We start from the raw sequence: 72089 nt of genomic DNA on the forward strand, positions 1-72089 counted from the left end.
AGCCGATAAAGAGAGAAAAAAAAATCTACTTCTTATAGCGGCTGCGCCATGGAAAGGCTCCGTTTTTATCTAACTGTGACTGCCATTATTTTATGGTTCGACCATATGGTTGGCCCATCTCTACCGCAACACATACTTTTTTTTCCCAGGCTGTCAAAATCTTCGCGTTGATGTTAGGCGAAAGGAATGTACAGAAAGCGTAAAATTTCTCAACTTTTGTGTGTTGTGGGAAATTTGTGCGCTTAATTAGCTAACAATTGATCACCACGCGTTAAATAATTGCCAATGTGTTGTTTCCATTTTGCGCTTTCCATCTCGTTTTCACAATCTCTAAGTCAGTACAACGAAACGAATCAAATCAGCTGATGATATGAGCCACCTACACCATTGCGCCCAGTGTTATTGAAAATTCGTCAATGTCATGGGAATTTTTGGCGATGCCACCCGCACGAAACTAACAAAATTTTCTTTTAACCACCCAGGCAGACATGAGTGAGGGTGAATCCTATCTTTTCCCTAACACTAGCCAACTGGTACGGTCTAAGGTTGAATCTCCCAAGTGGACCATAACAAACCTGCTTCGCTTTGAAGACCTGACGATGAAGCGAACAGGAAACCGGTTCACCTGTGGGAAGCCACTTCCAGGACCCTCCGATGCCAAGCAACGTGGGGCACGACTCACCCCTAAGATAAGAGTCTCAAAGTTCTACCGCGAAGCTAGCCGGACAACAAGGTCCATCAAAAAAAAGTTTAGTCAAATCGGGAATTAATTCTGTTTCCTCGGTGAGTACGCGTGTGAACATCCTATGAGGTCAGTGCTCGGGGAGAATACTGGGCGAGATGTCCCCGACCGACAAAAAGCCCAGACAAAAAAAGTCCGATTGGTAGGTAAATAAAAAAAATCATTTGGTAATTTGGCAAAAAAATGTGTTCTTGTTGTTCGTTGTGGATGAATATCCGAAGCATGAAAGCGACCTATCAATTTCCCGTTTAGGTCTTCGAGATCATACAGTACATTGCCTATTTTTCGGAGCACGCGACACTTCAGGTATTTTGGCAGGAATTTGGCGTTAATGCATTGTTTGAAGTTACTTAAGGCAAAGTTTTTCCGGAAAACTTCCTGACCTTCCTTATAGTTGACTTGTCTAGAGCGCTTGTTATAGGTGGTTACTCCCCTATCCTTGGCCTGATCTAAATTTCTACGGATCTGCTCACGAATATTAGTCAACTTGTCAGCTCGGCTTACTACCGTAACCTGGTCTTCCCGAAAGCTGCCGAGTTTCCCTAAAATGTTGTTCGTTGAGGCATGCTGGACCATATTTTGGCCATATAATGCAAAGTATGGAGAGCACTGAATCGCCGTATGAAAATCGCTTCTCAAAACTGATAAAATCTCGGGTATATGCTTATCCCAATCGGTATGGTCAGGTTTATCTTTCAGGAAAATCCTAATCTTCGAAACAATTTCTCTATTAACGCGCTCGGATGCGTTTGCTTGGGGAGAATATAACCCCGTCCTCACGTGCGTCACCCCGTAATTTACTAAAAATTGGTTCATTTCCTTCGAGATAAACTGTTTGCCATTGTCACTGTGAATAAATTGAGGGAACCCTACAGCTGGAAAAATTTCGGAAGCGAAGTAATTTATAGCGTTAACAGTGGTGGCTCTCTGCATGGGCTTTAGCCAAACGTATTTTGAAAGATGGTCTAGTACTATAAAAAGGAATTGATTTCGTCGCTTAGATCTCGGATACGGCCCTAGGAAATCGCAATATAATCGCTGAAATGGCATCTCGGATGCAAAGGTATTTTCTATAGGCGGTTTCGACTGCTGATTAGTGGGTTTTACAGCTTTGCAGGTGTCACAACGCTGGACGTAGTCCCTGACGTCCTTAGCCTGCTGCGGCCAGAAGTACTTCTACCTAACACGTTCTAAGGTTTTCTGCCACCCGCCATGGTAACTCCGGTTAGCGTCGTGTGCTAATCTCACTGCTTCCTCAGTCAGCCCTTTCGGCAACCATAATCGCCACAGCGAGTCTTCTTCCCCTTCCACTCCCTTACGAAATTTAACTCGTTTGAAAATTACTCCATCCACCACTCGCAAATCCGGAAGCGATTCCTCATTTTCGGTGACGGTCCGAATTAAGTCTAAATATTCGTTGCTGCTAAATTCGGGAGAGACTAAGTCTATTTCCCCGTATGTATTCATATCGGTCTATATGCGTATAACGCAAGTGCTATAGACTTTAAGCTCATCAACGTTCCTTACGCCTTTTACGGCATTAAGCTACTCCTTTTATTACTAAGTTACGTTTAAAGTTCATGTATATTTACGTAATAATATAATTATCATGCTTCAGCGTTGGACATCCATTCTTTAATTATATTTACTTTGGCTTAAAATTTAATAATCCGAGATTTTCAAATTCGGTATACCGTACATAATTCCGCTTATATTTTCATAACTAGATAGCGGAAAAAGTTCAATACTTATTGGCCGTCAACGGCAATATGTTCGCCTTTCAAAAGCGCGCTTCCTTATAATTTAAGTATATTCAAATGAACGCGCCCTAGGCGTCATATACATACGTAGTGTATGAAGAATAAATTCTTATGCAAAAAGATTAAATGCAGTTCATATAATTTGATGTACTTCCCTTTCTACGATTTTGCATATACATACATTTATGTATATTTTAAATGGATGTATATTTTAACCGGTGTTATTTCCAAAAATTTGTCATAAATTCATTAAATTGAATAGAAAGAAAGTTGAATGTGCAAATAAATCCGAAAAAGAAAACAAAAACTAACAAACAAATTTATTTAAATGCTTAAGTCCACTCATATATCATAGTGGTCTATTCCTGACTTCCTTTTTCGGCTTATTTTAATTTGCAAGATATTTATATGCTACTAACTACTTGGCGGCGACTCACCCGGTGGCTGGTACTTACATAGCCGGCAAGAGTCCGTACCGTAGGCTTCTGCCGGCGTGGTTACTGGTGATGTTGTTTTTGCTGATGAAGTCGTCGCTGTTGGTGGTTATGGCGCGCGGCCTTGGCGCGCGGTGTTAACGCTGTTGGGGGTTGTGGTGCGCGGTATTGGCGCACTGGGTCGGTACTGTTGGTGGTTATGGCGCGCGGCCTTGGCGCGCGGTGTTGATAGCGGTGGCGTGCGGTATTGGCGCGCTTGGTTGGTACGGTTGGTGGTTATGGCGCGCGGCCTTGGCGCGCGGTGTTGATAGCGGTGGCGTGCGGTATTGGCGCGTTGGTTGATACGGTTGGTGGTTATGGCGCGCGGTGTTGATAGCGGTGGCGTGCGGTATTGGCGCGCTTGGTTGATACGGTTGGTGGTTATGGCGCGCGGCCTTGGCGCGCGGTGTTGATAGCGGTGGCGGGCGGTATTGGCGCGCGGTGTTGGTACGGTTGGTGGTTATGGCGCGCGGCCTTGGCGCGCGGTGTTGGCGCACTGGGTTGGTACTGTTGGTGGTTATGGCGCGCGGCCTTGCCGTGTTGACGTTATTGGTGGTGGTGGCAAACTCAGTGTCGAATATAAGGTGTCTTGGCCACGTTACGATTTAGTGTTTGGCGCTTCTCAGCTTCACCATTAATTTTCCTCAATTATGTTTAATATCCCCCCACGCCTTCGACAGTATCTCTTTGTTTTGTGATTAGTTATATCTTTATGTAATCAGTTCCTCGGAGCCATTTTGGTTACACTATGAATGGAGTTTTCCCATGCAGTTAATATGCTAAACACCCAGAATTTTGTGTTGAATACACATCTCGAAACATTCATTTAAAAAGCAATCATATAACTAGCGAGCACTGTTAAATTTCCAAAATAAAATTACACCTTAGTTATATAGCATACACCAAATGATTTGCACAATTTATTTTGGATTATTAGCAATTATTTCTTTGGTGGTGAAGTATGCGGTCTAGGAATACCGCTTTATAGTGTCAGCGTGTTGCTCGCAACCACTCGCGACCACAATGCTTCAATCGTTGAAGCTCATGAAAATCTTTAATAATAGCTCCTCCTCAGGTGTATCAATTAAAGGCAGTGGTATATTTTGCACAGGTTCCACTTCACCAGAAACTCGTCGCGTTCAAATGGTTCAGTCGTGGGTGTATAATGTACAGCAGGTCCTCTACTATTGAATCGGTTTACTTTCGCCAGCCACGTAGCATTTGGTGACGCCTTTTATGAAATAGAAACATAATTATTACCTCAGCTTTTGCGATGTGGCGTGTGCCCTGCCAAATTACAATTTTCGTTCTAAGCCAAAATTATTACCTGATTACAACGATTGAAATAACCTTTCTACGAGAAATTTAGTTTCCTCCCAATCACTTGACGATGACCAAAATTGGCACAAGTTTCGTTTTTGATACTTCACTTCTTCCTTGAAAAGTTTTCTTTTTTTTCAACCATCACCGACGCTTGCCATTAACTTTATAATAATTCAAAATGGCCTACCGAGCCGATAAAGAGAGAAAAAAAAATCCACTTCTTATAGCGGCTGCGCCATGGAAAGGCTCCGTTTTTATCTAACTGTGACTGCCATTATTTTATGGTTCGACCATATGGTTGGCCCATCTCTACCGCAACACATACTTTTTTTTTCCCAGGCTGTCAAAATCTTCGCGTTGATGTTAGGCGAAAGGAATGTACAGAAAGCGTAAAATTTCTCAACTTTTGTGTGTTGTGGGAAATTTGTGCGCTTAATTAGCTAACAATTGATCACCACGCGTTAAATAATTGCCAATGTGTTGTTTACATTTTGCGCTTTCCATCTCGTTTTCACAATCTCTAAGTCAGTACAACGAAACGAATCAAATCAGCTGATGATATGAGCCACCTACACCATTGCGCCCAGTGTTATTGAAAATTCGTCAATGTCATGGGAATTTTTGGCGATGCCACCCGCACGAAACTAACAAAATTTTCTTTTAACCACCCAGGCAGACATGAGTGAGGGTGAATCCTATCTTTTCCCTAACACTAGCCAACTGGTACGGTCTAAGGTTGAATCTCCCAAGTGGACCATAACAAACCTGCTTCGCTTTGAAGACCTGACGATGAAGCGAACAGGAAACCGGTTCACCTGTGGGAAGCCACTTCCAGGACCCTCCGATGCCAAGCAACGTGGGGCACGACTCACCCCTAAGATAAGAGTCTCAAAGTTCTACCGCGAAGCTAGCCGGACAACAAAGGTCCATCAAAAAAAAGTTTAGTCAAATCGGGAATTAATTCTGTTTCCTCGGTGAGTACGCGTGTGAACATCCTATGAGGTCAGTGCTCAGGGAGAATACTGGGCGAGATGTCCCCGACCGACAAAAAGCCCAGACAAAAAAAGTCCGATTGGTAGGTAAATAAAAAAAATCATTTGGTAATTTGGCAAAAAAAAGTGTTCTTGTTGTTCATTGTGGATGAATATCCGAAGCATGAAAGCGACCTATCAATTTCCCGTTTAGGTCTTCGAGATCATACAGTACATTGCCTATTTTTCGGAGCACGCGACACTTCAGGTATTTTGGCAGGAATTTGGCGTTAATGCATTGTTTGAAGTTACTTAAGGCAAAGTTTTTCCGGAAAACTTCCTGACCTTCCTTATAGTTGACTTGTCTAGAGCGCTTGTTATAGGTGGTTACTCCCCTATCCTTGGCCTGATCTAAATTTCTACGGATCTGCTCACGAATATTAGTCAACTTGTCAGCTCGGCTTACTACCGTAACCTGGTCTTCCCAAAAGCTGCCGAGTTTCCCTAAAATGTTGTTCGTTGAGGCATGCTGGACCATATTTTGGCCATATAATGCAAAGTATGGAGAGCACTGAATCGCCGTATGAAAATCGCTTCTCAAAACTGATAAAATCTCGGGTATATGCTTATCCCAATCGGTATGGTCAGGTTTATCTTTCAGGAAAATCCTAATCTTCGAAACAATTTCTCTATTAACGCGCTCGGATGCGTTTGCTTGGGGAGAATATAACCCCGTCCTCACGTGCGTCACCCCGTAATTTACTAAAAATTGGTTCATTTCCTTCGAGATAAACTGCTTGCCATTGTCACTGTGAATAAATTGAGGGAACCCTACAGCTGGAAAAATTTCGGAAGCGAAGTAATTTATAGCGTTAACAGTGGTGGCTCTCTGCATGGGCTTTAGCCAAACGTATTTTGAAAGATGGTCTAGTACTATAAAAAGGAATTGATTTCGTCGCTTAGATCTCGGATACGGCCCTAGGAAATCGCAATATAATCGCTGAAATGGCATCTCGGATGCAAAGGTATTTTCTATAGGCGGTTTCGACTGCTGATTAGTGGGTTTTACAGCTTTGCAGGTGTCACAACGCTGGACGTAGTCCCTGACGTCCTTAGCCTGCTGCGGCCAGAAGTACTTCTACCTAACACGTTCTAAGGTTTTCTGCCACCCGCCATGGTAACTCCGGTTAGCGTCGTGTGCTAATCTCACTGCTTCCTCAGTCAGCCCTTTCGGCAACCATAATCGCCACAGCGAGTCTTCTTCCCCTTCCACTCCCTTACGAAATTTAACTCGTTTGAAAATTACTCCGTCCACCACTCGCAAATCCGGAAGCGATTCCTCATTTTCGGTGACGGTCCGAATTAAGTCTAAATATTCGTTGCTGCTAAATTCGGGAGAGACTAAGTCTATTTCCCCGGGTGTGGTAGTGAAAGACAACTCATCGGCATCAAACCGCGACAGCGCATCTGGTACTACATTCAGGGTGCCCTTACGATGTTCCATTTTGAAGTCGTATCTTTGTAGTAAGAGCGACCACCTCGCCAACCTCCCGCTCAAGTCCTTTTGTGTCATTAACCACTTGAGACTGGAGTGGTCCGTGATAATACGAAACGGTAATCCCTCCACATAGGTTCGGAAACGCTTCACGCTGATTATGGCGGCGAGAGATTCCAGCTCGGTTACCGTGTAATTGCGTTGAGCATTATTCAGTTTTTTCGACACAAACGCGATCGGATGCTCAGCGCCCTCGTCATCGACCCGGAACAACACTCCGCCAACACCTATTTTGGAAGCGTCGCATTGTATCACGAATTCTCTTGAAAAGTCTGGTTGGGCCAAAACAGGGGCGGAACTCAAAGCTACTTTTAGCTTTTCGAATGCCTCTATAGCTTCAGAGGTAAGCTTGAACGGGCCTGCTGACTTACGGAGGCAGTCGGTCAAGGGACCTGCCAAGTCAGCAAAATTGGTAATAAAAGCCCTGTACCAATTTGCCATGCCCATAAACCTACGTACTTGCCGAGGGGATTTAGGGATCGGGAAGTTTTGCATTGCTTCTATCTTTCCCGAATACACTTTCAGACACCCGCTGCCTATCAAGTACCCTAAGTAGCGTATTTCCTTCTGACAAAATTTACTTTTTTCCACGTTTATTGTCAGCCCTGCGTCTCTCAAACATTGGGCCACTTCCGCTAGCAATCTTAGGTGATCCTCAAAATTAGTGCTACATACCATCAGATCGTCCAGGTAGACAAAGACGTTCTCTCGCAGATGCGAAGGGATTGCCTTGTCCATCAGCCTACTCATAGTCTGCGGTCCATTGCACAGACCAAATGGCATTACTTTGAAGTGGTACAGAGGCCTCCCCGGAACTGCAAATGCTGTTTTTTCCTTAGAGGACTCTGTCAATTTGATCTGGAAGAACGCGTCCTTCAGATCAATGCCACTAATAAAATGAGTATCTTTCAGTCTGCTCAATAAGCCGTTGATATGAGGCAGGGGGTACGAGTCTTTCTTAGTCACCGCGTTGACCTTCCTGGAATCTATGCACAGCCTAACTTTACCTGGTTTCCGGACCAGTACTACAGGACTACACCACGGGGAATTCGATTCTTCTATAACTCCTAATTCGAGTAACTTGTCTAGTTCGCTAAAAGCTTCGGCTTGCCTCGGTGGCGAAAGAGGGAAATGTTTGCTTTTTATGGGAACGGCATCACCGGTGTCGATGTGATGCTCCACTAATTTAGTTTGCCCTAGGCCTAACTTCTCGTACGAAGGAAACGTCTCGATGACCTTTTGCAATTCTAGTTTTCGTTCTGGTGACAACTCATGGAGGTTAAGTTCCTCTTCCTTTTCAAGTCTAATCTCTATGCACTCTACGCTTGGGAATATTTCGGGAGCTAACGCAAATGCTCTCCAAAAATCTACCCCGAAGTACGCTTCTTGGAGCAATGAGGGAACAAGGTAAAAACGAATAACCTTTGTGATATTTTTGAAGGTGACTGGTAGGGATACTGAGCCTAACATTTTTTGCTTGTTGCCGCCTGCGGTATATACGAACGCGTGTAAAGGCTGATATTCGAAGCCGTTATCCTCTAGGAATTCTAATCCATTTTTCCCTAAGATGGAGACGTTGGCTCCCGAGTCCAACAGCCCTACAAGAAAGCTATCTCTAATTTTAGCCTTTACTAGAGGCCTTTCATCCTCTGTAAGCGTTAACGTGGTGGCTTGCAGCAGTCTACGCTCCTGTACTCTCCTGTGGTATCTCTTCCTACACTTCAAAATATTGTCCGATACCGGGTATTGTTCGAAAATGGTATGTCTTATTTGTTCATACCTATGTTCCCTTTCTTCTAGGTTTGGTGGAAATTGCGTTTGGCACGCGACATCCCTATGCTGGCGTCGCAGAATCTTGATACGCTCGCCCATCGCGGATGAGGACGTTTGACTCTCGGATTCGGAACTATTCGAATTGTCCGTACTGTCAGGGTAAGTTATTATCACGTTTGAGGGCTCTTCTGCCAGGGTACTACTGCGCCTCGGAAGCGTATCACCTCCATGCAGAGATTCACCCTGTTTCAGTGCACGGGACGACGCCTCGAGCACTGGCTGGTGTAGGAGCTATGAAGCCGAACGAGGTTCCCCCGCCTTCTCGCTCGGGTACTGGTTTCCCTTCCTGCGATGGTCCCTAGGGCATTTTGGAGTTAATACTCCTCTATGGCCACACTTGAAGCAAAAGGGATTCATAATGGGTTCCTCGCAGTATATGTATGAGTGGCCCATTGCCTGGCAATTCCAGCATTGGATTCCCGAATAGTCCGGTCTTCTGTTGCGTCGATATTCCAGCGCCTCTATTTGTGGATCCATTTCGCCGTCCTCGCTTTCCCTCCTCATGTCTGGGGTTGTCGCGCGTGCTTCGTTTACATGCCGTCCTGGGTAAGCGGCTCCCAACAGCTTGCTTTCTTTCAGCACTTGTTCACCTCTGCGTGCTACATCGCGTAGATCATGAAGGGTCCTTACATCTGCGTTAAAAAGCATCAGCTTAAGGCTACTGTTGACGTTTCTTTTTATTATGTCAATCAGTAGAAGCTCGGACATGGGTTTTCTTAAGCGCGCGTTCAAGGAGATTATGTCTGTGTGGAACACGTCATAGCACTCGCTTGCTTTCTGCTTGCGCATGGAGATCTCCATCATGATCTCGTGGTCAGTTTTCAAAGTGCCAAACTCTCTCTTCAATGAGTAGAATAAAAGGCATATGTCGCATTAGGGTTTTGTTTTGTGAACAGCCAGTACAATTATTCGGCCCGCCCGGAAAGAAACAGGTGGAAACTAGCCATGATTTGTTCGTCCGTGCATTGTGTACGCTCATACAAGGTGTTCAGTTTAAAAAGGAAATCGGCTACGCTCCCAGTGCCGTCGAACGAGATTTTCCACTCCTGCGGTTTCACTACTATGCTGTTCGGAGTCGGGTACATTGGTGGTACTACTGTTGGAAGTGGGTTACGGTCCATCCTATTTGCGTTCCGGTTTTGATGAATTGATTGCTGCGCGGATTCGAGAGCGGTGTTGAGCTGGTCCATATTGGTTCTGATTGACCCCATCTCCCTCCGCATTTCCTCCTGCGAAGCCTGGAACAGCTGGTGTAGCACGTCCACCCACGAGCCTCCACGAGTAGCTTCGTCCTGCATTCCTAGGGTATTCGTCCGATCCCCGGCAGCTTCTCCAGGGTTCCCAACTCCTTGGTGTAGTGGTAAGGCACCAGCTCCATCCGGTGCATAGGTCGACACATTGGTTAATAGCCCCGAGATATCATGCGTGTTTAATAGGGGCTCATTAAGGTTACTGGCGCTTACAGGTCTGTCCATTTTATCGCGAGGGTCATTCAGGTCCGAGCCCATGTTCATTACCGCGGGATCTCCGTATTGTCCCCCTACTGGGGTGTGCACCACCAAGGGACGCCTAGCCTTGGGGAAAGCCCCCTATTATTACTGCCCCGGTTTTGTTTCCCCGGAAATTCCCCGCACTCCTGAACGGAGTATTCGACCCGGTTGCCCGAAAGACTGGTCGCGCGACATATTCAAAAAAGAAGGTCAAATCGTAGATTAAAAAAAACTTTTGCCACGTAAGGCAGTTAGGGATTGGAGGGAGAAAAAAAAGTTAAAGTCCACCCCCTTCACCTAGTATACCTAACGATGATTGATAGAAAAAAAATGTCTATATATATATCTACAGGTGCGCGAGGAAATACAAAAAAAAAATCGCAGATAAAAATTACCCAATAGATAGCCGTACAACAAAAATCAAGCGGCAAAAAAAATTATTAGTTATATATGTATATATTTTGCATGATAAATGGGAATGCTGGCATCCCCTTCCCGAAGACACTCGGGCTACAGGCAAAAACAAAAAAAAACAACACAAATCCATTCATACTTGTCCCTAGTGCTCCCAACCGCAATTCGAGGGGGTCTTAAGGCCCCCCTTCGATACTGGTTGGGGCCAGTAGGGTCGGTACCAGGCACACACGGGTTGGTCTCAACACGCCCAGCCGCAACGCAGGGGCAGTCTCCAGGGGCTCGCCCCTGGGACTGGTTGGGGGTGTTGAGGCCTCCCGTCCACTCTCGCTGGACACCCCTCATGCCTCCGCCGCAGTGGGTGGAGCGGTTTCTTAGCCGCTCCCCAGTCTGGTGGGACAGGAAGGGGTGTCACTCTGAATCCCAGCTCACCCCGCCACAGTCCACGTGGTATTCAACCTTACCACCTGGGACGTGGGATGAGCTGGGGTCCTTTCAGCACATACACACACGCACTCACACCAACGACACAAATTCGGCAAAACTAAATTTAAAAAAAACTATCAACTTTAAAAGAAAAAAAAATTCAAAACCCAGTTAGCGGACATATATATACCTAGGCCGACTAACGGACAACATTCCGGCAAAATAAAAACCCCATTACAAAAATAACTAAGTGCAGCTACTCACTGCCTCTTCGGGTGAAAAAAAAAATCCGGATAACTGACGTTAAGTCCGTGGCTCCGTCAGCCACTGCCCCCGATGACCAGCCCGGACAACCTGATCTGTCCAACCATCCCACCGCAACGTAGGTGGCAGCTCCTGTGGCTGCTCACTCGGACTGGTGGGATGGTCAACGTCACAGGTTGACCCGACTGACCCTCGCAACCAGCGCCTCAGGCGCCACGTTGGGCGCCATCTGTTATGGCGCCCTCAGCAACTGTCAACGATGATCATTCCGGACAACTTGATCCGTCCAACCATCCCACCGCAACGCAGGTGGCTGCTCCTGCGGCTGCACACCTCGGACTGATGGGATGGTCAACTTCACAAGTTGACCAAAATGACCAGCGCGACAGCGCCTCGGGCACCAAATCCCGTTGGGCGCCATCTGTTATGGTATCGCATTTACATTGGAAGCAGTAAGGAAGGCGGTCGGCATGATGTGGTGGTGCACAGTGGCTAGTCATTGTCGGCTGGGGCGGGTCCTTGCCAACCGTACTGTTCCTGCGCCATAAACAGAAAAAAGTTCCTATCATGCCTATTAAAACGAGCAGCTGTCAAATTCAAAAAAAAAAACCTGACAGAAGCGCAGAGACCGACTCAAACGCTTATCAATACAAAATAAACGACATCCGGTCGAACAGGATGCCACGGACAGACCGTTAAATTCAAAACTTAAAATTCAAAAAAACTAACGCAAAAAAAATGTTACCGAACCGGACATGGCCGGTTACTAACGCTGAAAATTAAAAGGAAACAAAAAAGGCCGAATATACATAGGGGCGCCGCGGGTGGTGTTGCGACGCCCGGTGCATTATCCCACCCTCAAAAAACCATGGCCACCGTCGCACCTAAAATTCCGGTGGCCCCTTACCTGTTCCCTAAGTGCCTTCTAAATAAATGGCGACGCCAGCATTCCCATTTTAAATACTTATTTATTTATAATTCATTTCAATGAAGACTTAGGCAATATATATATACTAATACTAACTAAAAAAAAAAAATTTTTTTTTTTTATTATTTAGTGTAAGTTTTGACGTAGTCATATGAAGTGTATCTAGTTATAAATGAAAGTTTAATTATAAAACAAAAAGAGAAAAACGTGTGCTAATTTATAATTTTTAATTATAAAATTTTTTCCTGTTACGGTTTCAGCTTTTATAAACCAAAGTTGTCTTAAAAAAAAAATTGTCGAAGTCTCAAAACAAACTATTCATGACCTTGCGAATTAGTCATTCAAAACGACAATCGGTAAAAGTTAAAAATTTTGTTTTTCTCTTCTTCTTTGCTTCTCCTCCAACGCTTGCATTTACATTTTTCCCCTCAGCCAAAAATAGATAATAAAATTTGTATATATGCCGATATAAATGAAACCAAATATCTTACCCTATCAAATAATAGCTATATGTAATAGGATTAAAAGCGAAAAATATGTGCATCCTTTTTGAAATTGTATGTGTGAGCTGTACCTAACTGGGCTGAAGCTAGAAAATTTCTGATTTCAATTTTAAGGTGAAGTATTTCTATTTTTATTAATATTTTTAAACATTTTCTTTGAAAAACCTCTCTTTTTTTTTTGTTTTATTTTTGTTTTTATTTTTATTTATTATTTTATGTTTATCATTATTTTATCGCATATTTCTTTCTAATAATGTTTTCAAGTTAACTTATGATTTTTCATCATAATTCAGTTTTTTTTTTCTTCTCTTAGTTATTTGTATTCCTTTCCTTTAATTAAATTTAAACCTAACTTGGATCCACTTAAAACGTTAGGTAATAATATATATTCTCAAAAAAAAACTAAAAGCTATCGATAACAAAAAAAATGTACAAATTAATCTTCCATAATCAGTTTTGAATGTTGTAACATAACAGCTAAAGCAATATTTTTAGTTGAAGAATTACGCGGAAATATCCTGTCTTTGAATTGTATAATACGGTTTTTATGGATGAATGCATGTGAACAAAGGCGGTTTTATAGGTGCGTAATTTCATGTATGTATTCATATCGGTCTATATGCGTATAACGCAAGTGCTATAGACTTTAAGCTCATCAACGTTCCTTACGCCTTTTACGGCATTAAGCTACTCCTTTTATTACGAAGTTACGTTTAAAGTTCATGTATATTTAGGTACTAATATAATTACCATGCTTCAGCGTTGAACATCCATTCTTTAATTATATTTACTTTGGTTTAAAATTTAATAATCCGAGATTTTCAAATTCGGTATACCGTACAAATTTCCGCTTATATTTTCATAACTAGATAGCGGAAAAAGTTCAATACTTATTGGCCGTCAACGGCCAAAAGCGCGCTTCCTTATAATTAGTATATTCAAATAAACGCGCCCTAGGCGTCATATACATACGTAGTGTATGAAGAATAAATTCTTATGCAAAAAGATTAAATGCAGTTCATATAATTTTATGTACTTCCCTTTCTACGATTTTGCATATACATACATTTATGTATATTTTAAATGGATGTATATTTTAACCGGTGTTATTTCCAAAAATTTGTCATAAATTCATTAAATTGAATAGAAAGAAAGTTGAATGTGCAAATAAATCTGAAAAAGAAAAAAAAACTGGCCTTAAGTATTAAAATTCACACAAAAAAGAACAAATTTATTTAAATGCTTAAGTCCACTCATATATCATAGTGGTCTATTCCTGACTTCCTTTTTCGGCTTATTTCAATTTGCAAGATATATATATCCTACTAACTACTTGGCGGCGACTCACCCGGTGGCTGGTACTTACATAGCCGGCAAGAGTCCGTACCGTGGGCTTCTGCCGGCGTGGTTACTGGTGATGTTGTTTTTGCTGATGAAGTCGTCGCTGTTGGTGGTTATGGCGCGCGGCCTTGGCGCGCAGTGTTAACGCTGTTGGTGGTTGTGGCGCGCGGTATTGGCGCACTGGGTCGGTACTGTTGGTGGTTATGGCGCGCGGCCTTGGCGCGCGGTGTTGATAGCGGTGGCGTGCGGTATTGGCGCGCTTGGTTGGTACGGTTGGTGGTTATGGCGCGCAGCCTTGGCGCGCGGTGTTGATAGCGGTGACGTGCGGTATTGGCGCGCTTGGTTGATACGGTTGGTGGTTATGGCGCGCGGTGTTGATAGCGGTGACGTGCGGTATTGGCGCGATTGGTTGGTACGGTTGGTGGATATGGCGCGCTTGGTTGGTACGGTTGGTGGTTATGGCGCGCGGTGTTGGCGCACTGGGTTGGTACTGTTGGTGGTTATAGCGCGCGGCCTTGCCGTGTTGACGTTATTGGTGGTGGTGGCAAACTCAGCGTCGAATATAAGGTGTCTTGGCCACGTTACGATTTAGTGTTTGGCGCTTCTCAGCTTCACCATTAATTTTCCTCAATTATGTTTAATATTCCCCCACGCCTTCGACAGTATTTCTTTGTTTTGTGATTAGTTATATCTTTATGTAATCAGTTCGTCGGAGCCATTTTGGTTACACTATGAATGGAGTTTTCCCATGCAGTTAATATGCTAAACACCCAGAATTTTGTGTTGAATACACATCTCGAAACATTCATTTAAAAAGCAATCATATAACTAGCGAGCACTGTTAAATTTCCAAAATAAAATTACACCTTAGTTATATAGCATACACCAAATGATTTGTAAAATTTATTTTGGATTATTAGCAATTATTTCTTTGGTGGTGAAGTATGCGGTCTAGGAATACCGCTTTATAGTGTCAGCGTGTTGCTCGCAACCACTCGCGACCACAATGCTTCAATCGTTGAAGCTCATGAAAATCCTTAATAATAGCTCCTCCTGAGGTGTATCAATTAAAGACAGTGGTATATTTTGCAGAGGTTCCACTTCACCAGAAACTCGTCGCGTTCAAATGGTTCAGTCGTGGGTGTATAATGTACAGCAGGTCCTCTACTATTGAATCAGTTTACTTTCGCCAGCCACGTAGCATTTGGTGACGCCTTTTATGAAATAGAAACATAATTATTACCTCAGTTTTTGCGATGTGGCGTGTGCCCTGCCAAATTACAATTTTCGTTCTAAGCCAAAATTATTACCTGATTACAACGAGTGAAATAACCTTTCTACGAGAAATTTAGTTTCCTTCCAATCACTTGACGATGACCAAAATTGGCACAAGTTTCGTTTTTGATACTTCACTTCTTCTTTGAAAAGTTTTCTTGTTTTTCAACCATCACCGACGCTTGCCATTAACTTTATAATCATTCAAAATGGCCTACCGAGCCGATAAAGAGAGAAAAAAAAATTCCACTTCTTATTGCGGCTGCGCCATGGAAAGGCTCCGTTTTTATCTAAATGTGACTTCCATTATTTTATGGTTCGACCATATGGTTGGCCCATCTCTACCGCAACACATACTTTTTTTTCCCCCCAGGCTGTCAAAATCTTCGCGTTGATGTTAGGCGAAAGGAATGTACAGAAAGCGTAAAATTTCTCAACTTTTGTGTGTTGTGGGAAATTTGTGCGCTTAATTAGCTAACAATTGATCCCCACGCGTTAAATAATTGCCAATGTGTTGTTTACATTTTCCGCTTACATCTCGTTTTCACAATCTCTAAGTCAGTACAACGAAACGAATCAAATCAGCTGATGAGATGAGCCACCTACACCATTGCGCCAAGTGTTATTGAAAATTCGTCAATGTCATGGGAATTTTTGGCGATGCCACCCGCACGAAACTAACAAAATTTTGTTTTAACCACCCAGGCAGACATGAGTGAGGGTGAATCCTATCTTTTCCCTAACACTAGCCAACTGGTACGGTCTAAGGTTGAATCTCCCAAGTGGACCATAACAAAACATATAAAAAACAATCATCATCAAGCCTTCTACGTTTCTTAACAAGTTTTACTTACTTTGTTAAAATTTTGTTATAAATTAATAAAAAAATAAAAATAAAATATTTTTCCGTCAACTAATTTGCAACTTAGAAAAACGGAACTACGATCGAAATGCAGAATACAAAAAATCGAACGATTCGAAGTTGGATCGAAAGAGATTGGAACACAGAATACCAAAATTGCCAAATCGAAAAAATTCCAATCCAAGTCGGAATGCAGAATAGGGCTGAATTTAACACACTCATAGGCAAGTTAAGTATCCGCTTCTGTAGTTATGCGTGCCTGGTAATAAAAGCGATCGTGGTAGATGCGAATGGAAAAAATTTGCCGCCAGGGAAATTATGAATTTTCGTACTGTGGAAGGTAATTTATGGCAAACCTATTCATGATAGATAATTGTTTCTGCAGCGCTACAAGGGTTAATCGGTTCACCGACTGTTTGTGTATATCAGGCACCGATATCATTTTCGTTACGATAATTAACGTTAATAAACGAAACAAAGTCATTTCGTTTCGTTTATTAACGTTAAGAACGTCAAATTAACGAAATGATTTTGTTTCGCTTTCTGCCATATCAAAACGAAATCAAATCGTTTATGTTGATTATTATTCAAACTATGCTGGCAAAGCTGATTGGTGGCGGAGTTATTAAAGGTGAAAGCATTAGCCAAGCTGATTGCAATTTTTCTCATGAATTTTGACAGTACGATCATTTCTCAGAGTATTTTTGACATTACCACCAACGGATTACACAAACAAATTACATGGAGTTTGTTTGTATGTCCGCTCGCTGTTACCACCTTACGGCTTCACCATGGCTATAGCATTGCCAGCACAATTCAAACATAAAGTATCACGTTTTTGTTAACGTTTTTAACGTTAACGAATGCTTTTCATTTCGGTTAAAAACGAGATACAATTTATATCTTGATAATTTCTTTATCGATAATATTTCGAAGTGTTTCAGCGGAAACGGTGGAAAATTTTTGATAAACGATTAGCTTAACGTTAAGGTGCATCTCTGGTGTATATAACCAAGCATAGTGTGTAAATTTTGTTTGTTGCATTATGCAGCTACTTACTTGTCGATTAATCCACAATTTGATATAAAGTTCCATCATTAACCCTCCAAATCGAAAACGGAATTTATCGGTACACAAATGGCCCAGCACCAAATTTCTAGAACCAAACAAGATTTTCAAAAACCTTTCTGCGCATTATATAGCCACCTATTAGTAGATTAAGATACGATTTGATTCAAGGTTGCATCGTTAACTGCTCGATAGATGGACAGTAATAATCGAAAAACCGATTAATGCACTTAGCGCCTTAACCGTTAATGATAGAACCAAGAGTCATATTTTTTGAGTAGCTATATAATGAAATAAAAAAAAATTTGAAATTATTCTTGGTTCAAGAGATAAACACAATAATCCGTTTGACCGTGAGTAGTTGTCGACAGGCCGATTATTGTGTATATCTCTTGAACCAAGCTAAATAACAAAGTTTTTGTTTTTGCAATATGTAGGTATAGCCTTGTAGTTTAATTTACCATTTGATAAAAAGTTCTTTCATTAAACCTCCAAGGCAGCACTTAAATCGGCCCATATCTCTTGAACCAAGCAAGATTTTCAGAAAAAATGTTTGCCTCATATAGGTGCACATTTGTAGATTTATCTTCAATTCGAAATAAAGTTCCGTCGTTAACCCTTCAAGGCGAAAATTGGAATTTATTGGTACACAAATGACCCAGCACCTAAATCGGCCGATATCTCTTGAACCAAGACAGATTTTCTCAATTCTCGTCTTGCATTGTATAGCCACTTACTTGTAGATTAATTCAGAATTTGACTCGAGGGTCTATCATTGCCGGCTCAAATTTTATTAGCGACTTACCGATTGATCGATGAGTGCCGACTTACAACAGCTTTTTGTGTATATTTCTTGAACTAAGTAAAAATTCAAAATTTTTTTTGTTTAATTATATAGCTACTCACTCGTAGGTTAATAAAAAATACGACTCATGGTTCTATCTTTAACGGTTAAGGCGCTAAGTGCATTAATCGGTTTTTTGATTATTACTGTCCATCTCTCGAGCCGTTAAAGATGCAACCTTGAATCAAATCGTGTCTTATACTGTTTTCACGCAGACGGCTTATTGAATAATAAAGGCAGTTTTCTACATTAAGACGCTTATTGAGCTCAATCTTCCCTACAAAATTCGAATCTATTATTATTTCATTAGTAGCTAATCGAATGCCTAATGAATTCAAAAGCACAATGCATCGCTGTTGGCAGCGTTCCGCTTCCGTTTCCGCTTCTTAGTTTTCAAAGCAAATGTCACTGACTGCATGGCGGAACGATACAAGGTGGCCGCATCGAACAGCTGATTATAACCTTTTTTATTTGATTTGATACATCAACTACCGGCGCAGTACGATTTTGACATTTGTCCATCGAATTTACAAGTACATGGAATTTTTTTTGTTTGTAGGTATGTCACCATGCTCCCACCTTGTATCGTTCCGCCATGATTGTCTGTCTCATCCTTCATACTAATCGAGCAGTTACTTCTGTGTGAAAGCAAAAAATTTACGATTTCATTAGCAGGTGAAATGAGATCATTAAGTTTCTGTGTGAAAATAGTATTAATCTACTAGTAGGTGGCTATATAACACGCAGGAAAGCTTTTGAAAATCTTGATTGGTTCTAGAGTTTTGGTGCTGGACCGTTTGTGTACCGATAAATTCCGTTTTCGCCTTGAAGGCTTAAAGACGGAACTTTATGTCAAATTGTGGATTAATCGTCAAGAAGATACCTATATATTGCAACAAAAAAAAAGTTTTACATTTTGCTTGGTTCAAGAGATATACACAAAGGAACAGTAATTATCGAAAACCGATTAATCCACTTAGCGCCTCAACCGTTAATGATAGAACTTTGAATCAAATTGTGAAATATTCTGCAGGTATTTAGCTATATGATCCAAAACAAGAATTTCGACAATCTTGTTTGACTCAAGAGATATACACAAAAAGCTGTTGGTAATCAGCAAGGATCGATCAACCGATAAATCGCACGTAGAAATTGAACCGCTAATGATAGAATCTTGAATTAAATTGTGAATTAATCTACAAATAAGTGGCTATATAATGTAAAACGAGAGTTTAGAAAATCTTGCTTGGTTCAAGAGATATAGTTAAGTTTAGATGCCGGGTCATTTGTGTACTGTTAAATTTTCGTTTTTGCCTTGAAGGGTGAATGATGGAACTTTATATCAAATTGTGGATGAATCTACATGTGGTTATCTATATATTGCAAAAACAAAAACTTTGTCATTTGGTATGGTTCAAGAGATATACACAAATTGAGCGTAAAACGTTGTATAAACCATGATTCAATAACAATGGAATTATCTTCGTTCTTATACCACGTGATAAACATTGTTGATCGAAAAACTTATACAAGAAAAGAAGGTAATTTCACTATGTCGTATTTGTCATAAACTATGTTAGTTGTCTCTTTAGTACGAACCAGTTTGACCTAACTTCATCTTTTCTTACCTTTTCTCGTTCTTGTTTTTTGCAAACTCGTAAAATAAAAACATAGCAAAGTACACTAACAAAATACACGCTTATGCATTTGCTACGTGACTGCAAAATCGCAAAAAACGGGAGTTCAGTATTTTGTGTATTTGGCGTTGGAAACGTTGCTATAGCAAAAGAAAGCTATCGATCGTGAACAACTTTTTTTCGTTTTTCGTTCTGTGCAAATAGCTTAGCATCATTGCATTTGCAAACTGGTGTAGTATTTTCACACAAAACGCCAAAAAATTAAACGGCCATGCATTTGCTACGTCATGGCAAATACGCAACATCAAAGGTCGTAATTTTTTCAATTTTGAATAGCAAATTAACAACTGTCAAAACAAAACAAAATATGCAAAAAATTTAAAACTAAAAAAAGTTGTTCACGATCCGCAGCTTTCATTTGCTATAGCAACGTTTCCAACACAAAATTCTCAACTCCCTTAATGTGTTTTTTTGTATATTTCTATTTTTCATACGTATCTGTTTTTTTTTTATTACTTTTTTTCTTTATTCTTCAGATTTTCTTTTATTTGACTTGTATAGGCTAACTCATAAGAAGCTTTCTGATCAATAAATATGTATATGTTTTTAATTATATTTGTTTAATTCTCTGTATATATAATAATTTGTGATTTTCATATATATATGATATTGTAGATTTTTTTTTTAATAATTTGTAATTTTTTGCTTTGTTTGTTATTTTGTTTATATTACTCAGTGTGTTTATTTATATTTTGTTAATTTTCTATTGATATTTCAATATTTGCTAATCCTTTCATTTATTTTTTCGCTACTTAATTCAATTCTTACCATTTAATATACACATTCTCCTTAATTCTTTCTTTTATGTATGCTTATTGTTTTCCAGCCCTAGGTTAGGGACGAGGCATGCCGAGGGCTTTTTTTATTATTTTTCTAACTCGTTCTCTTGTTCTTGCGCGTGCACGACAGAACCAAAAACAAAAAAACGTTGAAAGCAATTCCATCTTTTTGTTTGGTTCGAACTTGAACTGATTTCAAGCGTTATTTGTGTGAATTTTTATGCAATGCAAATAACTGTTGAATCAACTTCGCACAATTTGTTGATTCTGAATTGAGTATTTCAACTTTAAAATCAACAAAAACACCAACTTGTTTTATTTGTTTTTGAAAGCTGCTCGTTAAACATACCCAATAGTAATACAATTTTCTAATAACTATTCTAACTTAAGGTTTATTGTTGTAGATTTAAGTATGTATTACGGTTTTACAGAAATTAGGAAATATTAATTTTTATCGGAGTAAATTAGTAAAAGTTCAAATTATTATTTAAAATTTTCACTTACTAATTAAATAATACTAATTATATAAAAAAAAATATATAAAAGTGTCTCGTGTTGTGTGTACCTAGCATTTTTGGCAGGTCCATTTTAAGCGGTTCCGACGCCTGAAACAGTTTCGGGATCGCTATTTTACGGTCGAAATAACAGTTTCGGTTTCGGATATTAATCAACGATTTGATAAACTAAACAAAAAAATCACTGCGTTTCAAACGTGATCAACGTACTTGAGTTAATTATTTTTTCGAATTCTTTAAGCTGTCTATTTCTTCGACATTTTCTCAAGTCACGACTACACTGGTACTTGCTTTTCGGCCAATTTTATTTCCAGCTTTGCCAGTTCTTCCTTTAATGCCTTTATGTTTCGCTCTCGTGTTTCCTCATTCTCGTTTTTATGCGTAACAATATGTATGCGCAGCTCTGAAGCAAAACGAAAAGCCGACGGGCACAATTCGCATCTATAGACATTGTCACCGACATGAGTACGTAAATGTTTGACATGGTCGTTACTTTGCGCAAAAGCGCGTGTGCAGTATTTACATTTGTATGGTTTTTCACCTGTGTGGGTGCGCACGTGGCGTTGCAGAGGGCCAGTATGAACAAAGCTTTTGTTTGGATGACATTGGAAATAAATAATTAAAATAAAAAATGCGTTAAAGATACTTACCGCATTTCACAATAATCGCATTTAAATGGCTTTTCGCCGTTATGAAATCTTTTATGCACCGTTAATTGATTTGATTTCGCGAAACGATCACCACATAAATCGCAAACATATCGTTTGATTGCTCTATGTATTACCTTGTGTTTGCTAACATCGCCGCTGCTACGAAATTTTAACGGACAATGTGGACATTCGTAAGCCTTAACGTCACTGTGACGCAAATGATGCGCTCTCATTTGGCTGTGTTTAATACAAAGACAATAAGATAAATTTATTAACTTCTTTTTGTTTTCATTTGTATTTTAGGTGTATATAAGTACTCAGATGTTTTGAATGCTTTACCGCACTCGGGACACAAATATGGTCGCTCGCCAGTATGTACACGCAAATGAGCCTTTAGCAGATACATTTTTTTAAAAGCTGTAAATACATTTTGTTAATATAAATCGCGTACATATGCGGGGACTTACGAAAGTGAGCATAGTTGGCCAGAAAAAATTCATTTATTCAATTCACCGCCGTTTGGGTAATAGTCTAGAACAGACGTCTTGAAATCAGTATTAATAATCTGAAGGCGGGAAATAAAAATTTTAAGGCAAGGTGCACACGAGGCTACGCTTCATAGACGCGTACAAGATATTTCATGTAGCTACAATTCCTTTACGCTTCAAGAGCGGCAGTTGAAGACCTTTGCCTACAAGGGGTAGTGACCTACAACTATAACTTGGCCCCCAGAGAGTTAGGTGGCCTAGAATATACCCGCGGCAGGTATGCCAGTCGTAAGAGGCGACTAAAATACCAAATTGATTCGTTCCTGAGATGGTCGATTAATTGTGCTTGTTAACGGAACGTACCGGATCTGCATCCGGCAAATGACCATCAAGATCGATAACAATCCGCAAAACCTTTTTTCCACATTGGAAACACAATTCACACACTTCTCATGACTACAAAAATTTTAAAACAAAAAATTTTAAGCATCTTGTTCCCCCTTTTCACAAGCGTACTTATGAGGATCTCTATTTAAAAACATGTGTGCGACACACTAACGTATACTATCAAACTTTTTTTACGAGTGCAATACGATAACGAGCCGAATCATCTGCGGAGGGCCTAGTCCTCGTGCTCATCTTGCCACCTTGAATCTTCATCCACCTCACTCTGAGATCCTTACAAACTTTTGAAAAGCGTTTTCCAGCATTTGCGAATGAATTGGTTGACACACTACGTGCACTCTTGCTAGTTTCCCCGTAATTATTATGAAAACATACTTTTGCTGCATTGATTGCAGGAATGCAATGGCTTTTCTGTTGGTAGTTTTTCCACAGGATGCCATATTCTTTTATGCTTATTTAAATTTTTTTGTGTGCTGTACGTCCTTTCACATATATCGCAAGTAGGTTCTTTTTTATCAGCTTTCTCATCGTGTGTTAAACGATGCAAATCTAATGATTCTTGTTTATGAAAACGTCGTTGACAAACATCACATTTAAATCGGAAATACGCAGATACATTTTTGGGCTGCTCGGACTCATCTGGTTTTTTATGACTCTTCAGATGACTCTTTAAATAGCGGGTTTGTTGGAAAGATTTATTGCATAGCGGACATGTGTATGTTAATAAACTATAAAAGAGTGATATATTTACATACATAAGTATCCTTCAAATACTCGTACTTACGGCAAGCTTATTTTCTGATTTGTAGTTTTTATTTGCACCTCATCCTTTATAGTGATAACTGAATGTATTCTTTCACTATCGCTATGTTCTATATTTGACTCATCAACACTTGCTACTTCGATTTTTACAAAATCACTTACATCAGTACACTCATTTGTTTCTTCATAACTTTGTAGCGGGTCAACAGGACTACTTGATTGTGATGCTTCCGACAATTGGTTCAACAATCCAAACTCTATGCTCGGTACTTTACCTTCTGCAACAAACTCTTGGACTGTATACTCGTTTGCGGTAATTTTGTCTTCCGATGATGATTCTGTTTTAGTTATTTTGAAATCAACATTTATATTAGCAATGAGATCGCGCAACTGCCGTTGGGATTGCACACAAGTTTGTTGGAAACTATGTAAATTAAGCAATTGCTCTAGGCATTTACGACAGATTTTCTTTGGCAGTTCATCAGTTGGCTGGACTTGAATTTGGGGTATTGTGCTGGATAACAGTTCGGCAATAGGTAAGGATTCACATTCCTCAATTGTGTCAAAGAGATATTGCCATTGTTGCTCTGGTTTAGTACTGATCTCATTGGAATAAACTTCCACAAGTTCTTTCATACATGTACGACACATGCAATCGAAAAACTGTTCACTCCTTGCATCCATAACCACCAGTCGCTATTAGATTTCAATATAGTAAACAATGGATACTATCCTAGATATTTGATGTAAGCAAGGTGATATTCGTATCCATAGATGAATGGATTTGCAACTCTTTGTTTCGAGAGAGCACTGTCAAAATGCACATTTTTTATAACATTTACCAATGATGCCACTCCAAACAAAAATGAATAGATCTGAAAATGGGGATTTTTGACATACATTTCGGCGATTATAGTTTCAATCATTTAATAAAATGATAGTCGTAAAATATTTATTTCCTTAAAGTTATTTTACAATAATACGACTAGTTAGAGTTAAATATAAACAAATCTAAGTAAACTCGCAGTGAAAACCATATATTCTATTGAAATTTCAGTAAATCGGACCTATGATATAATAGTTAACATTATCTAATGGATAGGGCTTATCCTACATGTCTGGCGTTCCAGATTCTGTGATCAAAATGGAATGGTTGCATCGGGAGTTCATATTTACAAACCCTGTTTTTAGTGATAACTTTTGAATGGGAAATAATATTTACATTCCGCCTTCGAACTAATAATACTTACACTAAAACAAGTTTTTTTATCCTTTTTCCCATAATTTTTGAACGCTATTCTACAGTTGTAGGTCAAACTAAAGTTTACCAAAATTTTTGGCACGTTTTTTGTTTTGGTTGGCACATTTTTTGTTCTGGCACCCGCTTCAGCTGGCGCGAGGGATTTATCTGTGATTGCTGCCAGCAACAACTAGAAGATAAATCCCTCGTGAGAGCGAAAATTAGAGAGCGTAAACAAAAGATTCGTATCAATCTAATCTATGTTCGTATCAAATGCGACAATCATATGAATGAAACCCTCGTAGGAATGGCACTTTACTTCCACGGTGCTCGATTTACTTCTTATGTTATTAATCGAAAGATTGGTCATCTGTAGAACCAGTAATCCGATATCTGAAAATGAGGTTTTACTTCTGTCAAGAGATATTTGCAATAAAAACCAAAATTTTCATGTGGTTCAAGGCGAATTCAGTAGAGGTGGTGTTATCCCAACAGCTGATTGCTTCTTCTTGATAATTTTCCATACAAAGCCCTGTACAACAATATGTCAGTTAATTGAAATCAATGAAAATTTTCTTTTGACTTGACATTCTTCTGCACGGCGAATTGGTTGAATTCGCTTTGACACCACCCAAGGCGAATTCAATAGAGGTGGTGTTATCCCAACCGCTGATTGCTTCTTCTTGATAATTTTCCATACAAAGCCTTGTACAACAAAATGTCAGTTAATCGAAATCAATGAAATTTTTCTTTTGACTTGGAATTCTTCTGCACGGCGAATTGGTTGAATTCGCTTTGCCACCACCTAGTATGGATTCGCCTTGGATGTGGTTGTAACTTCGACTATAATAGGGGGACTCATGAAAGCATATAAACTTATAAGGTGTAAAATTATATCAATTTACACACGCGGTTATATGAACGCACCTAGTAATAGGGGGACTCATGATAGCATATAAACTTATAAGGTGTAAAATTATATCCATTTACACTAGCGGTTATATGAACGCACCTAGTAATACTCTTGACTAACTTGATTGTTTTTCAGCTGTATTATTTCCAAAAAAATTTTTTTGATTGTTATACAAATTAAAAAATACCAAGATTAAGTGAAAAATCAAAACTAAAACGCCTTTACTTGCTGATGTTGGATATTTTTGATGAAAATGCCGTCTGTAATGTCTGCAAGGTTGCATTCCTTTGAGTTTACCGCGTTTACACAATGAAATGTGCGCGTAAATTTATACAAATTGTGTAAATGATTTTTCATACAAAATTTGACAGCTCGTGCGTAAACTAGATAAATTTATACGTTTACACACTTTATAAGGCATTTATACGGTTACATGAGTCCCCCTAATACTCTTGATAAACTTGATTGTTTATCAGCTGTATTATTGCCAAACAAAACTTTTTTGATTGTTATACAAATTAAAAATGCCAAGATTAAGTGAAAAATCAAAACTAAAACGCCTTTACTTGCTGATGTTGGAGCTTTCTGATGAAAATGCCTGCTGTAATGTCTGCAAGGTTGCATTGCTTTGAGTTTACCGCGTTTACACAATGAAATGCGCGCGTAAATTTATACAAATTGTGTAAATGATTTTTCATACAAAATTTGACAGCTCGTTTACGCACTAGATAAATTTATACGTTTACACACTTTATAAGGCATTTATACGGTTACATGAGTCCCCCTAATGAAATGTGCGCGTAAATTTATACAAATTGTGTAAATGATTTTTCATACAAAATTTGACAGTTCGTTTACGCACTAGATAAATTTATACGTTTACACACTTTATAAGGCATTTATACGGTTACATGAGTCCCCCTATTGCTTTGCAGTTTTAAGGGCCAATTAATGGTGACTTATATCCATAAAACCATAACCAGATAAAACAGCTGATTGAACCGACCTTATGGAAATCATACCATAACGCTAAAGTCATAACCATACCATAGCCAATCAATTGGTTTTTCGTTATATCCATAAAAAAATAATTTGTTTTTGAGTTGGAGAATTTATTAACTTTTTGTAGATTTTATTTATTGTTTCGCATACGTTTTGAATAAGAGACTTATTTTTTCGTTTTCTTCATTTTTATGAAATTTTCACGAATTTTAGGTTAGGCACCAACATGATTCAATTACTAGAGGTTTGTTCTCCAATGATGACAGATCTTTGACACTCCCAAGTTGAAAAGTCTGGACAGGTTGCTTTTACGGAGTAAGGAAAACGGGGAATAATTCAAAACCCTTCAGTGAAAATTGTAGTAGAAAAATATCTTTGGTAGTATATTAGTAGTGATAATAAATTTGTAAATGCCAACAGGTTTTGGGGGAAATAATTAATTTTCTACTATTTCGTGAATTGATAAAGTTATGTAGGTTTGGTCATTCTTTCAGAAATTGTTTGAAGAATTCCGTACGCTAGAATTTTATTCAAAAATGCACTATCTCAAAATTTGTTCCAAAAACTACTTTATATGAGCATAAGTTCAATGCATTTTTTCATAAGAGGGAATTAATGAAAAGCATTCTGAGATGAAGCGTTCTTCAATCTACCTCTGATATAGGGCGGTTTTGTGACAAATCGGGAAATTTTTGAAAAATATTTTGAGATAGCACGATTTTGAACAGGCAGCCGACATGGGGTGATACGTTACTCCGCAGCCGCAATGAACTGACATAAACAAAAATAAAAGATAATGGCTTATTGTCTTAGAACTTTATATTCCTACCTTGACTTTAAAAGAAGAGTTAAGTTTTTGTGCGGCCCTGCTACACAGGGAGTATTCACCTTTCTATTCTGAAATTTCGGAAAGCTCTTTTCCATTAAGTATTCACTGAAGCGTTCCGGATAAACCGCTAATTTAGAATATTCGGAATACGTTCATTTGATACTACCTCACGAGGCCCGAATATATCAAATAAGTATATACATAATATTTCAAATATAAACCGATTCTCCAAATTCTTAAATGGAGACGAATGTTCCGAACATACGGAATTAATAGAACAGAAGGTCGACTTTTAATACGCACCCAAAAATATTCAGAGAAGTGTCAAAAGACGCGTATTGACCTCGGTAACAATAATTCGAAGGCGGAAATAAAAATTTTAGCTCGTTCAAAAGATATTGTCGAAAAACCGAAAAATTGCCCCGGGTTGCGTTGACGGCTTCAGCCGAGCTTATAAAAAATTACCCTAGCCAGTCCACCAATGAGGTGGGTTCAAAATTGAATGCGTGCAAAATCCCTTTGTACACAAAATCTTTTTCAGTGCACCAAAACATTACAACAACCGCATGTAAATTGCCAACTTCAACTGCAAATATCTCTTCTTTTCTGCCTTCGGATTATTGTTGTCGAGGTAACCTCTCTCGATATTTTTAGACGTGTATTAGCAGTAGATTCCTTTTCTACACTTTTACCTGCATAAGTTGACATCCCCAATGAGTACATTACGTTATGGCATCTCCAATATCTACTAATGACATTTTTACGTGAATCGATTTATTAGTCGAGGTTTTGACGTTGAACGATGTATTTTTAATTAGTTTAGGTTTCGTATATTCCATGGTTCAACTATATACAGGTTGGCTCATCTGTAAAGCAACAAAATATCTCTGTTCAAATTGTCAAAATCTGTGTATTGGTGTTTGTGCGAATGGTATGGAATGTAAAATGTTGCCAATGTGTTTGTTTCATTTTGAGTTTCCCAGCTCCTTTTGACAATCCCTTCGACCATGCAATGACATAAATTAAATCAGCTGATGAGATGAGCCAACCTGTACATAATTGAACCATGGTATATTCATAGGTTTACGAAAGTGCACGATTTCTTGGTGTCCTCACTTTTCTTAAATTACCTTTGTTCAATGTTCAGCCATACTTATAGATCGAGGCATAGTTAATAAACTCACAATGAAATTAAAAAAAAAATTTGTAAGGAATTATGCAGTTCAGTACTTATCGGGTATTTTTGTAAACTGATTGCTTCCTATTTCTACTACTTATATTTATCGAAAATTCGCAAAGAAACAACACAGTTAGCGGATGTCAATTCGATTTGGGAGCAAAATGGCTGCAATTGTCAAAAAATGTGTCTGTCGAGCAAACCTTTTGTGATTGAAACATGAGGCACCAATAACTGATGTCTATTGGCTACTTGATATATTTCATTACAATTTTGTTTTTTGTTGCACTATAAAAGATGTTAAATCCCATTGCACCAATTTTTTATTTAAATAAATGAATGAATGAATGAATATGGATAAGTAAAAATATAGTTATGACTATGTCAACTTTAACTAGGGCTTTAGTAATTGTGAGCTAAGGTAAAAAATTACCCTTTTTTGTGTGGATGAGTCCATAGCCATCATCCGGTGGCAAAATCCTGAGCCAGATAAATAATTTTGCATGTAAATGCACCAACAAAGATTTGAGCCAGATAAATGCAGATAGAAGTCTGGTTAAATTTGTGAGCCCGATAATTTGTTAATTACTTCGGTAATAGTCTAGTTGAGGGGTCGACTGCTAATACGCTACCAAAAATATCGAGAGAGGTGTCAAAAGACGCGTATTAATCTCGAGAACAATAATCCGATCGCGGAAAAGAAAAATTTTATCTCTGTCCGGGTATATTTGCAGTTGAAGCTGGCGATTTCCATGTGGTTGTTGTGTTTGTACCCCCAAAAAAAATTGTACATCACCGTAGCGGTAGCCACGTTATACCACACCCCGGACTTAGCATGGCGTAGACCAGGGTTATTTTTTATAAGCACGGCCGAAGGCCGCCAACGCAAAAAGGTGTTCTGCGCAAAAATACTATGGATCCGACCCCCGGTTTCGGAGGTACCCGCGGGTCTTTTTTCGGTTTTTCGTTAATATCTTTTGAACGCGTCGTTTGACACCTCTCTCGATATTTTTGGTAGCGTATTAGCAGTCGACCCCTCAACTAGACTATTACCATTACTTCTTTTTAGTTTGGCAACGGTGCCTTTAATAAACCTACTTTTTCAAAAATAGATGTCGTTGCTTAGCCATTCGCCGTATGAGTTAAATGAAAAACACCGGCGACATCTGTCTATCACATTTCACGTGTGCGAAAATTTCACGACATCTGTTTCCCAAGTCTCTCAATGATCCAGAGCATTCCCGTGAGAATTGAGCGTGGGCCGGAGCTGTAAAACTCAGTGGATGACGGCACATATTCGTAAGAATAGAGATGATTATCCCCTTCCTATCAGGAAAAAAGCTATATGTATATCGATAACCAACGACGAAAAATTATTAACCTTCCGGCATCCGCAGGTAATCTTGTATACGCCGTGGCTGCTAAACGGATCCTCTGAGTTAGTGCTAGTTCTTAGTTTTCGCCCTAGATTGTTCGATGTTTTGAATGCAGTGTTAATGTTGTATTTTTTAAAGAAGTTTACCAATTTATGTTGTTTTTCCAGTATATGTCATAGTCGTCCAGCTATTATTTTCCTTTTCATTATTTCTTTTTGGTTCTCCATTTGTCCTTCTGAGCTTATCTACTAGCGCTTTTTTATATCCGTTGTTTGCAGCGATGTTATATATGAACTCAAGTTCTCTCTTATATGCCTCTTGTGTAAGAGGTGTTCTTTCAAGTCTATGTACCAAATGCCTTCATGCTGCATTTTTATGCTGTTGGGATGATTTGAGGTATTATCTATTATTGTGTCGGTGGCCGTTGGCTTTCTATATATGTCATAGTTAAATATTTTGCCTTCTTTATCAATATTTATCGTAAGGTTTAGATAGTTGATTCCTCCGTCTTTTTCGGTTTCCATTGTAACTTTTATATTTCCGACCTGCTTGTTGCGGTACTCCAGTGCAAGCTCTTCGTTATTAGTAGTTAAGACGCATATTATGTCATCCACATATCTAGCATAAAATGACACGCCTAATTTGGGCTTCAGCTCCTGTATGTACTTTTCCTCCAGATTTTGCATGAACACTTCCATAAGAATGGCTGTTGTGGGGCTTCCCATTCCAAGACCGTTTGTCTATATATCTTATTGTTAAATTGAAAATAGTTTTGGCATAAAGTGGTTTTTAGCGTATTTGTGATTTGCATGCTTTTCACTTTGTTTTTTGTATTATGAACAATTGTTGAGCTAACTATGTCCAAAGTCTCCGATAGTGGTACGATAGTTCTACGGATTAGTTCTGTTGTGTTAGCTATTGCATATTCGTTCCTTAACTCCAGAGTATCTCTCAATATCGTTTTTAAATATATGGACAGTTTGTAACATGTTACCGATTTAAAGTTAATGATGGGCCTCATTGGCGTGTCCGGCTTGTGGATTTTTTGTAGCGTAATCAGTGGAGGAGCCGAAGGGTTCATTTGGACCAATCTATGTGCCATGTTAGACTCTATTATGTTTGTTGCATTTTTTATAGCAACTTCGATTTGTTTTTGGTATTCATCTGTGGCATCCTCCCTTATTCCACGACATTTCATTTCCTCTATGAGTTCTTCGGTTTTGGCTATATATTCCTCTTTTTCGATTAGCACAATGGTGTTTCCTTTGTCCGCTTTCGTTGTGACAATATTGTTTTTCCTTAGTTTATGCCGTAGATTCTTTATTGTTTTCTCCCCTGCATTAGCTTTTTGTCCTTCCTGTGCTTTCTCCTTTTTTTATTATTTCCCTGCACATGTGTCTTGCGTGCTCCTGTTCCTCCTGTGGTATCAATGATATTGCGATCTCCGCATCTACAATCGCCTGCTCCGTTTTTGATACTGTATTTTGGTCCACGATATTGTGCTTCAGGCCCTTTTCGAGAAGTTGTGCGGCCACTGTTGTGAGGTTAACGAACTTGTCATTAAATTGGTTAGTTTTTTGTTTTTGGTTACACTCTAGTCGTCCTGCCAGCTTGTCCAATTTTCGGTTCTGTGACCTGTATTTTTGTTGTAGTTCCTGATCGACTTCTGTCTTTATGCAGTCGAAACATTCCATTAATGCAGTCGCAGGTAGTTGTTCTGCCAATCCTAAAGGATAGATAATAACTCGGTATTTATCTCATCCTTGTTGGAGTACAAGCTTTCCAACTCATATTTTAAAAAATCCTTTTCCGCTTTTCTAACTGTTTTCCTGTTAGATTTAGTATTTTCCTTTATTGTTATTTTAGCGAATTTTGGAGTAACATTCAATTCCAGGCATTGTTTGTCGAACCAAGTGCTCGCCTTTGCTTTATATATTTTCAGTAGGCGTCGCTTGTAAATTGTTAAGAGTCCGTTTGCGTTCAAGTTAAAAGCCTGACAAGCAATAACTCACTCATTTTGTTTTGTTGATTTTCGGCCAGGGTGGATACATGATGTATATTGGAACGATTTCCCGTCATCCCTTGTCAAATTTGGTTTTGAGACAAACCGGTTTCGGCGTTGTGCCATCATCAGTGTCGATTTTCGTTCTGATCTGTTGTTGTCGTTTGTCCTGTATTTATAGTTCGTAAGTACATGAGCAGGTATTGTCAAAATTGATGCTTGTGTATATTTAGTTATATGTATGTGCTGTGTGTTCATTCAGAACCGAGGGTGGTTTTTACTGATCGATTTGTGTGGCTGATTGAGGCAGGTAAAAATCCGTAATTTTAGTCGTTTGACCTTCTTTGTGGGTTTGTTGTTTTGATGCGTTGTTTTGTGTTTATTTGTTGTTGTGTATTTGTCTGTTGTACCTGGGTGTTACTTTGTTTCTTTTAAACAAGTTTTAAAGGATCGAATATTGTGTCAGAAAGTGTGTTTATCTGTTCGTTTATTCTTCTACCGTCGAATGTTTTCTGTTTGTAGATTTCCATGTTTTCGAGTACATTGAGACGTCGGTCTTTTGCTTGTACGTGAAGAACCCTATGTGTTTTCTTGATGTTTGTTGGGGAACATTCATTCTCGAACATGTGATTCGCGAAGTCAGACTGTGGTATAATGTTTGGATTCCGTATTTTTTTGTCGTAATCTCTAATGTGTTCTCTGAAGCTCGTTCTTATTTACCGTCCTGTTTGTCCTATGTAACTTATATTGGCATCCGCAGGTAAGCTTGTACACACCGTGGCTGCTAAACGGATCCTGAGTTAGTGCAAGTTCTTAGTTTTCGCCCTAGATTGTTCGATGTTTTGAATGCTGTGTTAATGTTGTGTTTTTTTAAGAAGTTTGCCAATTTATATGTTGCCTTTCCAGTATATGTCATAGTCGTCCAGCTATTATTTTCCTTTTCATCATTTCTTTTTGGTTCTCCTTTTGTCCTTCTGAGCTTATCGACTAGTGCTTTTTTATATCAGTTGTTTGCAGCGATGTTATGTTCATATGATCGTTACTTTGGGCAAAGGCGCGTTCGCAATATTTGCACTGGTATGGTTTTTCGCCAGTGTGTGTGCGTCATTCTGATGCTGTGCAGTCAATGTCAATTGCAATTTACTCTCTGCTTCCTTTAACGCTTTCATATTTTGTTCACGTGTCTCCTCATCCTCGTTTTTATGTGTTGCAAAATGTGAGCGTTTCTCTGACGCTAAACGAAACGCAGATGGGCATAGTTCACATCTATAGACATTACCGCCGATATGAAGGCGTAAATGCTTCATATGATCACCACTTTGGGCAAAGGCGCGTTCGCAATATTTGCATTTGTATGGTTTTTCGCCTGTGTGGGTACGCATATGACGGCGACAAGCGTCACCGACCACAAAGCTATGTTAGTTAGAGAGAAAGAAATAATTAAAGTAATATAAATACAAAAAGATAACTGTAAACATTTGGTTGGGCAATTCACAAGAGTGTCATATTCAGTTGTTTCCATATAAAATTTGATTTGAATAGGAGCCCTTGTGAACTGCCTACATATTCTGAGACACGACATACCGCTTATCACAATAATCACATTTAAATGGTTTTATGCCATTATGATACATTTTATGTGTTTTTAACTCGTGTGATTTGGCGAAGCGATCACCACATGTATCGCAGGCGTGTCGTTTGATTTCATCATGTACTAGTTTGTGTTTGGACAGGTCACTGCTACAACTGAACTTCATTGGGCAGTTTGGACACTCAAAACGCTTGACGTTATTGTGACGAAAACGATGCTGATTCATCTGACTACAAATTAAAACACATAAAAACGGAAAATAAAAAAATTTAAAATAAACTAAATGAAATTATGTACCCTGACGTGCTAAATGCCTTGCCACACTCTGGACACAAGTACGGTCGCTCACCAGTATGTGTACGCACATGAGTTTTCAATACAGAAGAAAGGGCAAAAGCTGTGAGATATTTTTTTAATATTAACCATTATTAATGTAATATATTTCAGTCATACCCTTATCACAAAATTCGCATGCATATTTTTTTGCTATATCTTTTTTATCTGAATGTTTGTTCTTTTTATGGCTCCATAAGGTTTGAACCGAACTCAACTTCTTGTTGCACACATCACAAGTATAAGTACGCACACCCGCTGTACTGTCGTGTTCCAAACGATGCTTCTGTAGCGATTCAGGCTTATAGAAAAAACGATCACAAATATTGCATTCATAACGGAAATATTCGATTTTTTCCTTAGGGATTTTTTTCTTTTTATGACGTTTTAAGTGATATTGCAAAAGGCGCCGCTGTTTAAAGGATTTCTTACATATTGGACAGAGATTTGGAGAAGAGCTAAAAAGTTTCATATATTTAAATTAGATCTTATGTACATGTGTATTATGACATGCCTTTTCAAAACATTCGTACTTACGGTGAGCTTACTTGTAATACTTACGTATCTACTGCCTTCTCTTCATTTTGTTTAGTGACCGTTGAAGTCGGTGTAACGCCATAGCTATATTCAGCTTTGGGTTCAATCTCATTACATAGCGCATTTATTAGATTTACGCTGTCATCAGCTTTAGAATTATTACAGTTTTCTACATTTACATCGTCAATGGTTTGTAGAGGTTCAATATTACTTGGCTGTGGTGCTTCCGGCAAAGTATTCACTGGTACCAATTCATTCATCTGTTCGTTGTCTTCTAAATGGGATATTTGTACAGAAAATTCGTTGGCGCTTATTTTGTGTTCTACTGCGGTTTCTCTTAACTTCGATTCTATATTAAAATTGATTTTAGCAATCAGTTCTCGTATCTGGTGCTGCGATTGTACACACATCTCTTGAAAACGGTAGAAACACTGTAATTGTTCCAAGCATTTACGACAGATTTTCTTTGGTAGCTCATCACTTGGCTGCACTTCTATTTGTGGTATTGCTCTGGTAAGCAATTCGGCTATAGATGCACCTTCTCCGATTTTGTCAAAGATAGATTGCCACCGTTGCTCTGGTTTAGAGTTGATCCCATCTGAGGACCTCGCAACTAGTTCGCGCATGCATGTTCGACACAGAAAATCAAAAAATTGTCCACTTGGAGTGTTCATATTCTCGATTTAATTGATGGTAAATTTTGTTAAGAAATAATATGTATACAAGTTGATGAAATGCTAATATCTAGAGATGCCGCAGTACACGATAGGTGTTGTTTTAGGATGTATCGATAGACTTGATTATCGTTACATTTCTCCACTTCGATATTTTCATCGTTCTGCAGAGAACACCACAAATTAACCAAAGAGGATAGATATATATCCTCTTTGAATTAAGTACCTAGATTCCGCATTCACGAGTTCAACATTTCTTCGTTCTGCGCATCTATGTCACAGTCGACCCTTGAGCATAGTGTACCTATACCAAGTGTGTTCACTAAGCGATAAACGTCAAAACTACAAACAGCCTCGCTCACCTGATGGAAATCTCAGGTCTAGAGTCGCATTTTTGGTCTCAACGACAACATTTTTGACTACGAATCGTATCGACTTTTTCAATTTTTCAATCATTCGGAGCATTCGGTAATGGTATCCATTTTGAATTCGCTGTCATTCCGAATCCAGCGAGTGCCTGTCAGAATGCTTGACAGATAAGTCAACACACTTGTACTTGTACACTATGCCCTTGAGCGAATGAAACAAGGAGCGAGAAAAAAAAGAGCTAAAGGAAAAGCGCCAATTCATACGTCATAAAAAACAGCTGATCTAATGTTCACATGCGCAGTCTTCTTGTGTGATTTGTAATAGAACACTGCGTTTTTAATTAAAAAAAAATCGATTTTGGGCCCTCACTACTTTGCAAGCGAAGTGCCCGGCTTAAGCGCGAATTAATGGTGACTTATAACCATAAAGCCATAACCAGATAAAACAGCTGATCGAACCTACCTTATGGAAATCAATGTAATCGATTAATGGTGCCGTACCATAACGCTAACTCGATTACATTGATTTCCTTAAGGTAGATTCGATCAGCTGTTTTATCTGGTTATGGCTTTATGGTTATAAGTCACCATTAATTCGCCCTTTAAGTTGATACAATACGTCAGTCACCTATTTAGTGGACAAGGAACTGAATTTTTTGCAGTGGTTGGAATAATTTTATATATTTAAGGCAGGGATGGGCCTATTTTCGGCTTCTAAATCAGTTTCAGTGCCAGCGAGTGCTAGGTGACACGTTTGTGTGTTTTGGGGTTTAGGGGAGGAAAAAAATACATTGGAAATATCGTACGCTTCATCTGAAATGATATTCATCGCCATTGTAAAGGTCTACAAGTAGGATTTGTAGCAGCACGCACATACCATTGCGCAACGATACAAGGTGACAGCATGGGACAGCTGATTTTAAGCTTTTTTTATTTGATTTGATACATCAAAATACGGCGCAGTACGATTTTGACATTTGTCCATCGAATTTACAAAAACAAAGTACATGAAATTTTTATTTATGTTTGTAGGTATGTCACCATGCTGCCACCTTGTATTGTTCCGCTATGGCACATACACAGCCACGCTCACCTGATAAAATGCTTGTTCTTGTTCGTTTTTTTTTTGTGGATGCTATTTGGCACTGTTGTACTCATGGTTCAACTATGTACAGGTTGGCTCATCTGTAAAGCAACAAAACATGTCTGTTCAAATTGTCAAAATCTGTGTATTGGTGTTGGTGCGAATGGTATGGAATGGAAACATAAAACTTAGCAGTTTTTGTATGTGTAAGTAAAATGTTGCCAATGTGTTGGTTTTATTTTGAGTTTGCCATCTCCTTTTGACAATCCCTTCGACCATGCAATGACATAAATAAAATCAGCTGATGAGATGAGCCAACCTGTACATAATTGAACCATGGTTGTACTTCTTAAGGCCAAATTAAACTTCCTTAACCCTAACGCCATAGTAGTAACCATACCCATATCCATATCCATCTCCAATGTGATCGATTAATGGTACCTTAACTTAAAAATCGTGAAAATTTCATAAAACTGAAGAAAACGAAAAAAATTACAAACATATTCCACAAAAAATAAGTCTCTTAGTCAAAACGTATCCAAAACGATAAATAAAATACACAAAAAGTTAATAAATTCACCAACTCAAATATTTTTAGGTTATGGATATGGCGAAAAACCAAAAACCAATTGGTTGGCTATGGTATAGTTATGGCGTTAGTGTTATGGTATGGCACCATTAATCGATTACATTAATTTCCATAAGGTAGGTTCGATCAGCTGTTTTATCTGGTTATGGTTTTATGGTTATAAGTCATCATTAATTAGCCCTTTAAGCGGAAGTCATTGGTGCCGTATGTCGTATCGCTGTAGTCGTATCCCTAACGTAATCAGCTGTTTATCGTTACGATGGTAACCAAAAACCAATTGGTTACGACCTTAGCGGCACCAATAATCGATTAGATTAGATTATTATTTATTTCATTATTCTCATAAGCGTATGTACATATTCGATAGCTTAATTTTACATGTCTACAATATCATTACTTAGAGAATAGTTAGTGACATCTTTATTTTATATAATAAAAATAGTGTTGTATGTCACATCATGTTTTAACAAATTCCATTGTATAAATAGTAGTAGTGGGGTGAACAAAAAAAAGAATACAAGATATATATAAAAAAAAATTTATTTAAAATGAGAATAAGATATTTCAAAAATAAATTGACTAAATTAAGTCATGAAACAATTTGAAGAAAGAATACAAAAGCTAAGTTTACAGAATTCCTCATAAGAAAACAGCAAAAAGAAAATTCAAAACTATACAATGCATATATAAAATTAAAGACTATATTATACAACGTAGTGCATCAAAATTTCTATCTGTAGGGTATCAAACTCAAGAAGCCAAGTTTTTATTTTTTTTTAAAAACACAGATCTGGATCTAATGTCTCGTATGTTTTCTGGAAGGGAATTAAAAAGATTGCAGGATAAGACAGTGTAGGAATTTCTAAACAATGTTGTTCGAAAAACTGGTAAAGAAACAAGTGTGCTATGATTACTACGCAGGCTGTAGATTCCTCGTGTGGGATTTTGCAAATAGCCACCTCTCATGTAAAAAATTTTTAAAACTTTGTAATAGAACAAATGCCGAACTGGGAATATTTTTGATCTTCTAAATAAGTCAAAGGAGTGAGTCCGACGTGGACAATTAAAAATTTTCCTTACTGCACATTTTTGCAGTACAGTTAATTGATTTATTTTATTGGAGTGAGCACCACCCCAGCAACTTATTCCATATTCTAATTTTGAATGAAATATACTATAATAAACTGTTTTCAGTGTATGGTTTGGAACGTATTTTCTAAGACGGTAAAGTATACGATTGGTTGAAAGTAAGTATTTTCTTACAGTTGCGATTTGCTCATTCCAGTATAGATTACGGTCAATTGTGACTCCTAGGTATTTGAAGCTATTCACTTTTTCAATTTCAAAGCAGTTAGAGTCACATGCTGTATTATTTTGAAAAGAATACTGATAACGATGGTTGGAGCACTTGTTACTATCAGAGAATTTAAACACAATGAGAAGGCGTTATTTTGGCATCCACTGCTTACGATCCATTTGCATGTGTCACGTCTTGCACTTCACCACTATTCCCCAAATTAATGTTAACTTAACAGGGTGCAAGACGTAACAGAAAATTCTCTTAACGATTTCCTCTGTTCGTCTGTTACCAAAAAATATCTGATCAGAGCAAATATATTGGAAATTTGAATTCTCTGATTTTTTGTAAATAAATTATGATGGTTGGAAGGTTGAAGTCTTCGGCACAGCCGAAGATAGTCCTGTCCTTACTTGATTTTTTTTATATTCAAAGTGTGAATTTGAATCTGTGCCTATGATTCAGGGCAAAACAAAAACAAAAGTGCTACAAGTGTATAGGGGTTGAGCAGCTCCAATGTAAAGAAAAATTTGGCAAGTATAAAATACATTATTCAGTCAACAAATATAGTCAAAAAAGATTCAGAAAGCTGAATTAAAAATTATTATAAATTTTTGATCTCCTAAAGTAAACACATTTGATTCAAATATGATTCCAAAATGTGGTTGAAAAAATATATTCAGTGTTTGATCATCTAAAGTATTCATATTTGATTATTGCTTTTGTTCAATTGTATGGTAACTCATTATTTTGCCAGAAAGAGTAATCAAATTATATTGATATGTAGGGAAATTGAAAATTTAATCACCTAAATGGTGAGTGGGTATAAACAAACCTAGATTGGTATATATGTACACACATATATTCCTAAACTAAAGATCAGCCTACACCCCCATTTCCCACCCACTTCATTGATACCAAAATATCCATGCATAAGCTAACAAATGTTTGTACATTCACATGTTCAAATAAAAGACAAACGGTTTCAATCAACCACTTCCAACAAAAATTATTCTTACGCACAAGCCTATGTACAAATCTATGTTCATATGTAAGCTAAGAAATATTTTTATATTCGCATGTTGACAAAGCCAACAAAATTCACTTCAACCATCCAACCATACGCACAAGCACACATACATATTTACATATGTATGCTTATGTTTTGTATGTAAATCACAAAATCCTGAAAACTAGCTTCCTCTTGATTTTTCATTCATAAATTCTTCTTCTTAAGTTGTCCAAATTGATGATAGAATTTTGCAATTCGGCAACATGGCATTTGATAAAATCGTCAAAGGCAAATTTTTGCGATTTTATAAATTCCAACTTCGATGCATATTGGGGGTATTCATTATGACGAGCATAACTACTTTCATAACCCCGCACTTTTCCTTTGAAATAATACCAAACTATTTATAAGCCTGTATGAAAGTACTAATATGGTAGTAAAAAATGCAAATAAACATGCACAGATATTGCCTAGTAAATGTCCACTAACATATTAGCAATATAATCTAAAAATTTCCATCCATTATTCATATAAATTATTGCAAATAATTTTCTCATATCCTGAATTGCCGAGTTGTCACAGCTTATGGACATTTTTATTTGCTATTTGAAACCCCCTATCATATTCTGCCGAAAAATTGTTCGCGCAGTCACGCAGCCAAATTTGCAGCAACTGTGTTGCAGTTGCTACATAAGAGTGGTGTTTTACCCGTTTCTGGCCGGAATTCGCACTGTGACGTCATACTGTATATGCTGACTTGTTTATCACATGTCAGTACAAAGTAAGAATTTTACATTATTTTCATAGATAAAAATTAATATATGGGAGCGGCGAAATAAATTAAAGTAATTTTGCGAAGAAATATAACATTATTTCGCAAAAGAGCAATAAATTCGTTTATTTTAATTTTATAATAAATTCCCCTTTTAGCTGTGAGTTATTAAAGAAATAAACGGCAACACTTTTAACTACCGACGACACATAATTTGGCTCGTGCCTATTGTATTTCGCCGGCTAATTGCTACGAGCATTGATATTTACATATCCATGGCCGTATACGCGGATTGCCATAATTGATTTGGTCGCTTTATAACGCGGAAAGCGACAAGTTGTTTTATTAATAACTTAAGACACTGCCACAGCATCAAAGCGACCAAGCTTTTTATACATGTCTGCCTTTAATTAGAGTATTATTGAATATGTATATATGTATGTACATTTGTACTTTTTTGCTTTGGTTTGTATTTTCATACATATATATTCAATGATACAATGCTCAACATCTGATCAACAGGCACATGTCTTTTGTGTATTGTTGGTCTTATTTACATATTTAAGGGTTGATTTGAGGCAGGTCAAATGTATTTAAGTTTGGCTTGGCTTATCAAACCTGCCTTTGAAAATATTCAAGTACATAGGTACTTACATCATTGTACTGAATAACGCATATAAAATGCTTTAGGAAATTTCTTTATAGGTACCTCCCCTCCCACCCATAGTCCAAATAATAACTAAATATTTTTTTATTAATTCAATTGTTATCAAATATTTTATTTATTTCAATTTTTCAATTTATTAATATTCATGGTTAATATGCATACATTTTATGCAAATTACCGTTTCATAAATATGCAATGGATTTCGTGTACAGAAATTCCAAGTGTGCAAATGCCGTCGGCAAAACACTATTTGCATGCATATTTCAATTTGCATACATTTTCCTAACATTTTAATTTATTAACAAAAAGGGATGCGATAATTCATAAATGTATGATTAATTTACAAACATTTCATGAAAGGGCATATTTTGGGTATATGAATAGGTTTTTGTTTGTAAAGAAATAAGCAAAACTTCTGCAATTTGCATCAACATAAAACAAGCAAATATATTGCTACAAGTAATAAAATTTAAATTCAATTAATCCTACTAAATACCTATATTCCCACAAAGAAATCATATTAAGAGAAAATCCAGAGAATTTATACACCAGCTGAAACTGTTGACAGAGAATTTTCTGCTGTTAACTGGTTAACATTGAAATTGGATTGTGTGTGGTGAAGTGCAAGACGTGTTCACATGCAAAAAAGTTGGAATCTAGCAAAAACGCCTTCTCATTGTGTTTAAATTCTCTGATAAAATCGTCAAAAGACAAATTTTTGCGATTTTAAAAATTCCAACTTCGATGCATATTGGGGGTATTCATTATGACGAGCATAACTACTTTCATAACCCCGCACTTTTCCTTTGAAATAATACCAAACTATTTATAAGCCTGTATGAAAGTACTAATATGGTAGTAAAAAATGCAAATAAACATGCACAGATATTGCCCAGTAAATGTCCACTAACATATTAGCAATATAATCTAAAAATTTCCATCCATTGTTCATATAAATTATTGCAAATAATTTTCTCATATCCTGAATTGCCGAGTTGTCACAGCTTATGGACATTTTTATTTGCTATTTGAAACCCCCTATCATATTCTGCCGAAAAATTGTTCGCGCAGTCACGCAGCCAAATTTGCAGCAACTGTGTTGCAGTTGCTACATAAGAGTGGTGTTTTACCCGTTTCTGGCCCGAATTCGCACTGTGACGTCATACTGTATATGCTGACTTGTTTATCACATGTCAGTACAAAGTAAGAACATTATTTTCATAGATAAAAATTAATATATGGGAGCGGCGAAATAAATTAAAGTAATTTTGCGAAGAAATATAACATTATTTCGCAAAAGAGCAATAAATTCGTTTATTTTAATTTTATAATAAATTCCCCTTTTAGCTGTGAGTTATTAAAGGTATAAACGGCAACACTTTTAACCACCGACGACACATAATTTGGCTCGTGCCTATTGTATTTCGTCGGCTAATTGCTACGAGCATTGATATTTACATATCCATGGCCGTATACGCGGATTACCATAATTGATTTGGTCGCTTCATAACGCGGAAAGCGACAAGTTGTTTTGTTAATAACTTAAGACACTGCCACAGCATCAAAGCGACCAAGCTTTTTATACATGCCTTTAATTGGAGTATTATTGAATATGTATATATGTATGTACATTTGTACTTTTTTGCTTTGGTTTGTATTTCATAGATATATATTCAATGATACAATGCTCAACACAGGCATGCTTAACGAACGAAACGATATCATTTCGTTACGATAATCAACGTTAATAAACGAAACGAAGTCATTTCGTTTCGTTTGTTAACGTTAAGAACGACAAATTAACGTTAAATTGACGATCTTAACGTTAATAAACGAAACGAAGTGACTTCGTTTCGTTTATTAGCGTTGATTATCATAACGAAATGATATCGTTTCGTTCGTTAAGCATGCCTGGCTCAACATCTGATCAACAGGCACATGTCTTTTGTGTATTGTTGGTCTTATTTACATATTTAAGGGTTGATTTGAGGCAGGTCAAATGTATTTAAGTTTGACTTGGCTTATCAAACCTGCCTTTGAAAATATTCAAATACATAGGTACTTACATCATTGTACTGAATAACACATATAAAATGCTTTAGGAAATTTCTTTATAGGTACCTCCCCTCCCACCCATAGTCCAAATAATAACTAAATATTTTTTTATTTATTCAATTGTTATCAAATATTTTATTTATTTCAATTTTTCAATTTATTAATAATTCATACTTCATGGTTAATATGCATACATTTTATGCAAATTAACGTTTTATAAATATGCAATGGATTTCGTGTGCACAGAAATTCCAAGTGTGCAAATGCCGTCGGCAAAACACTATTTGCATGCATATTTCAATTTGCATACATTTTCCTAACATTTTAATTTATAAACAAAAAGGGATGGGATAATTCATAAATGTATGATTAATTTACATAAATTTCATGAAAGGGCATATTTTGGGTATATGAATAGGTTTTTGTTTGTAAAGAAATAAGCAAAATTTCTGAAATTTGCATCAACATAAAACAAGCAAATATATTGCTATTATTATATTAATTAAGTTCAAATTCATATTAAATCATAAAACAAGCAAATATATTGCTACAAGTAATAAAATTTAAATTTAATTAATCCTACTAAATACCTATATTCCCACAAAGAAATCATATTAAGAGAAAATCCAGAGAATTTATACACCAGCTGAAACTGTTGACAGAGAATTTTCTGCTGTTAACTGGTTAACATTGAAATTGGATTGTGTGTGGTGAAGTGCAAGACGTGTTCACATGCAAAAAAGTTGGAATCTAAGAATTTGGTTGAATTTTTTTCTTTTTCATTCACATTCACAAAACATATTTTAAGACTATAAAGTTTGGATACAAATTTCGATATTTGGGGCTCTCTTACAAAATTATTATGTGGTCGTAGTAGAACTTACTTTTGGGTGTAACTAAATATCAATTGGTATAATGCGCATAATATAATGATACTAATATGTAATATGTACTAAGAAAAGTGGTTACAAAAGCAATAAAGATGAAATTGCGATAGCAATATGTATTACGTGCACGTATATTACTTTCGTCTTGTTGTTCGAAAGATATTGCCCGCAATAGGGATTCATGTATATATATATATATATATATATATATATAAAAAGGAAATGTATGCTCCTTGTTGTATAGCTAACAATTTCGAGTATTCAATAATACAATTTGACAAAAAAAAATCGACCCTTGTTAAATAGTTCAACCGGACTGTATAAAACCCTCTAAGTACCACTTAGAAGTTTCTTTAACTACCCTGCAAAACGCTCTCGTCATTCCACGTCATTTGACTAGCTATTATACAGTCATGGATTATATTCCTTGTCACATTTGCATGGGCGTGGGTAAGTTTTATGACCAAAAATTTTTTGTAGGGTAATTATTTTGAAGTTCATACATGGCTGGTACTTACATGGCCGCCAGAGTACGTACCGTGGGCCTCTGCCGGCGTGGTTACTGGTGATGTTGATTTTGCTGGTGAAATTGACGCTGTTGTTGGTTGTGGTACTGTTGGTGGTTGTTGCACTCTGGTCCGAGGTGATCGAGTGAACCTGGTGGCAATAAAACTTCGTGTTGACTTTTACGACCTGTATGACTTGGGGCTAATTTTGGCGTTCGTTGTATTATGTTGCAGCGTACTGCTGGTCCTGGAGGCGGAGGTGGTGTCGGACGCTTTCCCGAAGGTGGTAGTGTACTTCGTAAACGTAGAGAAAGGGGTTTATCTTCGGATACCAAGGGTTCTCATCACAATTAGTTTAGTGCCGTCTGAATCCGAATCGGAATCACTAGTACTTTCCTCACTAGGTGTGACTGTGAAACGCCGACCTACTTCAACTGGATATTCTATACGTTGAGTTTGTGCCAACACAACACAACCGCGGTAATGTTTATTACCACCCAAAATAGACGAGTAGAAAAGAGGTTTGTCGGAATGGACTTTGCGCTATCGACTCTTCCTAGTTTCTGGGCATTTACCTGTTTGTTCTTTTATAAGTTGGGTTAAGGAATCGGCCTGCAATTCCTCGTTGCAGTCTTTTGGTTCATCAACAATACTCACTTGAATACGTGCACAGCCGGCGAAGGTGTTTTGCGATTAGTTGAGTATAGTTGGGGATGCGCAGTTGATGTGAGCAATAAAGTTACTGAAGCAGTATCGGTGCTTGACGCCTTTGCTGTAGACGTTGTGCCAATAGATGTTACAAGATCCTTTTGTATAATCGCAGGGCCGCCAAAAATTAGGCTGAAGCAAATCCAAATCTTTCCACCAAATTCCGAGAATTAGCGGAAGAAACACATGTTCTGTTATTCTAAGCTTCCATAAATTTAGTGACTTTCAAACGACCTTCTCGTTTGTATAACGGCTTCTTCGAGAGTTTTTTCCTTTCTTTTCTTCTCTCAATGTCTAAGTGTGTTTATCGTTCGCCGGAAACTCATGGCAAATTTTTTCGCTAGTGATCGCCGAATTTTTATTTCTTTGTTTCGATACTTTTGTATAGCAACTTTCGCCCCATCACCAGTCACTAGGTGTGTTCGCACGAACACGCTCCCAAGTGGACCGTAACCGTACCCTATAACAGCAGACCGTAACAGAGTATTCCCGTGAGAAATGAGCGTGAGCCGCAGCTATAAAACTCACTGGATGACGGCAAATATCACCCTATGTTGCCTCAATAATAGGGGGACACATTTAACCTTATAAAGTGTGTAAACGTATAAATTTATCTAGTGCGTAAACGAACTGTCAAATTTTGTATGAAAAATCGTTTACACAATTACGCCCCGATTCTCAGCGTTACCGGTAAAATAGTACCCAGAACATTATGTAACCGAATATCGTTACCAGTTCTTTTATCCGCGATTCTGGCCAAAGTGGTAACGCTGTCGTCCCTGAAAAACTCACCAGTGCCTGTGGAGAAATTTTAAAGGTAGTTTTCTTCGCTTTCACGGTTGCCACTTTGGTCCATTTGGACCAAAAATGGTCCCTTCCAACCCCGTTTGGCCCGCTGGTCCACGACTGGTACTTTTCTTTCTTTTCACTCAGGTAAAAATTCACAATATTGCCCAAAAATTCGCCACACTTTCGTTAGCCCCCATATAATTTTGAATTTACTTCAATGGAACTCTCACCATAAAAAATTGTTCACTCAATAAAATGTACCAGAACAATAACATTTCACCTAGGATATAATTTATGCCAGGCATTAAAAAGAAAAGTGTTGGCAAACAAATTGTCGTTAATTGTTGATGAAATAACCGATTAATTAAAAAAAAACTCTTGCTTTATAATAATATTTCGATCAGTTAAGGCTTGATTTTCTCGGAAAGCTGTGCCGCTTTATTACGACCGCTAAAGAACGGCCGCTATACTCCCCGTTTTCAGCGGCACCGCTTTGTTGGAAACTATGAACACTAACTGCAGACGATCCACAAAACTTTATTTTACATTTTTCCTTTTTTTTAGTTTTTTGTCATATTTTTTTAACTGCACATACAAAAATAAAACAGGTTCATAAAAATTTTAATTCAAAAATATTGTTTATTTTATAAATATATGACAAAATGTTCACCGCTTTGTCAATAGCGGTGTACTCTACCGCTATGTAATGCCCGCTATATACCGGCACCGCTTTCGAGGAAACCAAGCCTTTATACAACACTATGTAAAATATATGGAAATAAAAATTGCTTCTCGCCTAGCATAGCTTATAGCGAGCACTCTGACGTGAGCCTAACACTTTCAAAACTTATACAAAGAAATTCTATGCATTACTTCTCGTTTGTCACGTTGATATTTAAATCTTTCTCACCCAGCACCCCAGCGTGTTAGGGGGTCAGAATATACCTGCGGTAGGTATGCCTGTCATAAGAGACGACTAAAATATCAGATTCAAGGGACCAATAGCACTAACAAAATTGCCTAGTTTCATATATGATTTACTGAGTTTTCCACATACATAGTTCGGCAACACAAGAACGCAAATTTTGAACCGTTTCTTACTAAAACCTAACTGCACTATACATTTTATTTCATTGCAATCAACAACATAATGCTAGAACCAAGAGCTTTGTGACCAAAACTAGGTTCACAACGTTTGGTTGGTGAAAGGCATAGACTTATCCTATGTCAAAATATAGTACCATTTTTGGTTGCGTGTACATATATTTGTTTGTTCAACTTGAATTAAAGAAAGTCTTCACTATGTTTAGTAAAATTTCATATGGAAACATCCTAAAATTTTGTATTTTATACTAATAAAATAACACAAAAATTTGGTCCTTTTTTCGATGAATTTTGGTCCCAAATGAAAACATGGTGTGGCAACCGTGTTCGCTTTACAGAAAATGTCTCTCTTGTAGATACGAGGTTAACGAATAAACGGGACGATGTGTATATGCATTTTATGCATGATAAGTTTCTACATAGATATATTGTAATTTATTCTGTGAAAGTACATAATGTAAACAAATATGTATAGCAATAGGCAACACTTTTTTACTATTATCTTTAATTATTTTCGCTTACAATTCTTTATTTTTCAGTTTTGCCTTTTTCTATACAACAGTTGTTGTGTGGTTATTTCGATGTAACCGCTTACTTCTGTGGGTAAAAAATTATCCGGCTACTTCGCTGATAGAATACCAAAAGGGTGTAAAAGTTGCTACATGATTTCGTTACCGTGGTGAAGAATATTGTTACCACACTAGAATCGGGGCGTTAGTATAAATTTACGCGCACATTTCATGGTGTAAACGCAGTAAACTCAAAGGAATGCAACCATGCAAACATAATTGACGTCCTTTTCATCAGAAATCTAAGATATCAGCAAGTCATTTACAAGAACATTGTAAACTTTACCAAGTAGCGCAACTAACAGCTGATCGCTCAAAATTTGCACACACACACAAACATCACTAATGGCCATATTACGGAAATCTTGGGGAAATTGAAGTTAAATTTTTAAACAGACATAAAATGTTATAATTTTGGAATATATAGCATCTAGGACACCTTAGTTGCAGTAATTGAAAGAAAATGTTTGCTTATACTCAAGTATTTAATTATTTTTTCAAAATTTATCTTTAATATTGATGGAATGATTGATCCAATGCAATTCTGGTCTTCCTACTGTTCTTCATTCCACTTCATTCGAGTGCCTATTTTCACGGCCTGCGAGTGCCTTCCACTCTATTTGCAACATAACCTCGAATTAAGCTGCCAAACTATATAGTAAACAATGTACAAGAATTTCATAGTAAATATGTTTTAGGTTTGATTTTTCACTTAATCTTGAAATTTTTTAATTTGTATAATAATCAAACATTTTTTGACAATAATACAGCTAATCGACAATTAAGTTTATCAAGAATATTACTAGGTGCGTTCATATAACAGCGTGTGTCAATGGATATAATTTTCCACCTTATAAATTTATATGCTTTAATGAGTCCCCCTAATGTATTAAAAAAACGACCTTAGTCAGAATTTCATTCGCCTTAATTCAAATAATACATTAATGTATTGTTAATTAAATGTTAACATTTTAGCGTGAGGGATTGCATTTATGAAACAATGGTAATAGTCTAGTTGAGGGGTCGACTGCTAATACGCTACCAAAAATATCGAGTGAGGTGTCAAAATACGCGTATTAATCTCGAGAACAATAATCCGAAGGCGGAAAAGAAAAATTTTATCTCTGTCCGGAGATATTTGCAGTTAAAGTTGGCGATTTCCCTGTGGTTGTTGTTGTGTTTGTACCCACAAAAAAAAATTGTGCATCACCGTGGCGGTAGCCACGGTTATACCACACACCCGGACTTGGCATGGCGTAGCCCAGGGTTATTTTTTATAAGCGCGGCCGAAGGCCGCCAACGCAGAAAGGTGTTCTGCGCAAAAATACTATGGATCCGACCCCCGGTTTCGGAGGTACCCGCGGGTCTTTTTCGGTTTTTCGTTAATATCTTTTGAACGCGTTAAAATTTTTATTTTCCGCCTTCCGATTATTAATACTGATGTCAAGACGCGTCGTTTGACACCTCTCTCTCGATATTTTTGGTAGCGTATTAGCAGTCGACCCCTCAACTAGACTATTACCGAAACAATATTTTAAGATAAGGCGGTCTTCGGCCAAATTCTGAGAAAGGACGCTTTTGAAACAAATAGTGATAATAGCTGGGTTTTTTTTTTTTGCTTCTATATACGTTTACGCTTAAACTTTATATGGACTGCTAAGCGACAAACTTTAAATACACCCCTGAAATTGTTTCGCATAAAATTTGTCCTACTAAAGTTCAATACGCATTATACTCAGATGTAACTGAAATATGTGTTTTTGTTTCATCCTCTACACTAATTCTAGATGGGTCTCCTAAGCATTATCTAAGCGAGGATAGGCGTTTTTTTTTTTCACTCGCAAACGAAACGTATACACGTGTAAAAAAAACACGGCTATTGGTAAAATATGAAAAGTACGAAAAACCTACCCATTCTCCTTTTTTTAAGGATGGCTAACTACTTCGTGTCTTGTCCGTTATCACTCTCTGCAATCACTGTATCACTAGCAACTTGAGTTTTCTTTATTGATGACGCTTTCAAATGTAATTTAGCTTCCTCTTCTTTTAATGCCTTCTTATTTCGTTCCCGCGTTTCCTCATCATCGTTCTTATGCGTTGCAAAATGTGAGCGTTTCTCGGATAACAAACGAAAAGCCGATGGACAAAGTTCACACCTATAGACATTTTCACCAATATGAACACGTAAATGCTTGATATGATCACCACTTTGGGTAAAGGCGCGTTCGCAATATTTGCATTTGAATGGTTTTTCGCCAGTATGGGTGAGCATATGACGACGGCACTTATCGCGCAACACGAAGCTATATTATTTTAATTATTTCAGTAAGTAATAAAAGCAAATTTCATTATTTGTGTGTACATTATTCAGATTTGTAGGCAAGACATACCGCTTATCACAATAATCGCATTTGAATGGTCTTTCGCCGGTATGATACCTTTTATGCCTTTTTAACTCGTTTAATGTAGCAAAACGAGAAGCACATATATCGCAAACATGTCGTTTGATTTCACCATGTAAAAGTTTGTGATGGGACAAATCGCTACTACAACTGAATTTCATCGGGCAACTAGGACACTCATACCGCTTGACACCTTCGTGACGAAAACTATGCTCCTTCAGCGAACTACAGTTAAAATTTAGACAATGAAACAATAGTAGTTCTTACATAAATACTGCGTTGTAAATAAGATGTATATATCTAATTGAGTACCCTGGCATGCGGAATGACTTGCCACACACGGGGCACAAGTATGGTCGCTCCCCGGTATGTATACGTTCGTGATCTTTTAACACTGCAGATAGTGTAAACGCTAGAAGATATTTTTTTTTCTTATTAAATTAAATCAATAATTTTATAGTATATATAAGATCGTGTATACCCTTATCGCACCATTCGCATGCGTATTTTTTTGCCATTTCGCTTTTATCTGAATGTTGAGTCTTTTTATGCCTCCATAAAGCAGAATTGTTTTTGTGCGACTTATTGCATAAATCACAAGTATAGGTAGGTACACCTGCTTTGCTGTCATGTTCTATACGATGCTTTTGTAGCGTTTCTGGCTTGTAGAAAATTCGGTTACATAAGTTACATTCATAACGACTATAGTCATATACATCCTTTTGATGAATCTTCAAGTGATTTTGTAAAAGACCCGGAAATTCAAAATATTTATTACATACAGCACAAGTATTTTCGGACGAGCTATAAAGTAATATGTTTATGTAAGTGCTTATATAAAGGGTATACTGATATTAAAGCAAGTCTTCATATATTCGTACTTACGGCAAACGTTGTTGTTGTAGCAGTGGCAAACGTTCTTGTTGATCTATTTCATCTATATCCATAAATTCCTTTTTAATAGCAACCATTGAAAGCAGTGTTCCGCCGCAGCTATATTCTTCATTTTGCTTGCCGGCACCACATAGCTCATTTCTCAGATATACGTTATCAGTTTCTAAACCATTACAGCTTTCCAATTTTACCTCGTTTATACTTTGAAGAGGATCAACCAAATCACTTGATTGCGTTGCTACCGGCAAAGTATGCATATAGTTAAATTCAATGCTCTGCTCCGCTAAATCTTTTGCGGTCATTACATGCTCTACCGCTGCCTCCGTTACTATTTTCAAATTAGCATTAGCTTTGCCAACAACAAATTTTTGTAGGTGCTGTTGGGCTTGTAAGCACATCTCTTGAAACCGATAAATACATTGCAACTGTTTCAAACATTTATGACATATCTTCTGCGGCAGTTCATCATTTATTTTCACTTCGATATTCGGCACTGAGCTGGACAATAGTTCGGCAATATGTAAAGATCCAAATTCCTCAATGGTGTCAAAGATGGATTGCCAACGTTGCTCTGGTTTTGTGTTGACAGCATCCGAAGACGTCTCAATTAGTTCTTGCATACAAGTCCGACACAGAACGTCGAGTGTTTGGTCAGTTTTTGTGTTCATATTTTCCTGCTAGTTAAGCACCAAACCAAAGATGACCACCAAACTGTCTTCTAACATAAAAACCGCATGTATTCTCATAAATAGCTTGATTGTTTTGCACAGAAATCTTTTTTTTTTTGTTTTTGGGCTTTGAATACTCGTTTTGTGAGTATTGATAATGGCACGGATCTTTGTGTCCGTATAGCGCCAGGTTGTACTTGGGTAGTGATGTATTTCCTAGGTTGTATGTTGATTGCTTTAGCCATAGTGTACCTATACCAAGTGTGTTCACTAAGCGATAAACGTCAAAACTACAAACAGCCTCGCTCACCTGATGGAAATCTCAGGTCTAGAGTCGCATTTTTGGTCTCAACGACCACATTTTTGACTACCAATCGTATCGACCTTTTCAATTTTTCAATTATTCGGCGCACTCGGTAATGGTATCCATTTTGAATTCGCTGTCATTCCGAATCCAGCGAGTGCCTGTCATAATGCTTGACAGATAAGTCAACACACTTGTACTTGTACACTATGGCTTTAGCACAGAAATCTTTGAATTTGTAAATTTGTAAAACGCTAGAGGTGCGAGGCTCTCAATAGTGAATGTTGTGATTTGTGTACCATTGTGAATGATAAGAAAGTCTGCAAAGACCAAAGCATAGCGGAACGATACAAGGTGGCAGCATGGTGACATACCTACAAACATAAATAAAAATTTCATGTACTTTGTTTTTGTAAATTCGATGGACAAATGTCAAAATCGTACTACGCCGGAAGTTGATGTATCAAATCAAAAAAAAAAAAAAAGTTTAAAATCAGCTGTTCCATGCTGCCACCTTGTATCGTTGCGCCATGGACCAAAGAGGATAAATATTGTAACGAATTTGCTGCAAATCCTCTTATTTGCAATCCTCTGCTGTGTTCGTATCACTAAACTGTTGAATAAATAACTCCAATATTGAATAATGGAAAAATGGCCTTTATTAAAGTACTTCACAATAACACTTATACTTTGCTACTCGCTGGCTTAATAACCAACTGATTGATAACTCAAATGAAACTCTACTATTGGCCGCCAGATCGCGTGCTTAATCAAACTGATTGATAGCTCAACTCAAACTGAATTACTTCTTACTCGCTTGCCCCGCTTTTATAGTTTACGCTGCATACTTCTAGGCTCTTCGATTTCCAGAACTTACTAGTTGTTTCGGCTACAAAATCGCCAGCCACAACTACGTGCACAAATTATTGCTCTCTCTTGTGACAACTCAGATAAGATATATGCATGTGTTTGTAGTTTACAGTCTCCCGCACACACATAAGCGTATAAGTAAATTCATCGGTGTGTGACATCTCATCTCTCGCTGCCTTGTATGTAAATGTTGCTCGTCGGAATGTGTACATATGTGTAGACGCAATTATTGATTCGTTTATGTAGATACATAATGATTGAATTATTGATGTGAATTCACGTCACTGCTTAGCATCGGCCTGGAGATGGCAGCCTCCTTAGTTTTGCTAATATTCATAACACTGCCCTCCACCTAAGTCTGATCGTCCCGATCAGACAAATCTCCCAATTTAAACGCCGCTAACATCTCCAAATGTACCACCCTTCTAATCCGTGGTTTCCCAGTGGTTTGTATGCGGTAGATGGTATCACTGATCTTCTTCACAACTTTGTACGGGCCTTCCCAACTGCACCGAAATTGGGCTGGAACACCTTTCCGCCGGTGAGGGTTGTTTAACAGTACCAAATCTCCATTCCGGAAACCTTCCGAATTATTTTCCCTGTCATACCTGTGTTCCATCTTACTACTCATTATTCTGGATCGTTCTCTCGCACTCTGTTGCTTGGCCAATGAAGAACTACTTTGTAGAGCTTGTTCTTGACGGATTGGCTTCACATACTGAGTATCATTCCGACGTTTCCCAACAAAAGTGCGCGCTGGCTTGAAACCATCCTTGCATTCTTTCTGAAAAATTCTTTCAGCCATTTTAGTGCGTCCATTAGGGTTTGTTGATGCCGGTCTTTTCCTCGCAGGTACTTTTAATTTCGCTTTATTTGGCACATTCGATCCATCAACCTTTGCTCGATCTACTTTCCTTGACTTTCGTGGTCTCTGTCGAATCTCCTCCACCAGCACTCGCTTACTGCTGAACCCTTTTTCCAAACTGAAGTTAAGTGGCACATCTTGGTTCTCATAATGCATCACCCTTCTCTGCATATCGATCTTGATGTCATGGTCAACCAAGAAATCCACTCCCAATATAACTTCATCAACAATCTCCGCCACAACAAATTTGTGTAGAACCATGACCTTCCCAATCAATACTTCACATATCACTTCTCCCTGAACTTGGTTATACTCGCCAGTGACCGTACGCAACTTTGCTCCAGGTAACGGTTTTACTCTCCTGTTGACCAAGTCAGATCGGATCAAGGAATGAGATGCGCCCGTATCTACAGTCAGTATTCGTTCGTTGCCATCCACATTCCCTCTGACGGTAAGACTGCTCGATTTTCTACCAATTTGCGACACAGATATCACAGGGCATTCAATAGCCGGATCAAGCTCTCTACCTCTTACTCGCTCTTGCTCATCTCCTCCAGCTTTGCGTTTACGCCCACCCACATTGTTGGAACTATTAAGGCCAAGATCGCAATGACGTGCAATGTGACCGGACTTCCCGCATTTGAAGCATTTGATAACTCTTTCACTCCGCTTTTGCGATCCTTTCAGCGCCTCCAATATTGCGTCTACCCACTCTGGCCTTTCTACTTCCACACGGCGTGCTTTGAAAACTGGCTTACACAGAAGCGACGCTGTTTCTTGAATCAGGGCTTGTGACACCGTTTCTGCGAATGTTGGCTTTGGGTTTGCGTATGTAGCCCGCTTCGTTTCCACATCTCGTATGCCATTTATGAAGCTCTGGATTTTTACCCTTTCAGTGTATTCCACGGGTGCGTCTGCATTCGCTAAATGTGCTAACCTTTCAATATCCGACGCAAACTCTTGCAATGTTTCACCAGGCCTCCGGAAGCGGTTCAGCAACTCCATTTGGTATATCTGTCTCCTATGCTCAGTTCCGTATCGCCTCTCTAGAGCGCCCATCAATGCTTCATAACAGTTCCGTTCACTCTCTGGAATGGTTTGTAAAATCTCAGCTGCAGGCCCTTTCAACGCCATGAACAGTGCAGCAACTTTATCTACCACATTCCAGTTGTTCACTGCTGTGGTCTTCTCAAACTTTAGCTTAAAGACCTGGAATGGAACAGAACCGTCAAAGGATGGTGTTTTTACCTTTGAATTACTAGTTGAAACTGCTGGGCGATTTAGTTGCAACTGCTCGATACGTCCTCTCAAAGCATCCACCTCGGCCTCGATTTTTTCTTCAAACTGTAAAATTTTTGTATCTTGCGCCTCCAACTTCGAGGAAATACGTCCTTCTTGCTCTTCCAGTTGAGCAGAGATCTACGATGATATCTGTGCTGAAATTTGAGCCGACATTTCGGATATCCGTGCCTCTTGTGCTTCAATCTTCGCTGTTATACGGTTCTCCTGCGATTCCAGCTGAGATGACATTTGCGACGACATTTCGGATATACGCGTTTCTTGTGCTTCCATCTTCGATGTAATCTGTGTCGACATTTCTGACATACGCGTTTCTTGTGCTTCCATCTTCGATGTAATCTGTGTCGACATTTCTGACATACGCGTTTCTTGTGCTTCAATCTTTGATGTTATACGTGTCTCTTGAGATTCCATCTGTGATGACATTGTCGATGTTTGAGCAGATATTGCAGCCAATATCATGTTCAGGTATGTGTTCGCCATTGTCTGCGGTGTTTCTTCCATTTTTTTTATTTCCTCGCCATCAAGATGAAAGTCATAATCTTCCACATCAATTCCTTCTGCTTCCATTGCCTCTCGTAGCCGTGCCTGAAGTTCAAGTTTAACGCCGCTTGTATTCAATCCACGGCTCTCCAACTCCTTCTTTAGTTGCTGGATCTTCAATTCACTGAACTTTGCCATGTCCTTGTTGTCCTCTGAATTTATTCAACAATTCCTCTTCTGACACCAATTGTAACGAATTTGCTGCAAATCCTCTTATTTGCAATCCTCTGCTGAGTTCGTATCACTAAACTGTTGAATAAATAACTCCAATATTGAATAATGGAAAAATGGCCTTTATTAAAGTACTTCACAATAACACTTATACTTTGCTACTCGCTGGCTTAATAACCAACTGATTGATAACTCAAATGAAACTCTACTATTGGCCGCCAGATCGCGTGCTTAATCAAACTGATTGATAGCTCAACTCAAACTGAATTACTTCTTACTCGCTTGCCCCGCTTTTATAGTTTACGCTGCATACTTCTAGGCTCTTCGATTTCCAGAACTTACTAGTTGTTTCGGCTACAAAATCGCCAGCCACAACTACGTGCACAAATTATTGCTCTCTCTTGTGACAACTCAGATAAGATATATGCATGTGTTTGTAGTTTACAGTCTCCCGCACACACATAAGCGTATAAGTAAATTCATCGGTGTGTGACATCTCATCTCTCGCTGCCTTGTATGTAAATGTTGCTCGTCGGAATGTGTACATATGTGTAGACGCAATTATTGATTCGTTTATGTAGATACATAATGATTGAATTATTGATGTGAATTCACGTCACTGCTTAGCATCGGCCTGGAGATGGCAGCCTCCTTAGTTTTGCTAATATTCATAACAATATAATAAGAGCCGTCACTCGTTATTTTTAGGCATTTACTCGATGCAAACTGTGAGGTAGTCGCTACTTTTTTTTTAGGCGATATGTTTATAAATGTCTTCTATACATTTTCATAGGTTATTTGTGGTTAATTTTCTGACTGTATTTAATTAATTATTTAATTCTCTTTCCATAAAACACTTTTGCATAAAGTGACAACACCGCATGGATAAATGGGAGGCAAATCAAAAATGTCCCTCATAAAACAAAAGTAGCGACTACCTCACAGTTTACATCGAGTAAATGCCTAAAAAATAACGAGTGACGGCTGTTATTATATTTATCCTCTTTGCATAGACGTCAAAATTCCAAAGTGATTGGATCACCTGATTTGTAAATGACTATCGCTGTCTCATTCTGTATCTCTTTCTATCACCCGCTGAAGATAGGCGCCACCATATTGAACCAAAGAGGATAAATATAATAAGAGCCGTCACTCGTTATTTTTTAGGCATTTACTCGATGTCACTTTATGCAAAAGTGTTTTTTGGAAAGAATATTAAATAATTAATTAAATACAATCGGAAAAATAAACACAAATAACCTATGAAAATGTATAGAAGACATTTATAAACATATCCCCAAAAAAAAAGTAGCGACTACCTCACAGTTTACATCGAGTAAATGCCTAAAAAATAACGAGTGACGGCTCTTATTATATTTATCCTCTTTGATTGAACACCCTGTCAAAACGCTAAAAAGAAACCATATTGAACACCCTGTCAGGCAGTTGACAGATAAGATAACACACTTATGCGGCAGTTACTCACGAACGTACGTACCAAAAACGTGTCAGCTGACACGACCTATCTTATGAGTGTGCAATGTAAATGAATACTCGCCGACGTGCAACGCCCGTACGTACGTAGCCCGGAACGTAGAAATCAAGACAATTTTGATTTTTTCCGTATGAACGTGTCAGCTGATCGCTCTCTCACTAGACAGAGTTGCCTAGTAAACTTTTGTGCGCTAATTTTTGACCGTTTGCAGCTTTATGCAAAAACACCTAATTAAAGTTTGAATAATTTTGAAAATAATTCGAAATAATTATGTAAAAGTGCAGATTATAAATATGTAATCTATTTATATTTATTTAATATTAATTCCAGCCTTTTACAACATCAAAAATTAAATTGGAAAAAGTTGATGTTTTCATAAGCATGCATGCAAAATGGTCAATGGCAACAGTGCTTATCTGTAAACAATAAACACACAAATATGTTATGTACATGTACGCAGACGCACACACTGATTCTTACGGGCTTGAGAGTTCGGTCAAACGTGTTTCGTACGACAAACGTCCGTACGTACGGCACACGTCGGTGGGTAATTGCCGCTTTAGTTATCATTCACAATGTTATGTACAATCGATGCAGTCCACAAATCACAACCAGAGAATTTAAACACAATGACAGAGAATTTAAACACAATGAGAAGGCGTTTTTTCTAGATTCCAACTTTTTTGCATGTGAACACGTCTTGCACTTCACCACACACAATCCAATTTCAATATTAACCAGTTAACAGCAGAAAATTCTCTGTCAACAGTTTCAGCTGGTGTATAAATTCTCTAGATTTTCTCTTAATATGATTTCTTTGTGGGAATATAGGTATTTAGTAAGATTAATTATATTTAAATTGTATTATTTGTAGCAATATATTTGCATGTTTTATGATTTAATATGAATTTGAATTTAATTAATATAATTTAGAAATTTTAAAAAAGGTAAAATAAGCTTAATTTCAATGGTAAATGGAGGGTTGAAAATGGCCTTGTGGCGTGCAAATTCGTATATACGATCAAAGTAGCAGATAAGAAAACATGAAAGTCATAGTAGGTTTGGCGCACCTGTTAGCCACTAGTTTAAGGCTGCAGGTGTTTCAGGTTCGAACCTCAATAAAGATTGTTTTCTATTTTTTTTTTTATTGATGGAAAATCCCGTTTACATATCGAATTATAAATTTTCGATAAGCAAAAGCCGAAAAGCCGATGTCATTTTGCTTATTATATTTGTTAATTATATCATTTTTTCTGTAATTTGAAATAATATTCCAAGTATACAGTTTTATAGCCCTTTTAATTTTACCCTGACAAAGTGCAAATGTCAAGTTCATAGAAAATTCCGCCGATTTTTGGCAATTTTTTCCGTTTTTGACTATTTTGCGTTTCAAATCTTTGATCACCTTATTCTTACCTGATCAACTGACCATGTATAATTACAAATAGATTGCTAGAGTTGCGCTTTTTCGTTCATTTCAGAGATTCGGTTCTTTCGTTCTTTTTGTTCATCTGTTCCTTTTTTTCAAGCAAATTTGTTCACTGCCGCTCAGACCGACGAAAAAAGTCAACAAGTATAGAGGGGGGTGTGTATGCAGCAATGCTTTGTGTAGGTATATTTAAATGTGTTATGAATAAATAAGTTAATATATATACATATGTATAATTAACTTCAAAAAAAGTTACAAATTTCGGAAGATCGAGGAATTTGAAAGAGTACAGGCACAAATTGTAAATATGAACATAAATGTAATAATTAGTTTCTTACAAAAGATGTTTTTCATAAATATATAAGTTAGTAAATGCTGTTTCCAGGGCACAAGTTTTTGATCTCTTTGGATCGAAATTTTTGATCTCTTTGGTTGGTGCCTGGAAACCGCTTCACAAATGAAACACTTTGTTTTAGTTAAACACTTTATTTAATTTTATTCACTAAACACTTTTTCCACTTTAATAATTCTAGTCCCCTTCTAAGGAAACTACCTCGCTTAAGTACTTTTTATCGACCAACTGTTCAAGTTTTCTTGACTGACGATTTTGCTTCGGTTATCCCGAAGTGTCGGTATGACAAAAGCGTATTTAAGCGAAGTGTTTAGTTAGCCACAGCAGCATTGTGTGATGATATTTATGTTTGCATGCAAAATGCAATTGAATGCCGGCGTACAGCCACTGCTGTACGGGCATATATGTATCTATGTATGTTTGTAATGAATTAAAGTGAAGATATACATACTGCTGTGTTAACTCCTCCCCCTCTTAATCTCGGATCGTCCTCGATCCGACAGACTCTAATAAACCTAAAATAGGAATTCTATTTGTTTCTTATAACTATGTACGTTGTAAAAAAGTTGTATTGTTCTTTGTATAGAAAAGCTTATGCAAATATAAGAGATGCATAGATATGCTTAAACTATGTTTACAATTACCATTTGTAAGTTGCAAGAAAAGGCTATATTCATAAATTTATAGATTCTGTGTTGTAAAAGTTTTTTTTTTTTTATACTAAAGTTAGATAAATTTCTTGAATTTGTTTGAGTATTATGAAATTGTTGTAAGACTAGCGTCTACACTTACATTATATGTATTTGCTTTCGGCAAAGATACTTAAAAAAATTTTTTGGTTAACTTAAATTATAAAGTTTTTGGCTGTAATTATTTTTTTAGAATAACGCCTATACATTATATGTATTTGTTTTAGGCAAAAGTTCATTATAAATTTTTTGTAAATGGCATGAAAAATTTTCTTGAATATTAAAAAAAATTTATGAATTCATTTGAATTGAATTTTAACAAAAATTTTTTATTGGTGCCTATACATTATATGTATTTGTTTCAGGCAAAAGTTCATTATAAACTTTTTGTAAATGGCATGAAAAATTTTCGCGTTTTAATGTTATCACGTGAATATAAAAAAAAATTTAATTAATCAATTTGGATTAAATTTTAATTAACTTTTTTGATTGACGCCTATACATTATATGTATTTGTTTTAGGCAAAAGTATATGACATTAATAGTAATGTAAATTTTGTGGTCTTATATAAAAAAAATTCTTAGTTTTACAATTATTTATATTTAATGTTTTTTTTTTTTTTTTTACATGTTGATTTTATCAAAAGTTAATACGTATTTGCATTATTATCTAATGTTGTCCTTGTGAATTTTTTTACCGTTTATCATTACGGTCGTACCTAAATCTTTTTGGACGGTAGCCTGAATATAAATTTTGTTTAGTTTTGTACCCAACCGTTTATTACGTCGAACAAAAACTATGTCACCTTCATTGAAAACTCGATTATTATTGCCAAAGCGTTTTAGAACTTTGTCTTGGGCGGAGATTAGTTTTGATTTGATTTGGTTTAGGTGAAGTTCTGAAAAAGTATTAATTATATCTATTGGTTTGGCTTCAACAGTGGAATGTATTGAGTTGTTGTATTTATAAGTTGCAAGAAGCATAAGTTCAGTAATGTCTGATATGTTTTGTTCGGATTTTATGCAACGTGCTATCTCTGTTACGGTGGAGTGAAAACGTTCCACCTGTCCGTTGCTCCTGCTGTGCAAAGGCGGTATGAAAAACTGTTCTATTTTAAAATAATCTCTGAGCATATTAGATATTGTGTTTGATTGGAAGGACTTTTCATTGTCTGATACTAAAATTTTAGTGTTTTTAAACTTGTTAAGTAAAATTAGTAACGAATTTTTTATGTCTATGGTTGATCTTGATTGTATCGGAATTGTTATGGCAAATTTTGAAAATTTACAAATGCAGGTCAGAAAGTGTTCTTTGTTAACTGAAAATATGTCGATATGTAGGATTTCGCCTGGGTATTCTGGAATAGGTGTTTTCCCTAAATTCGCCTTAGGCGGATGCCTTTTATATTTATTTTCGAGACAAATTTTGCAAATTTTTCGATATAGTCGTTAGGATTTTCTTAATTTCTGGAAAGTAATATTCATTGGTGATTTGTTTATAGTTTTCATGTATTGACCGGTGTGCTCTATTGTGCTCGGTAGTTGCAGTCTCTATTTGGTCATCCTTATTAACAAGGTCAATCACAAATTTTTCTGTGTGCAAAAATTTTATGCCTGGAAAGTTAGATAATATAAGCGATTGTATTTTCGCTAGTGTTTCGAGCTGGCAGAAAATTCCGTTTACACCGTCTGGGTTTATACAACTATGAAGTGATTGTAGCAGGTATTCTGGTGAACTGAATCTTATTGTATGGCGGAGAAACTTTTGAAATATAATTTTTGTATTTTTGCTATTAAAGTTAGATTGAGAAAGTAAAATTTGAGTTTTAAACTGGTTAATTGGATGATTTATTGTTTTTATGACATCACTAGAAGAAATTTCACTATGTACTGTGTCTTCAGAAAAATTGTGTATGTATTGCCGCGACAAGGCATCAGCCACTACGTTTTCTTTTCCCGGTTTGTAAAAATACTTAGGGGAGTAGGAATCGATAAAAGCAGTCCATCGCTTCAGCTTCGAGTTCGGATTTTTTTCGGATATTGCGAATGTTAACGGCTGGTGGTCTGTAAAAACGTGAATATTTTTTACACCATAAAGATAGTGTCTTAGTTTTTGGAAAGCCCATACTATCGCAAGTAATTCCCGCTCATTAGTAGCGTAATTTTCTTCACTTTTGGAGAGTGTTCGAGAAACCATTGTTATTGGCTTGCCGCCTTGTGATAGCACAGCACCTAAAGCCACGGATGAAGCGTCTGTTGTAATTTCGAAGGGTTTGGAATAATCCGGGTGTTGCAGAAGGACATCTTCGGATGATAAGACATTTTTTAGTTTTTTAAAGGCTTGCTTTGCATCGTTATCGAAGGAGATTGGAATATTTTTCGAGTGTTTGCTTTTAACATGACCGTTTTCACCTCTCAAGTATCTTGTTAGAGGTTTGGATATTTGAGCGTAGTTCTTAATAAACCTTCTGTAATAGCCAGAAAGACCAAGGAAGGAACGCAATGCTCTAAGGGATTTAGGCTCCTGGTAATTTGATATTGCCTCAATTTTGTCCGGGCATGTACTAATTCCCTTTCCTGATACCACAAACCCAAGAAACTCAACTTCTTTTTCAAAAAATTTTGATTTGTCTAGTGAGACGCGCATGCCTGCTTCCCCTATTTTTTTCAATATTAAGTCAACGTGTTCGAAATGCGATTTTTCATCAGGGGAAAAGACAATTATGTCATCCACGTAAACGTGGCATATTTTGCCAATGTGCTCCCTTAATACGTCGTCGATCGCCCTCTGGAAAATACTAGGGGCGTTCTTAAGCCCAAAGGGTAGTCGGCAAAATTCGTATTTCCCATTGTTTACGCTAAATGCAGTTTTGGGTCTATCTTTTTCCGCGAGAAGAATCTGGTGAAAACCTGACTTAAGGTCAAGTGTGGTAAAGATGTTTGATTTTCCCAGATTCGCAAGTATTATTGAAGTGTCTGGAATAGGGTATTTATCAGAAGACGTCTTTTCGTTTAGTTTTCTAAAATCGATCACCATTCTTAAACGCTGGTTGCCTTCATCATCCAACCCCTTTTTTGTAACTATGTGTATTGGTGAATTATACGACGAGTAAGATTTTTGGATTATGCCGTCTCTGAGTAAATCTGATACCTCCTTGTTAACAAAACCTGCTACAGACATAGGATATGGATAGCTTCGCGAGTAGATGGGTGCATCTGTTGTTGTTTCAATGGTTGCAATTACTCGCGTGTTGAAAGGGAGAGCTCTATCTGGCGACGCAAATGCCTTTGAGTTGCATTTAATCAGTTCTTGAATATTACTACATATGTCTCTATTAATGGGTATGATAGTATTTACCTCTTGGCAGTGAAAATGATAAAAACTTTCTTTTCCTTTTTTGTGGAAAAGAAGGCTATCCTTAATATCTAGTCGGGCTTCAATTGCTCTTAAAAAATCATAGCCGATGATGCCATCGAAACTCTTTAGTTGGGGTAAAATATAAAAGGTAGCTGTTTCTCCCAGTATAAAAACCTGACATTTTTCATCCACTTTATTCAGACCGTTTATAGACCTGACTTGAAATGGTTTATCTAATTTTGATATACCTTTAAAGAAATCGAGTTGTTTAACATAATTTTTAGAAGTGCCTGTATCTATGAGAAATTGAAGAACTCGCCCATCCGAGATGGTACGTTTTAGAAGTGGCAAGTTCGAATTTACTCTAAAAAATTAACTTCCTCCACTGATTGGGTTTCAAAGTTTTCGGAGTAATATGACTCGTTTTCCATTGTATTTATTCGCTGTATTTTATTGTATGGTATTTGCGTAGAATTATTGCCGGTATACGTTCTTTTAGGATTATTACTTGGTTGTTGTTGTTGCGCGTAACCAAGTTGCTCCGTACGAAGTTGGGCTTGGTTCGAGTTGTTTCCGCGCTGTTGTTGGCTAAATTGGTTTGATGGTTTGTTTTTAAGATCAGTATGTTTCCTAAACTGGGAGCTTCCGGGATCCACATCCATTGGCGTTGGTTTGGATTGAGAAGTCCGCGGCGGTTGTGCGTGATTGTTAAAGCTTGGAGGCTGCGTACTGGATATAGTTGGGTTATTATTGTATCGACTAGCTAAGGCGTACGTTTGCGCGAAATCATACCTTGCTCGGTTGTGTTGCAGCTCTTGCGCTATAGCAAGTGCAGACGGCAAATCCGGTGGATTTGAGGAAAATAAAGTATCGCAAAGTGGGCGTCTCAAACCAGATATGAAAACGCGAAGGGCGTTGTCCCTAGCTCGTTTGTTAAATGCTGAGGTCAATGTTTCGTTACCGCTATGTGTCATGATATTTTTATTAATTATTAAAGTCAATTGTTTGTCTACTGCGGAATAATATTCATCTATGGTCATACGTCCCTGTCGCAGAGTATTTAGTTCGTTTTCTAAAATGTAGAGAGGTCGCTTGTCAGCATACAGTTGGTCCAGTCTGAAAATTATTGCGTGAAAGTTTAGGGGTGTGCTGAATGAACTCAAGTTTTCATTCGCGGCCTGCGTAATTTTGTTACGAAGAATTCCAATGGCAACGTAGTATGCCTCGGACCCTTCGACGTAAAAATTTGTTGCAAATTTCGCTGCTGCCCTCCATGCTGGGTATTCCCTTATGTTGCCATTAAACTCTGGCACCGATTTAATAAGATTAAGATCTGTATGTGTGTTTTGCACACCAGGGACTATTGTGACAGGTGGATAACGATCCTCTTGTGAGGGAGACAAGTTTTCAAAAGCTCTAGTAATTTGTGTAATTTTATTATCTAATTCGGTCTTGGCGACTTCGACCACCGATTCTACTAGCGATAACACTGCGTTGCGCTCCATGTTTACCAAATTAACTCGCTTAATATTGGAAAAAAATAAATAAATAAAAATTATTTACCACCGCCCTCGTTAGTCTCTAAATATTGTTTCTATAAACGATTGTTTACACTCAACAAAATTATATTGATTAATTGCACAATTTAGTCATAGACATTGAAAAACCCAAAAAAAAAATGTAAATGTCGTATTCTTACCAGACGCCGAAAATAGTAGCACTGTCTTTTAGGTAACTTGCGATTCGCTGGATCTTCTATATATTATGCTGTAAGTTGTTCCCTTGCTCTGTTTTTTCAATGCTCCGGCAGATCGAATTTCCACGGGTTCTGATATGCTTTTGGTTAAAGATGATTTTACACTCGTGGTGTATTTAATTTTCAAATATTCTGATATGCTTATGCAATTTTTGGTTAAAGATGGTTGTGTATTTAAAAAAAAATTTTCTTTTTTAATATTGTTGAACTGAGTGTTGTTGGTTTTCCACGCTTGTTCATATATTTGTGTTTACGAACAATCTCGTCTCCACGTGTTTAAAATGGCTCAGTTTATAATACTACTTTGTGATGCACTTATTCACTTTATAGTGAATAATTTGACATTCAGATTTTAGCACATGCTTTTTGCTTGCAAAAAGTTTATATTTCGCAACATTCCGCAAAGGATTTATTGGGCTCGAGTGTTTGAGCTACTACACCTCACATAACGTTTGTTTTATAGGGCGCGTTATATTTTTTGTAAGTAATGTTTGTTGTTGTTAGCCGCAAACTATTTTTTCCACACATGTAATGTTTGTTGTTGGTAGTCGCAAATTATATAATTTTTTGCACATAGTTAATGTTAAGCTAATTTTTTGGGCGGCACACAAGTATTGTTTGTTGTTGTTGGCCGCTTAATTTTATAAAGCGCAAAAAAAAATTTGGCACGCAAGTAATGTTTGTTATAAAGTGCAACTATATGTTTTTGCACACAATTATAAAGCGTAAACTATTTTTGGGCGGTACACAGGTAAAACTTGTTGTTGTTGGCCGTTTATAAAGCGCAAAATATGTCAATTTGTTCACACATGTATTGTTTGTTGTAAAGCGCAAACTATTTTTCATTTTTCGGCACACACGTATTGTTCTTGTTGGCCGTCAATTTTTATAAAGCGCAAACTATTTTTTTACACACGTACTGTTTGTTATAAAGTGCAACTATATATTCTTTTGCACACAATTAATGTTTATAAAGCGTAAACTTTTTGGGCGGCACACACGTAAAATTTGTTCTTGTTGGCCGTAAATTTTTATAAAGCGCAAACTATTTTTTACACATGTATTGTTTTCATAGTACACATTTAAAGTTTGTTGTTGGCCGAAGCGCAGGCAAAAAGGTTTTTTTTTTTATTGGGTGACGAAAGCCACTTGAGTTGGGCGCCAGTTAGTAAATGCTGTTTCCAGGGCACAAGTTTTTGATCTCTTTGGATCGAAATTTTTGATCTCTTTGGTTGGTGCCTGGAAACCGCTTCACAAATGAAACACTTTGTTTTAGTTAAACACTTTATTTAATTTTATTCACTAAACACTTTTTCCACTTTAATAATTCTAGTCCCCTTCTAAGGAAACTACCTCGCTTAAGTACTTTTTATCGACCAACTGTTCAAGTTTTCTTGACTGACGATTTTGCTTCGGTTATCCCGAAGTGTCGGTATGACAAAAGCGTATTTAAGCGAAGTGTTTAGTTAGCCACAGCAGCATTGTGTGATGATATTTATGTTTGCATGCAAAATGCAATTGAATGCCGGCGTACAGCCACTGCTGTACGGGCATATATGTATGTATGTATGTTTGTAATGAATTAAAGTGAAGATATACATACTGCTGTGTTAACTTATACACACATATCGCAAAAGTGGCATCATCGACATTCGTGCTCACTGTGAATTTCTACGTATGTATGTATGAATTTACAATGTTCGTGAAGGAGAAGAGAGAAAGAATAACATTAGGTAAAACGAACTAAAAGAACAAATAGAACCGAAATCGAAGATCTAGTTCACTTGTTCAGTTGAGAGACCCGGTCATTTGAACAAGTTCAGAACGAAACGACCCAACTCTATACATTGCGCTTGCAAGTGCGAACGACCTAAAAAATATTTCGCTTTTGCTATTTTGTTTGTGGGTCAGGTGAAGGCGGCGAGGAAAAAGAAGATTTTTTTCTTCTCATTCGAAACTTCGAAATATCAGAACAGAAATGGAAATATGAAGTTTTGTATGGTATAGCCTCAAGCGTAAAAGGAATAGCATATGTGCGTACGAAAGCCAAAAAACTATTTTCATACATTTCACACACGCGCCAATTTTAATGAGCGCCTGGTAATATAAAAATGTTTCTTGCCCAATGATTCTTCTTCTTACACTTTGAAGACAAGGCAAGATGGATTTTTACAATGTCTTTGTACAAAGTTGTGAAGAAGATCAGTGATACCATCTACCGCATACAAACCATTGGGAAACAACGAAATAGAATAGCGGTACATTTGGAGATGCTAGCGGCGTTTAGATCGAGAGATTTGTCTGATCGGGACGATCAGACTTAGGTGGAGGGCAGTGTGACGAATATTAGCAACACTAAGGGATACTATCATCTCTAATCTGCGATAACCATGCATCAGGGTTGCATTTGCGATATAATTCGAATCGCAAGGATACAGAAACGGGCTAAAGGACTAACGGACAACAAATAAATGGAAAATTTTATGCGAAACTTAATATTGAAATTGGATTGTGTGTGGTGAAGTGCAAGACGTGTTCACATGCAAAAAAGTTGGAATCTAGAAAAAACGCCTTCTCATTGTGTTTAAATTCTCTGATAGGTGATAGTATACATACTGTAACGAATTTAGTGCAATCCTCTTATTTGCAACCTTCTACCAACGTTCGTATCGCTAAACTGTTGAATAAATAACTCCAATATTTAATAATGCAAAATGGCCTTTATTAAAGTACTTCACAATAACACTGATACTTCACAACCAATAGCTTGCTTAAATGAAACTGATTGTCGCGCTCTACTGTTGCTGCCTTTTATAATCTGTGATTTCCTCGTTGCATCTTCTTGGCGCTTCCAGAATTTACTTAGTTACTGCTATAAAATTATAACTACATATGCACGTGTATAGCTTCTCATATGCGCGAGTATTTCTGAGCGACACTTCCACAATTATAATTGCATACTTTTGGGAGCATCTCAGATAAGATATCTGCATGTGTTTGTGCGTCTCTTCTCCGCTGGTGTGATGGTAGCGTGCTCCGCCTACCACACCGTCCGCCCTGGGTTCACACCCCGGGCAAAGCAACATCAAAATTTTAGAAATAAGGTTTTTCAATTAGAAGAAAATTTTCTAAGCGGGGTCGCCCCTTGGCCGTGTTTGGCAAGCGCTTCGGGTGTATTTCTGCCATGAAAAGCTCTCATTGAAAACTCATCTGCCTTGTAGATGCCGTTCGGAGTCGGAATAAAACATGTAGGTCCCGCCCGGCCAATTTGTAGGGAAAATCAAGAGGAGCACGACGCAAATTGGAGGAGAAGAGAAGCTCGGCCTTAGATCTCTTCGGAGGTTATCGCGCCTTACATTTATTTTATTTTATCTCCGCTGCGGGTACGTACATATGTGTAGACATTATGATTGGTGTGCATACAAGTCGCTGCTTAGCATCGCCTTAGAGATGATTGTATCCCTTAGTGTTGCTAATATCCGTCACACTGCCCTCCACCTAAGTCTGATCGTCCCGATCAGACAAATCTCTCGATCTAAACGCCGCTAGCATCTCCAAACGTACCGCTATTCTATTTCGTTGTTTCCCAATGGTATGTATGCGGTAGATGGTATCACTGATCTTCTTCACAACTTTGTACGGGCGTTCCCAACTGCACCGACATTTGGATGGAACACCTTTCCGCCGGTGAGGGTTGTATAACAGTACCAAATCTCCCGCCAAGAAACCTTCCGAATTATTGTTCTCATCGTACCTGCGTTTCATCTTCCTACTCATTATCCTGGATCGTTCCCTTGCACTCTGTTGTTTGGCGAATGAACTACTTCGCAGAGCTTGCGCTTGACGGATTGGCTCCGCATAATCAGTATCGTTCCCACGTTTCACAACAGTGGTGCGCCCTGGCTTGAAACTACCCTCGGATTCCTTCTGGGAAATTCTTTCCTTCGTTTTCGTGCGTCCCTTTGGTTTTGTCAATGCCAGTGTTTCTCTCGCAGGTACTTTTGATTTCGCTTTATTTGGCCCATTCAATCCATTAACCTTTACCGTTGACGTCCGTGGTCTTTGTCGAGTCTTCTCCACCAGTACTCGATTACTGCTGAACCCTTTCTCCAAACTAAAGTTAAGTGGTACATCCTGGTTCTCATAACACATAACCCTTCTCTGCATATCTATCTTGATGTCATGGTCAACTAAGAAGTCCACTCCCAATATGACTTCATCAACAATTTCCGCCACAATGAATTTGTGTAGAACCATGACCTTCCCAATTAAGACTTCACATATCACTTCTCCCTGGACTTGGTTATACTCGCCTGTGACCGTACGCAACCTTGCTCCAGGTAACGGTTTTACTCTCCTGTTGACTAAATCAGATCGAATCAAGGAATGAGATGCGCCCGTATCTACAGTCAGTACACGCTCCCTGCCATCCACATTCCCTCTGACGATAAGACTGCTTGATTTGTTTCCAATTTGCGACACATATCACAGGACATTCAATAGCTGGAGCTAGCTCTCGATCTTTATATCTGGCACGCTCTTGCTCATCTCCTCCAGCTTTGCATTTACGGCCACCCAAGTTGGAACTATCAGGACCAAGATCGTAATGACGTGCAATGTGACCGGGCTTCCCACATTTGAAGCATTTGATAACTCTTTCACTCCGCTTTTGCGATCCTTTCGGCGCCTCCAATATTGCGTCTACCCACTCTGGTCTTTCTACTTCCACACGGCGTGCTTTGAAAACTGGCTTACACAGAAGCGAAGCTGTTTCCTGAATGAGAGCATGTGATACCGTTTCTGTGAATGTAGGTTTTGGGTTTGCGTATATTGCTCGCTTCGTTTCCACGTCCCGTATGCCATTTATAAAGCTCTGAATTTTTACCCTTTCGGTGTATTCCACGGGTGCGTCCGCATTTGCTAAATGTTCCAGCCTTTCAACATCCGACACAAACTCTTGCAATGTTTCACCAGGCCTCTGGAAGCGGTTCAGGAATCGTCTGTAGGATTTCGTCTGCTGGCCCCTTTAATGCTACGAAAAGAGCTGTAAATTTATCTTCAGCATTCCAGTTGTTCACTGCTGCGGTCTTCTCAAACTGAAGCTTAAACACCTGGAAAGGAACAGAGCCGTCAAAAGATGGAGTTTTTACCTTCGGATTGCTTGCTGAACAACTGCGCGACTTAGTTGTAACTGCTCCATACGACCTTTTAAATCATCTACTTCTGCCTGAAATTGAGCCATTTTTGCATCCTGCGTTTCCAGTTTTGATGATACCTGTTCCAAAATTTCGGCCGACATTTCAGATATACGTGCCTCTTGCGCTTCCAATTGGGATACCATATATGTCTTTTGGTCTTCCAGTTGAGATGACACTTGCCACGTCATTTCTGAAATACGTGCCTCCTGTGATTTCGGTTGGGATGCTATATATGTCTCCTGTTCTTCCAGTTGAGTTTCCATCTTGGATGTTATCTGTATCGACATTTCTGAAATGCGTGCCTCCTGTATTCACAATTGTGATGCCATATATGTCTTCTGTTCTGCCAGTTGAGATGACACTGTCGATGTTTGAGCAGATATTGCAGCCAAAATCGTGTTGAAGTCTGTGCTCGTAACTGTTTGCGATGTTTCGTTTTTCTCTTCAATTTTTTTTTGTTGTCTCGTCGACATCGAGATGAAAGAAAAAATCTTCCACGTTAATTCCTTCTGCTTCCATTGCCTCTCATAGCCGTGCCTGAAGTTCGAGTTTAACGCCGCTTGTATTCAATCGACGGCTCTCCAACTCCTTCTTCAGTTGCTCGATCTTCAATTCACTTAACTTTGTCATGTCCTTGTTGTATTCGAAATCTTCGGAATTTATTCAACAAATCCTCTTCTGAAACCAATTGTAACGAATTTAGTGCAATTCCTCTTATTTGCAACCTTCTACTAACGTTCGTATCGTTAAACTGTTGAATAAATAGCTCCAATATTTAATAATGCAAAATGGCCTTTATTAAAGTACTTCACAATAACACTGATACTTCACAACCAATAGCTTGCTTAAATGAAACTGATTGTCGCGCCTCTACTGTTGCTACCTTTTATGCTCTGCGATTTCCTCGTTGCATCTTCTAGGTGCTTCCAGAATTTACTTAGTTACTGCTATAAAATTATAACTACAGATGCACGTGTGTAGCTTCTCATATGCGCGTGTATTTGTGAGCGACACTTCCACAATTATAATTGCATACTTTTGGGAGCATCTCAGATAAGATATCTGCATGTGTTTGTGCGTCTCTTCTCCGCTGCGGGTACGTACATATGTGTAGACATAATGATTGATCTATTGATGTGCATACAAATCGCTGCTTAGCATCGTCTTAGAGATGATAGTATCCCTTAGTGTTGCTAATATTCGTCACAATACGTTAAAAAAAGTGAGTGAAGTGCGTTTGTTTGTAACTGATTGGGATTCTTTGTTTTCTAATTATTTTTTTATTTTATAGAAAGAAACCAGAAGTGGAAAATTTTCAAAAAATCAGAAGGTGAAACTGGTGGAAATTATGAAGGCCAATACAAAACTTTTCCCGAATTAATTATTTCTATGCATACATGTACATATTTATGTATAGGTATGTATGTTACATCTGTATATATTCTCTTATTGTTTTCATTATTCAAATTTGCATTGTTGGTTACATTCCATATGGTTCACATTGCTGTTTCATTTGCATGTTAAATCTGTAGTGTACTTCATCATACCGATACTACTTCATAATACCGATACTCACGTTAGATAATATGTTTATTGATCAAACGTAATATTTAATATATAATACAATTAAAACTAATAATAATGAAATTTGGATGTTTCTGTATAAACGCTCTTCTACCAATTCTTCCGCTTCGATCGTTGAGTTTAAGTTTCTGTCATTAGCCCAAAACGGGTTGTCGTCATGCAGAAAAGTGAGCATGTTGCCGCAGTAGCCCCCAGGAGTGACTTCGATGCACCTGAGAAGTCACGAATCGTTGCACTGCCGACTTCTGGAGTATGTGCGCGGTATAGTTGTACTCCTGGAGTTGCTCGTTGATGGCACTACGGTTGAGTTACTTGTGCCATTCGTATTCTGATTTTCTGCTTCAATAAATGCAGGCCTTTCTGTTGATACTGTGGTTGCCTTACCATCAACGTCAATCTTGAATACATAGTCCGATATGCACTCGAGCACTTCAGATGGATCTCGATACGGTTGTTCAAGTGTTTTTTTTTACTACGTCTACTCGTACGAACACATGAGTACCACTATGTAGACTAGAATGTTTGAATGCTCGAGATCTATGGTGATGCGCGGTAGGTGAGGAGCGGAAATTTCGAAATTCTTCGACAAAATGTTGTGGCTAAGGCCTTATTTCGACGTCGATGAAGAATGCCCCTGGTAGCCGGAGTATTGTTCCGTAAAGCATTTCTGCTGTGCTGGCTTTAATGTCGTCTTTTAAACTTGTGCGAAGACCGAGCAACACCACTGGCAATACATTTACCTAGTTTGATGAGGCGTGGCACC

At 37.8% G+C, this 72089-nt stretch overlaps 3 protein-coding genes across 11 annotated transcripts; all 3 read right to left on the reverse strand.

Moving 5' to 3' along the window:
• Positions 1-20243: 20243 nt before the first annotated feature.
• Positions 20244-24201, reverse strand: LOC137249320 (zinc finger protein 660-like). The gene is made up of 5 exons (XM_067780674.1): positions 23391-24201; positions 22982-23334; positions 22031-22130; positions 21714-21950; positions 20244-21651 (listed from the first exon to the last, which is right to left on the reverse strand). The coding sequence occupies exons 1-5, from the start codon at positions 24050-24052 to the stop codon at positions 21339-21341; spliced, it is 1665 nt and encodes a 554-aa protein (XP_067636775.1). The 5' UTR covers positions 24053-24201; the 3' UTR covers positions 20244-21338.
• Positions 24108-51664, reverse strand: LOC137249319 (zinc finger protein 345-like). Of its 4 annotated transcripts, none has more exons than XM_067780671.1 (6): positions 50737-51664; positions 50333-50655; positions 50164-50263; positions 49840-50076; positions 49361-49752; positions 24108-24243 (listed from the first exon to the last, which is right to left on the reverse strand). In XM_067780671.1, the coding sequence occupies exons 1-5, from the start codon at positions 51411-51413 to the stop codon at positions 49389-49391; spliced, it is 1701 nt and encodes a 566-aa protein (XP_067636772.1). In that variant the 5' UTR covers positions 51414-51664; the 3' UTR covers positions 24108-24243; positions 49361-49388. The 4 variants fall into 4 exon arrangements, with proteins under 4 accessions (XP_067636772.1, XP_067636774.1, XP_067636771.1 ...); XM_067780673.1 differs by lacking the exon at positions 24108-24243 and adding an exon at positions 37787-37898; XM_067780670.1 differs by lacking the exon at positions 24108-24243 and adding an exon at positions 42781-48100.
• On the reverse strand, positions 28835-35153 carry LOC137249317 (zinc finger protein 345-like). 6 transcript variants are annotated; one of them, XR_010952343.1, is made up of 7 exons: positions 34393-35153; positions 33952-34289; positions 33796-33895; positions 33492-33728; positions 30052-33320; positions 29911-29993; positions 28835-29855 (listed from the first exon to the last, which is right to left on the reverse strand). XR_010952343.1 is itself a non-coding variant. In XM_067780668.1 (5 exons), the coding sequence occupies exons 1-5, from the start codon at positions 35040-35042 to the stop codon at positions 32936-32938; spliced, it is 1710 nt and encodes a 569-aa protein (XP_067636769.1). In that variant the 5' UTR covers positions 35043-35153; the 3' UTR covers positions 28835-32935. The 6 variants fall into 6 exon arrangements, 1 of the variants encoding a protein (XP_067636769.1); XR_010952341.1 differs by having other exon boundaries at positions 28835-29993; XR_010952339.1 differs by having other exon boundaries at positions 29911-33320.
• Positions 51665-72089: the final 20425 nt, after the last annotated feature.

Source organism: Eurosta solidaginis, chromosome 4 (genome assembly GCF_040869045.1).
Source record: "Eurosta solidaginis isolate ZX-2024a chromosome 4, ASM4086904v1, whole genome shotgun sequence".
NCBI lineage: Eukaryota > Metazoa > Arthropoda > Insecta > Diptera > Tephritidae > Eurosta > Eurosta solidaginis.

Excerpts from the sequence above, each read along its gene's own strand:
- LOC137249320 (XM_067780674.1), bottom strand. The coding sequence starts at position 24,052 with ATGGATGCAAGGAGTGAACAGTTTTTCGATTGCATGTGTCGTACATGT. Across the intron at positions 21,951-22,030 it reads AAAGCATTCAAAACATCTGA|CCAAATGAGAGCGCATCATT; the intron begins GTACTTATATAC and ends TATTAAACACAG. Across the intron at positions 21,652-21,713 it reads TGCGATTATTGTGAAATGCG|CTTTGTTCATACTGGCCCTC; the intron begins GTAAGTATCTTT and ends TCCAAACAAAAG.
- LOC137249317 (XM_067780668.1), bottom strand. The coding sequence starts at position 35,042 with ATGAACACTCCAAGTGGACAATTTTTTGATTTTCTGTGTCGAACATGC. Across the intron at positions 33,896-33,951 it reads ATGCGAATTTTGTGATAAGG|CTTTTGCCCTTTCTTCTGTA; the intron begins GTATGACTGAAA and ends AATATCTCACAG. Across the intron at positions 33,321-33,491 it reads TGTGATTATTGTGATAAGCG|CTTTGTGGTCGGTGACGCTT; the intron begins GTATGTCGTGTC and ends TAACTAACATAG.
- LOC137249319 (XM_067780671.1), bottom strand. The coding sequence starts at position 51,413 with ATGAACACAAAAACTGACCAAACACTCGACGTTCTGTGTCGGACTTGT. Across the intron at positions 50,656-50,736 it reads CTACAACAACAACGTTTGCC|CTCGTCCGAAAATACTTGTG; the intron begins GTAAGTACGAAT and ends ATTACTTTATAG. Across the intron at positions 50,077-50,163 it reads AAGTCATTCCGCATGCCAGG|TTCGCTGAAGGAGCATAGTT; the intron begins GTACTCAATTAG and ends TTTTAACTGTAG.